This window comes from Benincasa hispida, chromosome 11 (assembly GCF_027475165.1).
Source record: "Benincasa hispida cultivar pf3 chromosome 11, pf3_genome.v1.1, whole genome shotgun sequence".
NCBI lineage: Eukaryota > Viridiplantae > Streptophyta > Magnoliopsida > Cucurbitales > Cucurbitaceae > Benincasa > Benincasa hispida.
In genome coordinates, this window is record NC_143488.1 from 70,954,736 (window position 1) to 71,026,824 (window position 72,089).

General features: G+C 38.2%; 1 protein-coding gene and 1 long non-coding RNA gene across 2 annotated transcripts; both read left to right on the plus strand.

Moving 5' to 3' along the window:
* Positions 1 to 18,571: 18,571 nt before the first annotated feature.
* LOC150032858 (uncharacterized) lies at positions 18,572 to 31,457 on the plus strand. Its single transcript, XR_016524688.1, has 3 exons — positions 18,572 to 25,622; positions 27,121 to 27,279; positions 30,990 to 31,457. It is a non-coding gene; the product is annotated as an uncharacterized LOC150032858 (long non-coding RNA).
* Positions 31,458 to 69,873: 38,416 nt separating this feature from the next.
* LOC120090968 (SOUL heme-binding family protein) lies at positions 69,874 to 72,024 on the plus strand. The gene is made up of 8 exons (XM_039048709.2): positions 69,874 to 70,209; positions 70,298 to 70,384; positions 70,529 to 70,599; positions 70,718 to 70,819; positions 70,901 to 71,005; positions 71,127 to 71,262; positions 71,559 to 71,668; positions 71,779 to 72,024. Exons 1-8 carry the CDS (start codon positions 69,978 to 69,980, stop codon positions 71,851 to 71,853), a joined length of 918 nt encoding a protein of 305 aa, XP_038904637.1. The 5' UTR covers positions 69,874 to 69,977; the 3' UTR covers positions 71,854 to 72,024.
* The last annotated feature ends 65 nt before the right edge of the window (positions 72,025 to 72,089 follow it).

The window sequence follows — 72,089 nt, forward strand, 5'->3', positions numbered from 1 at the left end:
TAGCTGAAGCATTTAGAATCTTGAAAAGATATCAAATGAAGCTAAACTCAAAAAAGTGTGCTTTCGGAGTGGCTTCTGGTAAGTTTCTGAGCTTTATGGTGAACTAGAGAGGAATTGAGAAAAATCTAGATAAAATATGAGCTATATTGGAGATGGAGTCTCCCAAAACGGTAAAACAATAGCAAAGCTTGAATGGGAAGATAGTGGTTCTTAATTGTTTTGTAAGACAAGCTACCGATAAATGTCTTCATTTTTTTAAGGTATTAAGGAAAAAAGCTAACTTTGAATGGATTGAGGAATGTGAGGAAGCGTTCAAACAACTCAAAAATTATCTCAACTCAGTCCCACTCCTTTCCAAGCCTGTGCCAGGCGAAGAACTTTTCTTATACCTAACAGTGTCTGATTCCGCAGTTAGTTCTATTCTAGTCAAGGAAGACGAGTGCCAATAGTCACCGTTATACTACACTAGCAAGTTGATGGTTGGGACAAAAACGAGATACCCCCATGTAGAAAAGCTTGCCCTCGCCTTGGTGGTATCTGCCCGAAGGTTACGCCCTTATTTCCAAGCACATAAAGTGACGGTTTTAACCAGTTTCCCATTACGACAGGTGCTGCAAAAGCCAGAAGCGCGTCTGGTAGACTAATGAAATGGGCAGTTGAGTTGGGCGAATACGACATCCATTTTCGCCCCCGAACTATAGCCGACTTTGTCGCTGAGTTCACTTCATGTGCCTCACCGGGGGACAGCACGGAGGTATACATGACATAAATATGTCTAAAAACCGAGAATTGCAACGACCTTCCATGGGAGCTTTATGTGGACAGATCTTCCAATAGAAAAGGGTTGCGGAGCTGGATTGCTGCTGTTGTCACTAAAGGGAGGGCATCTTGAGTATGCCTTGAGGTTCAAGTTTCGGGCTTTGAATAACGAGGCAGTGTATGAAGCACTATTAGTTGGACTATGACTAGCTGTTGAAGTTGAAGTCACCAACCTAATTATTTACAGTGATTCCCGACTCATTGTCAATCAGGTGGCCGAGACATACCAGACCAAAGATTATCGAATGGCTGTTTATCTAGCAGATGTCCAAAAAATGTTAGGTTCATTTAGCAAGTGCGAAATAAAGCAGATACCGTGGTCTCAGAATGCCAAAGTCGATTCCTTAGCCCGATTGGCAGCAGCTTATGATGTTGACTTAGGTAAAATGGTGCTTGTAGAAGTTTTGAATGCACCCAGTATATTGAGAGAAGAAGCTATGGAGATAGATGAGCAAGCGCAGATCGAGCATAGCAGTTGGATGACCCCCTTAATCAAGTTTCTGGAAAAAGGGGTATTGCCGGATGAAAAAGTTAAAGCTCGACAGTTAAGTTGCAAGGCTGGCCACTATGTAATAAATAATGGAAGACTGTACAAGAGAGGATATTCTCTCCCTCTACTAAAATGTGTTGATGTGGAGTAAGCTGATTACATCATGCGGGAAATTCACGAGGGAGTGTGTGGTAATCATTCTGGGACCCGATCCCTCACAAAGAAAATAATTCGTCAAGGTTATTATTGGCCCACACTAGCTCAGGATGCATGTAAGTTTACCACATCTTGCGATCGGTGTCAGCGATTTACGATCGTACCCAAACAGCCCCTTGAACCTATCCCAAACATCATGAGCCCTTGGCCGTTCGCACAATGGGGCATCGACATAATTGGACCCTTACCTCCAGGTAAAGGGCAGACCAAGTTCCCCATTGTTGCTGTTGATTATTTTACCAAATGGGCAGAGGCTGAAGATCTACCAGCAATTACTGGGCAAAAAATAACCAGTTTCATTTGAAAGAGCATCGTATGTCGATTCGGCATACCATATGTCCTGATCACTGACAATAGTCGTTAGTTTGACAATGTGACATTCCGCCAATTTTGCTCTAGCCTCAGTATCAAACATTACTTTTCCTCTCCAGCCCACCCACAAGCTAATGGACAGATTGAAACTGTCAATAAGATCATTAAGCGAAATCTCAAAGCTAAGCTAGAAGGATTAAAGGGACTGTGGCCTGAAGAGCTGCCAAATGTGTTGTGGGCCTATCGAACGACATCTCGAACCTTCGACGGGTGAGACACCATTTTTGTTAGCCTTCGGAGCAGAAGTCGTGGTATCGGTTGAGGTTGGAATCCTTTCCCCTAGGGTCGAGCAATTTGAGTTAGCTGAGAATGATGAAGTGCTCCATCTAAATCTAGACCTATTGGAAGAACGTCGAAAGATGGTGAATCTAAGGGTGGCAGAATATAAAAATCGGGTGTTACGATACTATAATTCCCATGTGCGCAAACGAAGCTTTAGAGTGGGAAACTTAGTCCTTAGGCGAGTCATGGCTAACACTAAAGATCCAGGCAGTGGAGCTTTAGGACCAAACTAGGAGGGTCCTTACCAAGTGGCCAAAGTCATTGGGCCTAAAACACACAGCTTGACTGACTTAAGCGGGGAAAGCTTACCCCACCCATGGAATGTCGAACACTTGAAAATTTATTTTCAGTAATTTCTTGATAATCGAATTTATACTTCCTAGATTTGCTTCAAAATTTTAGCAAAAGATTTGTAATTTCTTTCAATTCGAGTATTAATATTTGTCACTTTTGAAATTGACAATGGGAATTTTGAATCTTAGAGTTTACTCAAGCAATGACGTCCTTCTTTTATGCATAAAGTTATTCGTGCATGAGTGGGGAGCAAGGAGTAATAATAAAGAAAAGCTGGAATATAGCAGATTATGATAAGCAAACTACAAGCTTAACTTATAAGCAAATTTGAGCTGCAACTTTGGATAAATAAAAGCTGAATAAGTAAATTCCCACAAGTTAAGTTACAAACAAACAAAAAAGTATAAAACTCTATACTAAGCGTTGGACTATCAAATTTTGCTCAACTAAACTGCAAGCTCAAGCCATCAGCTCGAGCTGTGATTAAAATAATTACATGTTCTAATAAGACTGATGATAAATCCAAAAAAAAAAAAAACAAAATAAAATAAAAGAAAGTCTATTAATCTATGTGACCAATATCGTCGAGCTCCGTAAGAGTTCTCAAATCAGGAAAATCAGAAACGCCTTGGAGAAGATCATCAAAGGCAGGATGAGGGGCAGTTGGCAAGGCTTGGCTAGCAAAGATACCTACACTATCAATCCCTCGAGTCTCATCATTATGCTAGGCCTTAATTTTAGATTGGATGAGATCTCTGTCAACGATAGGGTATTTTGCCTTAACGATGCACATAGCCAGCATAACCCCACATTCGAGGCAGTCATCATCCATCTGGCTGTATGCCTCCATTTTCTTAAAACTCCCAGCCAAGTATTTAGCATTTGAAAGCTTGGTCCGAGCTTCCTCCAACTCAGCTTTAAAAATTGAAAGCGTCTCCTTCAACTCGTTGACTGAAGTGTCATGATGAGTTTGAAGTGTAGCCAAGGATGCTTGAGAATAGGCAAGCCGAGTAGACATTTCGGCATATAAAGCAGAAACTCGATCAAATTCCCTACGAGAAACAATATTTCCCCTGAAGGTCTCTACCTCTTCATGCAGCTTCGTATGATTCAGCCTATGAAACTCTACTTCATTACTTAATTTTTGGCAAGACGTCATCATTTCATAGGATGTCTATAAAAGTAAGGAAGATTAGAACAGATAGATAGGTACTCGGAAGAGACAAAAATATGATCCAATAGAATTACTTACCAAGCAAAGATGTTACTGAGTCTGTGTAATACCTGACCTGGGATCAGCATGCCATTGGTTCAATACTTTATTGCTCACTCTAGTCCATTGGGTCATAGCCCGAGTTAAGAAGGCAGTCTCATCACCGTTGGACTCGTATGGCCCATTGAAGTCAAAAGGGTATGAAGAAGACGAGGTAGAGCCTTCAACCTGTGTATGGACGTAGGAGTATGAAGGGGTTAGGACTATCACAATAGGAGTAGAAGGGTTATGGCAGGGTGAGGTTCGAATGCATGGACGTTGGGAAGGTGGTTCATCAGGGAGATTTTGTGCAAGATCAGATTCTATCAGCTCACCTGTGCAAGGCATGGAAAGAGGGCTCGACAGGTGAAATTGAGTGGCACGTGCATTAGCCCCCAGTCCATCATGTATCCTTTGACGCAAGCTCTTGCGAGGTGCTATTCCTAAAAAGGAAAAGAGAAGAGTAAACCTCAAATTAATTCTCTATAAAAAAAAGAGCACCAGTCAGACCTATGCAGGTAGATGGGTCGAGTTCAAAACTGTCTAAGAATTCTTGCTAAACCAAATTGGGACCATAGCGAAGCAAGCTATAAGTCGAAAGAGTTGTCTCGAAATGTAATAACCACACCAGTCAAGGTAGGCTTGTAATCAACTGCGAAAAAAATTAGAATAAATTATAAAAATAGGCCCCGATCAAGCGAACGTGCCAAAAACTTACTAAAAGTCCAATACTTAGTCGGGACTAGTAAAGAGGGCTCTCCACAGTTCGAGGCGAGCCAGTCACCACTGACGAAAAACCATTGTTTGTTCCACCCCTTCGTGGTGGTTGGACAAGAGACAACAGAGTTCCCTTGCGAATAGTGACATAATAGAAGTTTGATGAGGACTTTATTTTCTTAAGAGTATGAAGGGACATAAATTCCTCCATGGTAATAGGGTTTAAGTTACCTAATTGAAGCCAGAGGACATAACACAATAATAACACACAATAAGAATTTGGAAATAATTGGAAGGGTGCTACGTTTACATGAGTTAAGAATTGTTGAATGAAAGGATGAAGGGGAAGTCTAAATTCAAAAGTGAACATAGCTGGGTAGAAAGCCACTTCGCCTAAGGGTGGATTGGATGGATTTTCACCTAAGGAATTGACTCTCATGTGAATCGAATCAGGAATTCAGAATTTGATCCTAAGAGAATTTAAGGCGTTTGCGGTTAATGGACCTGAAGGAAGAGTGTGAGAAGTTAAGTGGTCACTTTGTAACTCACGTTCCCTCCATGTACGGTTTGGAGCCCTTTGATTAGGAACGAAGTCGGAATCGTTAGAATCGGTCGACACATCAATCCTAGGAATTAAGACTCAAGTATTCTCAATGGATAAAAAAACAAAGGGAAAATATAAATCAAACGGTAAATTACCTCGAGGAAGGGATTACAGATGAAGATTGGAGTGTGGTGAGTTTAGTAGCCAAGTAAATCCTTTTTATAAGGGATTCTGGCACAAAAAACGAGACTCTTCACCTAAGCCAAGCTAAGACATGGATGCAAGGAAAGCTTGAGAAGTAAGTCTCGAGCTAGGCTCCAACTAGAGGATTTGAGTCACCCAGTTCGAGAGAGGGGCAACTTTGGAGGGTAAAATTAAACTCGAATAGTAGAATTAAATCCAAGTTTTGGGTAAAGGCAGTTGAGTTAAAAAGGTGGACTAAGGAAAGCCAGCCAAGCTTGACAGGCAACCCAAGGGTGGAAGCCAAGCTAATAGACTTTCAAATGGCTTTTGGCTAAAACAATATTGTATCTTGTGCATATGAGCATAAACAAAAAATATATGTGTATATGTATAGTTAAGTAAAGAAATATATATGTATATGTATATTTAAGTAAAGGAATATAATATATATATACATATATATTCACACACATATATACTTTTTTTTCCTTGAATATATATATATATAATACAAAAAAATGGGAGAGGGGTTACCCACCCCCTTCAACGTGGAGTGTTAGCCAGCCCAGCTGGCAAGTTGATAAAGAGAGGAAGAGAGAGGGGGGGGGGGGGTTTCCTCCCCACTCAATTCGTTCAACGGTAGCCCAATTGGGCTAGCAGTTGGGCCTTATGGCCTAAGGCCAGCTAAGTATATATATATATATATATATTTTATGGGTAGTCAACCTCCCTTTTCTACCTTCAATTGGACTTGTTTTCATAATTTTTGGCCATACATTAGATTTTCAAGAAAAAGAAAAATTAATGAAAACCTCTTTTAAGATGGTTATTTTAAAAGTTGTTTAGTTACCTAATTCCGTTCGTGCAGCTCAATTATTAGAGAGCATAACGTATTAAGAATAATTGGTGGTAAATCGAAAGTCATACTTCTACCCAAAGGTTGAGCATACTAAGGGTTGAAGTTTATAACAGCCTGGATAATGATGGTTCAGGTAGAAAATGGATAAAATAATGATTAATGATGGCTTGGAAGCTGAATAGACGAGCTATGTTTGGTTATTACATGGGCGACCTATATAATTCAAATGGTATCGTCAAAGAAATGTATGCTTTTCAACCTATGCTAATTGTTATCAGTTGACTCAAATTCAAACTCGATTCTAACTTGAGCGTCAGAGTGGATTTGGCTCAACACCATACCAGTATTAGCTTTACTCACTTTTCTTGCAGGATATCCAATTATTCTACTCCAAATACAAATTTACAATTGGTGCAAATTTCGGTATCAACAGTAATATTGTAAGTATTGAAAGAATATGAGTATTTTTTTTTTTTTGACAATCAGTGATTTTTTATATGTAGATTTTAACTTTAAATTACAATTTTGTTGTGTTTTTTAGATTAGTGTCTATTTCGTTCTTTTTTTAAAAAAATTTAAAATAAACATTTTCCACTTTCAAGATCCCACTCGGTAATAATTCTGTTTTTTATGTGTGTTTGAAACTTGATCTTATTTCATCCGAAAATTTCAATTATGGTTTTCATTTTCTTTTAATAGAAAAACATTTTTTTAGTAAAGTTTTATGATGAAAACAAGTTTTTGAAAACATTAGTAGAAAGTAGGGGGAAACATAGAAATCTATGAGTAAAACTTGTTTATAAACTTAATTTTCAAAGAGTAAGAACTAAAAACAAAACGAATATGAAATAGGGTTTGTTGAGAGTAATCTGACAATAATTTTGTGGATCATTCTTGAAGGTTACTTTTATATGATTGGTTTTTTACTCATACCTCTCTTCCCTATCACATAATATTTGACTAAAACCTAAGATGAAAACACTCATGCCTAACAGTTTGAATTTAAAGGGAATGGAGAAGAGAGGCAAATGAAGGAGGAGTAAATGTTTATGTAATTTTATTAACTCAAGCTTGCAATTTATAGAGATTAGAGACTGCCTTGAATAGATCAATAGATAACAATAGGTAGTAAAAATCAAGATTAGGTAGACTAAAAGATTTAGCTACCAACTAATAATAAATACAACTAAAGTCAATACAAGTTACCAAGTACAGCTGAGAATAATCCATTCAGTCACCTCAATAGTTTTTATGTCATAACAGCCCTCTTCAAACAAGGTAGGGGAGAGAAACGAATGTCAAGTTTGTTTCGAAGATCCTGAAAAAGACGAGGAGATTACAGTTTGGTTAGAGAATCAACAAGTTGGTCCTGAAAATGGACATTGTAACACCAGATCCTTCATAGGATTCCTTGGGTGGAGAGAAGAGCTCAGAGTTCATGCTTTGAAGAAGAATAGTTTAATCAAGTACCTAAAACTATGCTACAAAGGAAGAAAAGTTTCTATGTCTTGAAGGCATAGTAGTTTGGAGTAAAAATTTTGGCTAAGTGTCCAAACTATACTATGAGATTAAGAGTTAAATTCATAGCATGGGAGAGGATGGAGAATCTTGGATGAGCTCAATGCATGGTGTAGTAGAGGAAGCATGTTGAACGCATCCCAAGGGAAGATTTTGGACAAATTTGGATGTTTAGGGGATGTGGGAAGCTATGCTAGGAGATTAGGTTATGATTCTAGGGAACCATGTGTTGAACACCATAATGGAAGCATAAGGAAGGCATGATGGGCACATAGGGTGTTATGGGAGAGAAATTGGCCAAGTGTTGAACAACATAGGACTTGAGGAAACTTTAAAGAGGGAAGTATTGGATACATAGATGAAGTGTTGGACACATAAGATGCAGTGTTGGATGCCCAGATGGCCATATAGGTTCATGCTTAAGGGAATAGTGAGACAAATAGGACACATGGCTATGCCTTGAGTCTGAAGGAGAAAGCTATAATTTAAGAAGAAAATAGAAACCAAGGGAGAAGAAAGAGAAAGAAGGATTGGTGCATGAGGTTAGAGTTGGGTGCATAGAACTAGGGTTTGACGTGTAGGAGATCTTATAGATTCCATTTTGGAACTATGAGAAGCAAGATGGAAGCATAAGACAAACCCTTGGGAGAGAGTTACATCAAGGAAGCCCAAGAACCCTAGTTGAACGCATACCTAAGAGGAAAAAATGTAAGGTGGGCGCATGCCCTTGCTATAAACCAAATAGAGAACTATGTGGTGATAAAGAGTCAAGTCGGTGACATAGTTAAGAAACCATACGTCCAAACCTAAGGGACCATGCATTAGAAGCATCCTGCGAATGCATAGAGGAGATATTGGACACATAGAGGGTTGTTGATGAAGCAACCATGCGCCCAACCAAGGTCACTATGCTTTAACTTGAGACATTTGGAGAGCAAGGTTAGATTACAGCAAAATGTGGTATGTGACTCAACCAAATGAAGCCTCGATCGAGCCTAGGGTGAGGTGGACGCATAGTAAGACATGTAAAAGATCGAAATGACAGCTCAAGAAGGGCCTATGCGTAGGACTATGCATGGTGAAAACACTTCAGTTCACATGCATGTATGAGATGTCAAGGACCCTTGTGTTGGACTTTGCATGGTGTTGACACACAGGTTTCTCATGCAAACAATGTATCATGCGTTGGTGGCATAGAAAGAATGACAAGGACGCCCTTGAGGGCATATAAATACCTCGGAAGAACTTTATTTCAGCTTACAACTCAAGCTCCCTTAAAATAAGACTCAAAATGAGAGTTTGGAGAGAATTAGGGTTCCGGGGTAAGGGCCTATGCATTGACCAGGGGAGGCCATGCATTGATCAGAGGAAGTCCAGGGGTTCAGAAGGTGTTATCATGCGTCCAACTGCCTATGGAAGGCTTTCCTTGTGTCCAACTGCTATCCAAAGGTGTCTAGAGGTCTAGTTTCATATTAGTTAGAGTTGGTAAGCTAAGTTTAGGGCTAAGAAGGTATTCTAAGGTTATTTTGGCCCTAAACCTAGGACTCTAAGTTGATTATTGAAACAATATAGGCTTAAGAGCTAGGAAAGAGACATGGGGAACCAAGGAACTCGGGAAGGAAGAGAGACCCCTACTAACCAACGATGAGTGGTATTCTTTTAAGAACTTGTGCATATCTATATAAAACTCTATGCACGAGTAGCTTGAGTAATGATGAGAATATGAGGCTTGAGACGGTCAAGGGGTTAGAAGACCTAGTTCCTCAGCCTGTAGCAGAACCTCACGGGATGGTCAAGGGTCCATGAGGCCTAGTTCTTAAGTCTATGAGAGAAACCTCATATGGGATGGTCAAAGGACTGACAAGTCTAGTTTTTGAGCCCATAAGAGAAGGATCTATGTGCACATAGTATTAATATGATGGATATGGTTAATTATCTACCTGTGTGTAGGTAGAGCAGGTAGTAGACTTGTTCGTGCTTAAAGTTTGAGAAATGACCGCGCTACATGAATATGTTGTTTCAGTTATTTGTCTCTTATGGTTGAAAGAAACACTGTAAGTTGCTTACCACTCATTGGACTTCTTGAAGCTCATTCTTTTATGTTTTTCTCGTCAAGTAAAGGAAGAGAGGAGTTCCAAGGTGCTATTAAGGTCAAGGTCTGCCACACCACAGCCATACTTCTGGACTTAAGTTTGTTATTATGAGTTCTTGTACATAAGAGTCTGGTATTGTTAAGTTTGAGTTGAGGGCTTTGTAAACTTTATATTGGTTGTAATAAAGTAAGTTAAGCCAAAGAGTTGTTATATTTTAGTGGTTATAAGTTTACTAAGCAAATCAGGTAAGAAATGGGCAGTAGATATCGTAAGAGGGTCGTATCTATCGTCCTCATGCCTCATTTCGGGTTCGAGAGAGAAGCTCGGGAGGGGAGGTGATAGACATGACTAAGGACAAGTTTTCGAGAAAGAACTTGATCATGGATGGAGCGAATGTCGATTTCGATATGTTTAGTGCGGGCATAAAAGATAGGATTGCAAGCAAGCGCAGTAATGGGGAGGTTATCACACCAAATAGTAGGGGAAAAGGAATGGTGAACACCAAGATCCTTTAACAAAGCATGAAGCCAAAGTAATTCACAAGCAACATGGAAGAGAACTCGATATTTGGATTCAATACTTGAGCAAGCAATAACTCCTTGTTTCTTAGAGCTATAGGAAACAAGTGAATGGTCAAAGAAGACACAATAGTAACCAATAGGGACATTGGAAAAGGAACTGTCCCAAATATATGGCGGAGAAGAAGAAGGCCAAGCAAGGTAACTATATTTATGTTGGAAACTTGCTTAGTGGAGAATGATTATCAGCCTAGATAATAGATACAGGCACCATAACCACGTTTGTTCTTCATTTCAGGGAATTGATTCTTAGAGGCAGCCGACAACTGGTGAGATGACTATGCGTGTTGAAACTGGGCACATCTGTTGACTCACGTTTGGATAGATCAGGATGTATGATGTTCTATGCTCATGATGATGCGATACTACTTCTGAATATGTGTTAATTATGGATGTTCATGTAGTATGCCATGCGTTGTCACAAGTTTCCTTACGATGGAACCAAATGTAATTCCACTGCAAGTTTCTCGGTGTGATCCGAGGTCAAACACGGGGTTGGTTTAGGTTATTGTGGTACGTTCATCATATATGCAACCAAGTTTTAAATCTTTAAAAGTGTGTGTGTACAGGTATATAAATTGCAATAAAATAAAGTAAAGCAGTAAAGATGTGATAATAAAATAAAAATACAGTAAACCTAAGCTAGATGATACAAGATACAGGCTTCATGTATAAGATGCTGAGGTCAAGGTTGGCTGTGAAAGTTGTGCAAAGATGTGGGGTGCGACGATAAGTCTTATGAATAGAATAGAAAGAGAAAGACAATAATACAAACAACGCAAGTTCTTAATCACATTGAAGCTACAAATACTGTTCCGCTCTTCTCTTGGCGTACCTCTCGGTGATCGGCCGTGCTCCTACATGTTTGTGGTGAAACAGAGACTAACATAATGAACGCAAGGTTGCTTCCATGTCTGGAAGTACTACTCGCTTTAGTTAACGCATTCTTCTAACCCTCTTTCGATAGATCAGAATGGCGTCTTCACTTCTGCTTTCACAGGTGAAGATGCCGTCTAGCATGCCTTAGCTAATTGCATTTTATATCTTTAACATAAATTAAGTACTTGGTTAATTCATATTGCTTATCAGGGAATTAAGAAAACATCATGAAGAAAGTGACTGACAGGTGAACGAAAATAGATAGAAAATGGTAAATGGAAGCTATCGAAACATTTAATATCTCTATTAAACGTTTGATATATGGTGTGTGAATGAAGAGATAAAGAACAGTGAAGTACAACGATGAAAGAGATAGACAGAAACAAACAAGTGCCAATGTCTTGGCACTGATTCGATGAAGATCCGCTTGCCAGATAGGATGGTTTTGGAAGAGCTTCCCTCTCAGGCTTGCTCCACCGGTAGCAGGGATCTTTGCACAAAGCTTTTAATCGGGTGTTTGGCAGATTAGATCTGAGATTCACCTCTCGGCCTTATCTCGTCCTCTTCCCGGATCTCGTCTCTTAAGCACTCAGCTCAGCCTTTTCTCTCAACAATAGCACTTACCTCGTATCCAGTAGCATATTTTTTTTCTCTGAAATCAATGGGGTATTTATAAGTGCAGATCTTTGACTCCGGCCTTATGGTCCCCACTTGATCGTTATGGTAATTCCGAAGATTGAGGGATATTTTTCCTTCTGTTATGCAATCAGACCGTCAATTCTGCACAACCATTAGTTGTACACGTGTCTCTATCCTCCGCTTTTGTGTTGCTCAGCTACATCTTCCGATCATGGGTTCGCATGCGGTTTTGTTTTTATTACCACATGTGGTTGAAACACAGTTCTGGATCGACTGTCGCATTGCGCTGTCATTACGGTAATCATCTCTTCATTGTTGATTGACTGGCGCATTGTGACAAAGATGCGTTGATTAGTTTCTCATGAGCCTTTAGTGCAAACGGTGACTTGGTCTCCTGCAAAACAGAGTAAAATTCGGCTTGTCTTCCATCTTTATGGTGTTAGTGGGTGTAATTGCGATCATTTATAATTATGGTAATACTAGGCTAATTTTCATACAATCGGCATATATTTGCTAACTTTTGGCCGCAATATCTAGATAAGATGGAATAAATAACTTGTATTTCTACAAATCAACATCGTCTCCTCGAAGGTAGTGGGAGGACTCTGACTTACTTTACAAATTTCATATATTTTATTGGAAAATGTATATGTTGTTCCTGATTTGAAAAAGAACTTAATTTCTATAAAGTGTTTAATTAGACAATCTTACTCTGTAAACTTAGAGCTGACAACTACTTATTTCTTAGAGATCTAGGAAATAAGTGAATGGTCAAAGAAGACACAATAGCTATCAATCGACTTGCGATCATTCAGGGAGGAAGCCTAACCAACATCTGAATAAGTCGTAAAGGAAAGGGTAGGAGCAATTTGAAGAGATAGTTTAAGATAAATGGTGCCTAGTAAGTGGTGAAGTACTCGTTTGAGAGCGCACCAGCGAAGAACAAGTGGGGGATTGTTGTATTTTGCCCTAGTTTATTGTATTTTTCTACTTTATTTGTATTATACATTTGGTTCCCTAAGCTTTAGGACAGGTAGGAGATTGTTGGGATTGATGTCCTAAATCTCTCTTGTATTCACGTAGTTTGTAAACTTTGTATAAAAAATTTGTTATTATTAAAATAATTGTTATTTTATGACCATACACTCAATCCAATAAATAAATATCCTATGTTATTTTATGTAATTTAAACATGTATGTAGAGACATACAGGTGGATCATGTTTAAATGATAACCTAAATGGTCTGTAGTAGATGGATAAGGTTGGGTACCTTATCATGGTGACACTACGGTTACGACCCGCTTTGTAGATATTACAAGTGTTTTAAAGTGCTATAAATGATCTAATCCTGATCATTCATGTGAAGACATGTGAGCGGGGATATCCTATACAAAGTGTTTGTATAAGACCGAACCACAAAATGACTAATCTTGTTATATAACGTCTTAATAGTAGAGACTTACATTTCACCAGGATGACTTAAGTGATATGACTTGAATCCTGAGCGAGTTGTGAACTCATATCTATGAAGGCGGCCCTTTGATTTGCATAGGTGAGAGTGGCTAGATCGTCGACTCAATATGTCTACCATTTGGGGATTTGCCTAATTGGGAAACTGGGAACACAACTATATAGGATGAAATTCACTCCTTCCCTGATGTCGGGGTAAATAGATAAATTGCTCCCTTAAGGACTGATTTTAGGGCTTGAACAATGTGGCCACACCCTCTCTTGGCCTGAGAGAGATTTGGTCATAGTTGGACTACGACTTATTGTTCATTAAAGGGATCAGTGGTACTTAAGGAGTTATATGTAACTACAGGGGCAAAACAATAATTTTGGCCCAGCTGTACTTATGAGCATTTGTGAAAGGTCATCACACTGTTGACTGGTTATATCCAATGGACACAGAAATATATCTGTAGTGCGAAGAGTGCAATTGTCAGTCTTTAGTGGAGTGACCGACAGTTAATGGATGTTGGGTAATTTAATTAATTATTCAAATACCATTGGAGCTTCAATCTATAGGTCCATAAGGTCCCTCTGTAGCTCAACAGAGATTATCGAGAATTAATTTTGGATTAATTTGAATTGTTCAAATTAATTGAAAGAATTGATTATATATGATATAATTAATTAAATTAATTATATGTGATATAATTAATATAATGTATTCAATATATTATATCATAGAGTTTATTTTGAGAGGAATTAAATATTTGAATATGATTCAAATACTAATTACATGGATGAAATTCATATAATTAAATTTAGTGTAAATGTGATTTATACTAAATAACCATGAATGAATAAGAGAAATAAAAAAATATAGGTTATGTGTTATATTTGATATAACATATAGTTATATATATGTATGTGTGCGTGTGTGTTTATATATATATATTATATAATTTAATTTAATTTTGAATTAAATTAATTGAGGGAGTTATGAAAATAACCCACTCCCTATTTTCTCTCTCTATCAATTGTGTGCCCAAAAAGAATTGGAGGAAGTTTTGACAATGGTCTTTGATAACTGGTAGAAATACAAGTTATTGTATCTCTTTCATTTAAAATAATAAGGCAAAGGCATGAAATTTAGATAATTTTTACCAATAAATTTATACAAAAAGTGAAGCATTCGATCACATACTTCTAACGCATAACATATTTAAATTTCAGACTATTTCGCTACTTCTATGTAGAATATCCTTTAGCAGTCTGATGAACGTGTGATCGCATGTTGCATACCAACTGATGCGATCAAGCAAGAATTGCCAGAGAAGAAAAAGAAAGATGATCGCATAAGCTGCAAGTGTTGAGGCATGGCATGACATGGGCAGTAGGTGTCAAATCACAAGTTGCGTTGGTGGTCGACAGGAAAACTTTATTGAAGATTCGATGAACCCCTGACACGTTGCAGACAATGCAATAGGATATGGAATTTAATGTGACCCATCAACACAATCATGAGTTAGAGAAAAGAAATGCTCGCGAACGCCTTTAAATAACCATGCAAATGCCATGCAGAAGGGAGATGGTAATATACAAACATCCTGATACATATATCATGGGATACATTGTGGGAGACAAGAAAAATACCCTGAGAAGGGATTCTGCTAGAAACCCTTACCAATTTTCCATAGAAATTCCTTAGTGAGAGCTTAGGATTCTAGGGAGAGAATAAGATAATACTGTTCAATCGTCTAAGTGAAACAACTGTAAAATAAGCCGGATGAAGCAAGACATTGCACCATGGTTGACTCTCTGACCCTTTCTCTTTGTTTTGTGTATTTGTATTGTAATTCTTGTATTGACAAATTCAGATTTGCAGTATGAATACATGTTTATTATATACCTTTTCTAAGTTTTTCACCAACATCATGCGTAGCTAAATCGCCTTATGCGTTGAGAAGATTGTAGCTAACACGACTAAATAACTGGAGGAATCATGCGATCAACTTGTTTTATGCATGTTTATATTTATTGCTTGAATCAATTGAGAAATTGTTCTAAGTAAAGTTAATATGAGCTTGAAAGAATTTAGATTAGGACCTCATAAAACAAGAGAAAAAGTTCCTTAGAAATAAGTACATTCTCTGCATTTACATTTATCGCATGCATCTTAGAGATAGGATAATGTGACAAAGAACACTAAGAAGTGTTGGTCGTAATATTGAGTTTATAGCTTGATCGCATATTCCATCTAGTTGTTTAGAAAGAGTTAGTAAAAATCCTTCTCAACCTTCTTATCACATAATTGTTATCCAACTCTCACTGCTTCATTTTAAACATAATTCCCATAACATATTTAGATTTAAGTTAGCTCATTCAATCACCCCCTTGAACATTTTAACTCACGCTAAGATCATATTATTAGTTTCATCACACGCTTACAAGTAATCCCTGCATTCGACCCTGGACTCACCAGGAACTCTGGTCAAATTTGCACTTAGGTTTGACTAGAGAAAACTAAGTGTTAAATCTTATAAGCATTATTATTTCATCGCATGTATAGAACGCATCAAGTTTTTGGCATCGTTGCCGGGAATTGCGGTAACTAAGTGTGTTAAAGCTATTTTTATTGATCTTTGCAGACCTCGACTTTCTGGAGTATTGTACCTTGACTGCGAGAAAGGTGCAAATGCTGTATGAGCGAAGGAAATACTCCCAAGCTCGTATACGATCCAGAAATAGAGAGAACCTTTCGCAGAAGACAGAGAGCCAACCGAAGAAGACGAAAAAACAGAGTTCGTAGGATGGCTGAACAGCAGAACCACCTGGAGGAACTACAAGAGAAAATAAATCACAATGAAGCACTTGCCAACCCAATTTTGTTAGCAAATGATTGCAATAGACCCATCAGGGACTATGTGTCACCCAACTTGTATGATTTCTCTCCAAGAATCATGCGACCAGTCTTGGATGGAACAAGATTTGAAATGAATCCTGTAATGCTTCAAATGATTCAAGCGGCCGGTCAATTTGGGGGAAGACGCAGTGAAGATCCCCACACTCACTTGAGGAGTTTTATTGAAATATGCAACACCTTTGTATTCCCAACATCACACTAGAGGAAGTACGACTTACACTATTCCCATTTTCACTATACTAGAAAATGGGCGTACTCGCTTGAATCAGGGGAGATAACTTCATGGGAACAAGTGGTAGAGAAGTTTATGAAAAAATACTTCCCACCAATAGAAAATGTAAAGAGAAAAAGGCTAATTACAAACTTTTAGCAGGGAGAATCGAAAACGCTCAGCGAATCGTGGGTGAGATTCAAAAGATTAGTTAGGGATTGTCCGCATAATGGACTCCTTGATTGTCTTCAGATGGAAATATTTTATTATGGCTTGAACTTAGGATTGCAGAACGCTGTAAATGCTGCAGCGACATGTGGAATTCTAGACAAAACTTACATCGAGGCCAAGAATATATTGGATCGGATCTCAAAGAATCACGAAGGCTGGCAAGGAAATGAATATGGGTCAAGAACTAACAGAACCCAGAATAATGACGCTATCGCATCTCTGCAGACACAAGTTAATACGATGACAAACTTGCTGAAGGCAATGAGCATGACAAAGAATGGCGCAAAAGGCGAGCAAGTGAATGCGGTTGCCAAAATGAACAATGAAAGTTATGTCCTTTGCAAAGAACCTCATTCCTTTAAGGAATGACCGCGCCCCAATCTGTCTACTTCATTAAAAACAACCATTTTTCCAACGCATATAACCCTGGATGGAGAAACCATCCGAATTTCTCTTGGGGTGGTAATCAGCAACAAGCACAAGTCAATACTCAAAATGCCCATAGAGATGGACCACTGGGGTTTCAACAAAGACCAAGCGGATTTCAGTAGACAACCAATTCATCTCAGTCATCCTCATCCTCTTCTTTAGAAAATTTGCTGAAGGAATGCATTCAAAAGAATGAAACAGTTCTTCAAAATCAAGCAACATCCATTCGTAATCTTGAAGTACAAATGGGCCAGATTGCAGGCGAGTTGAAGAACAAGAAACAAGGAGTAATTCCCAACACCACAGAAATTCCTCACCATATGAGAGACAAAGGCACATTATGGAGTGGACGCATAACAACAGAGGCTATAAAAAGAAAATCGCATGAAGAATCTAAAATCCAACAAGGTAAAGATCATGTATCTGAGGAAAGTGTTCACAAGGAAAAACAAGAACCAGAAAAAATAACCACAACAACTCCTACAACATTAACACCACAAGACGAGCAGTCACCTCCATTTGCACAAAGGCTAAAAAAGAAGAAAAGTGATGAAAACCAATATAAATGCTTCTTAGGAATATTAAAACAACTGCACATCAAAGTCCTTTTTGTGGAAGCCATAGAGCAAATGGCCACCTATGCTAAGTTCTTAAAGGATATCATATCCAAGAAAAGGAGCATAGAGAAACTGAAGGAAATCGAACATGAGGATTTCCATGAGCAGTGGAATGATCTTTCCAAATTCCATTCGTATTTGAACATACACAATTACAATCAACAAACAGAAACTATCTAGTCATGCAACATACGAAATTACAACATGCTTTTCATAAGATCAAGGGATAAAACTATACATACCTGTGAAGACTCATCTTCAAACACCCTCGATCACGAACACTTGATCACAACGACCACGAGCACAATGATCTCCAAGACCACAAACACAGCAAATAGCCTCCAAATACCTCGAACTATGTTGAGTTGAGTACGACTCTACCACAATGGCTATCTTGGTATTCTCGATGTGAGAATCTAGAAGTGTGGTCTCTGTGTGGACTTGGTTAGAGGAAGAGACCGAAGGAAGAACAATCGTGTAAACGATTGAGCAAGTGGGAGATGACAAAGTCTATCATATTGATGAATGCCCAATCGTTTAACAAATGCTCTATGATCGTTTGCAAAAGCTCCACGATCATTTAGCTAAAGGCCAGCTGAGTGAACTATTGTGTAGTGTCACTCCACGATCGTTTAGTCTTTTTTCAGCTGTCGTTTAGTAAATCTCATTCACTTGACAGCCAACTGTGAGTAATTATGAGAATAGTAACTCTCACAAATCATCTAAATTTAGGAAAATATTTTTCCTTTTATCTCACGGTTACCATGAAACCACCACTAACCTCCCACTCAATTGGTTATTGAAAAAAAAGAGATAATTATCCAATAATTAATATTATTATAAATATATATGATAACTAACTTACCATACTATATTTATAACCCATAGTTTTAATATTTCATCTCATGAAACATATAAACCATAGTTCTTTTTCTATTTCATGGTACTTTATGTAAATCTCATTTACATTAATCCTCCACTTGATGTATCTCATACACCACACCGATCATATCATATATAATTGTATTTCCTCTTGTCAATTTGAACATTTCAAATCAACACCAAAACCTGATTCTCAACTTGAATCCATTGAGCTACCAAGGGGACCTTATGGACTTGTAGCTCGAAGCTCCAACGGTACGTGAATAACTGACTAAAATCTTTTTGTCACGGGATCCACCATCCGTTAACTGCCAAGCACTCCACTAAAGACCGAAAGTTGAAATTTCCTTACTATAGATTATTATGTATCTATATCAACCAATCAACAGTACGATAAGCCTTTACAGATCGCTCGTAAGTATAACTGAGCCAATAACCGTTATGCCCCTGTAGTTACATCTAACTTCTTAAGTACCACTGACCCCTCTAATGAACATAAGTCATAGTCCTACTATGACTGAGTTCTCTCTTCCAAAGAAAGTTGTGGCCACTATGTTCAAGCCCCAGAATCAACCCTTAAGGGAGGAATCTATCTACTTACCCCTACTTCGGGGAAGGAGTGAATTTCATCTTGTGTAACTGAGTTCCCAGCTCCCAAATCAGACAAGTCTCCAAAAAGATAGGCATGTTGAGTTGGCAATCTAGCCACTCTCACCCATACTAATCAAAGGACCACCTTCAAAGGCAAAAGTTTCCAAAACACTTAGGATTGAGGTCATGTCACCTATGGTCGTTTAAGTGAGATGTAAGTCTCCAGTATCAACGACGTTATATACAAAGACGAATCATCTCGTGGTCTAGTCTTATACAAACTCTTTATATAGGATACCTCTACTCGCATGTCTCCATATGAATGGTCAGGATCTACCATCTGTAGTAGTTTACAACATTTGCAAACCTCTACAAAGCGGGTCGTATCCGTAGTGTCACCAAGATTAGGAATCCCTACTTAATCCTTATACTATAGAACTATTAGGTTATCATTTAAGGCATGATCCACTTGTATATATCATATACATGCTTAAGTTTACATACAATAATCATGGAGCTTTGTTTATTGGATATGAGTAAATGCCAGATAAAATAACTCTTATTTTATTCATAACAATGTGTATAAATTACAAACTACGAGACTCCAGGAGAATTAGGACACCAATCCAACAATATCCTAACAATGTGTATAAATACGAGATGATGGCTCCAACGCAAGTTAGCAACGCGATCATTCCTCCAAAAATGAGAGATCCTGGAAGTTTTACAATACCCTACTCAATCGGAGGAATTTATATTGGGCATGCATTATGCGATCTAGGGGCAAGCATAAATCTGATGCCCTTGTCAATTTTCAAACAATTGGAGATTGGAGAACTCACGCCCATATCAGTGAACCTCCAATTAGTAGACCGATTGCTCGTCCATTCGGAAGGAAAGTTGGAAGATGTGTTAGTTAAAGTGGATAAGTTCATCCTTCCTGCGGACTTCATTATACTTGATTATAAAGCTGATAAAGATGTCCCTATTATCTTGGGATGATCATTTCTCTCCACTGGGAGAGCTCAGATCGATGTGCACAAAGGATATATTACAATGAATGTCAATAATCAAAAGCTGAAGTTCAGCATCATTAAGGCGATGAGCTACCCGGATGAAGCACATTCATGCGATTTAGATGAGCCCATCCTATTGTATGCACAAAATTAGATTGGAAGAGAGTCAGAAGGGGTTCTGTTGAGGCTCAACACAGGTTGAACCCTATGATGAAAGAAGTGGTCGAAAAGGAAATCATCAAATGGTTGGATGCTGGAATTATCTACCCCATCTTAGATAGCATGTGGGTTAGCCTAGTGTAGTGTGTGCCAAAGAAAGGGGGAATGACAGTCGTTCCCGATGAAAACAACAAACTAATACCAATGCATACAGTTATCAGTTGGAGAATCTACATGGATTACTGAAAACTCAACGTCGTGACAAAAAAAAATCACTTCCCCTTGCCTTTCATTGATCAAATGCTAGATAGACTGGCAGGGAATGACTATTTTTGCTTTCTAGACGGCTACACGGGGTACAACCAAATTATAATCGCATCAGAAAATTAGGAAAAGACAATGTTTACATACCCATATGGGACGTTCACTTTCCGTCGCATGCCATTTAGACTGTGCAATGCACCTAGCACATTTCAAAGGTCCATGATGGCCATCTTCTTGGATTATCTCGAAGATTCTGTTGAGATATTTATGGATGATTTTTCAGTCTACGGAAAGATATATAAAGTGTGCTTGGAGAATTTAGGGAAAATCTTAAAAAGGTGTGAATACACAAATTTGGTTTTAAATTGGTAAAAATGTCATTTCATAGTGACTGAAGGAATTGTTCTTGGCCATAAGATTTCTAAGACTAGCCTAGAAGTTGATCGAGCTAATATCGAGGCCATTGAGAAGTTTCCACCCCCAATGAATGTGAAGACTTTGAGAAGCATTTTAGGACATGCCTTTTTTTTATCGCAGATTTGTCAAGGACTTCTAGAAAATTTCTAGGCCACTAAATATGCTGTTGGAGGTGGATCAACCTTTTGATTTTGACAATAATTGTTTGAATGCATTTGATAATTTGAAGAAAGCACTCTCAATTCTTGTACTAATTTCTCCAGATTGGACAAAACCATTTGAACTCATGTGTGATGCCAACGGATATGCGATGGGAGCAACATTAGCTCAATGAATAAAAGCATCCTTCATCCTATTGCATATGAAAGTAAAACTCTTAACAACACCCAAGAAGGAGTTGCTGGCGGTGGTTTTTTCCATGGAGAAGTTTCAACCCTATTTGCTAGGATCAAAGGTAATCATTCACACTGATCACTCTAATATCAAATATTTGATGACTAAGAAGGATGCAAAACCAAGGTTGACCAATTGGGTCTTGTTACTATAGGAGTTTGACACAAAGATTGTGGATAGAAAAGAGACAGAGAATAAGGTTGTTGATCATTTGTCAAAGCTTGAACATCATGAAAATGATTGAGTACAACCTTCCGTGAATGCCTCATTCCTTGACAAACTGTTGCTGAAAATTGATGCATACTTGCCTTGGTATTCAAACATTGTTAACTTTCTTGTTTACAAGCAATTCTCAGAAGATTATACCTCTCAACAAAAGAAAAGGCTCATGCATGATTGTAAATTCTATTATTGGGATGAACCCAACCTATATAAAAGGGGACCTGACCATATCCTGAGACAATGTGTTCCTGAGATGGCATTTCATCGTATTCTCTATCAATGCCATGAATCTCCTTATGGTGGACAATTTGGAAGTCAGTGCACAGCTGCGAAGGTCTTGCAAAGTGGATACTATTGGCCTACCTTATTCAAGGATGTGCGCGACTATGTCATAAAATGCGATAGGTGCCAATGCACCAGGAAGATTTCTGAAAAAAGAAATGCCAATGAATGTCATCTTGGAGGTGGAACTATTTGACGTCTGGGGAATCGATTTCATGGGGCCATTTCCATCGTCTAATGGCCACAACTACATCCTAACTATGTGTCAAAATGGGTGGAGGTGATTTCCTGTGCCTCGAATGATGCGATCACAATATTGAAATTCTTACAGAAAAATATCTTCAATCACTTTGGCACTCCACGAGCCATTATAAGCGATGAAGGTACACATTTTATCAATCGCATCATTAGCAAGATTCTAGTCAAATATAACGTGCACTATAAAAAAGCAAAAACATACCACCCCTAGACCAATGGTCAGGTAGAGGTATCAAATAGAGAAATCAAGATAGTTTTGGAGAAAGTGGTTAATTTGACAAGAAAAGTTTGGGCTTAAAGACTCGATGATGTGTTATGGGCGTATCGCACCGCCTATAAAACTCCCATAGGGATGTCTCCATACGCTATCGACTTTGGAAACGCATGCCACTTACTGTTAGAGCTTGAACACAGAGCATTCTGGGCTACAAAAAAACTCAATTTTGACTTGAAGGTTGTGGGAGAAGCGAAGAAGCTTCAATTATTAGAATTGGATGAGTGGAGACTATAAGTATATGAGAACGCCAAAATATACAAGGAGAGAACAAAGCGTTGGCATGATCAACGCATTCGTAAGAAAAATTTTTGAAATTGGCCACTCTTGTTTAATTCTAGATTGCGTCTTTTTCCAGGCAAGCTAAAATCGCATTGGTTAGTACCATTCATCATCCAGGAAGTTTATCTACATGGAGCGGTGGAATTGGTATTGATGACGAAGCCAACGCTTTCAAAGTTAATGGGCAAAGCATCAAGCCTTACTTTGGAGGGGACATTGATCGCGAAAAGACCTCTATAGACCTAGAATAGCCTGAATGATGCGATAGAAGGAAGTCCCTGCGCAATAAAGAAATATCCTTCAAGGGACATATTGTATCCTTTTTTTTATATCCTTTATTTTCATTTCTTTTTTTATTAGTATCCTTTATTATTATTGCTTAATTATTGTTGCTATCTTTGTTTATCTGTTTATGGTTGTCATTGGATATTTAAAAAAAAAAAAAAAAAAAGAACCTTAGAGAAAGGGAGGAATATGGGTTTCTTAATGCGATGAGTGATGCGATGAGTCTTGGAGATTCAGGAGAATTATATCCCAATGCATCTCCAAGAACCCATCGCATGTGAGGGAACGATACGTCATCCCACCATAGGATGGAGAAAAGATGTGCTGGTAGACATTATATCAGTTCACCATTAATATGCACGACGCTATCATTGCCTCGAATCACGAGGCAACCATTCGTTTCCTCTTCACCCTTCGCCTATTTAAACCCCTCTCCCTTTTTCAACACCCTTCTTCTTTACACGAACCTAAAACCCTAAACCCAATGAATTTAAGAAGCCTCCCCATGAACTTAAAGATCCCTCTGGCCCTCTCTTTGGTCATGCCTACTCCATTTACGATTCAAATGGCAGGTCAAAATACCCTTTCTTCAGCCCGATCAACCACCCCTACTTTCTCCTACGAAGTGGTGTCCTCTTCTGCTTCCTTTAACCCAATCTCATTCTCGATCGTCGCCACACCGAATTACGTATCACCACCCACGGTGGCATCACCTTCACCATTCAACCCCATACTCATCCCATTAGCCACAACAGGGTCCCAATCCCCATTGCCCTATAATCACATTCAACCATCAGCCTCTGCCACAAGCGAGACAAGGCATAAGGATAAGCGAGAAGTTTATGGAGAAATTCTAAAAAATCTAAACCTTCTCAAATCCTTGGACGAAGGCATGGTCAATCAACCAGGCGGTCAACAAGTTGAGGTTGAGCCATTTCCGCTTGAGTTAGTCAGCACGGTGGCTAAGGAGACACAAAGCAACGTCGAAGTGGTTGAAATGGAAGAGCCCTTTGAGAGAAAAAGTGGAAAAGAAATAAGGAAGAGAAGCAATGGAGTAGGGGCTTCAGCCTCAAAAAATCACTTCCAAATGACTTTACCAAAATTTCTCAACAACCAAATTAATGACAAGAGGGTAATCAAAGTATAAAACTTACCAAAACTCATTAAAACAAACTCCAACTTCACTAAACAACACCTCAATACCTTCACAAACTTGAATCCAAAGTTGAAACACAATGGGTATCAACCAATTGATACCAAAAGTAAATGAGTATTCAAGAATCAACCGAAAACAAACCCAAACGGCAGAAATCTTACCCAAATCAATAAATCCAATGACGGCAAAAGCGAACGATGCCAGAGCAGTGGTGGACAGAGGTCATGAAGAAGAAACTGACACGACGACATTGGGCGGCGTCGGACGGGCTCACGAACGTGAGGAAGGAAACGGGGGTGGGGTTTGACTTTTTATCAAAAAAACAACAACAACAACAACAACAACAATAATAATAATAATAATAAAACAAAAAAGAAAGTAAATATAATTACATTTAATTCCTTTCTGTTTTGTACTATTAAATTCCTTTCCATTTCAAAAGAAGATTAATTCCTGCCATTAATTTTCAATTTGAATTAATTCCTGCCATTAATTTTCAATTTGAATTTCAAATTGAATAATTTTACGCCAAAAATTAAATTTTCGCACTTATACTTGAAGTCCAAATTCCAAAAATTCCCTCTAATTAATAACAGTTACTGAAATTCCAAATAATAAAGTTATTGAAATTACATTATTACTAAAAAAAATTTGCGGGGTGTTACATTTGAAGTGTTCAAATTGACAAGAGGGAGTTTGATTATATATGATATGATTAAATTGGTTCATTTATATATGATATAATTGACACGATGTATGAGATAAATTAATTGGAGGAAAAGGATATAAATATGATTTATATCTAGTGGAGGAGAAAAAGATTATGGTTTATATGTTGCATATGATGTGATATTAAAACTATAGGTTATAAATATAATATGATAAGTTAGTTATTATATTTATTTATAATTAAACAATTATGAGATAATTATTGGTGGTTTTCTCCATAACTGTGCGTGAAAGTGGGAGATTGCATTAAGTTTTTCATAACTGAAGGATAAAATGAAAATAGTTTTCATTTTGAAAAAGATCAGATAATCATAATCACTTCACAAAGTTGTACACTGCCCATCATATAGTTTACAAGAACCTACACGATAGCTCAATTTTTCCTAAATGATCGTGTACACACGTAGTTGACCTAAATGATCGTATAGCTTTTACTAAACGATTGCGCGCGAGAGCAAGTTTACCTAAACAATCATACCCGATTACCTAAACGATTGTGCACCTTTTCTAAACGATCAAGCATCCGTCTATATGATAGACTCCAAATCTCTCCCACTTGCTTGGTCGTTGAATACGATTGTAGTTTCTTCCTCCCCTCTACCAAATCCAACAGAGCCCACATCTCCTGGATTCTCACTCTGAGAATACCAAGGTCACTGAGTGGTGGTGTCCTCCTTGCTGCTTGTTTGTGTAGAAGTTCGTTCGGTGGTGAGCAACAACAAGATTTGGTCGACAATCGGTTTGGCGTTGCAACGACAGCGAGAGTTGCTGGTCTTAACGAGAGCGAGAGATACAGAGAAGAAAAGTTCTTCAAATGTGAGTCTCTTGATCCTTTGTATTTATTGTTAAAAGCATGTCGTAATTTATTTTGAATTGCATAACTTGTATGTATGTTTGTGAATGTTGTATTTCTGTCACAATGAATTTGGAACGATCTTGCTTTCGCTCATAGGTACTTTTTGATAAAAGTTCCTTCATATGGCATATAAACCAACATAGATCTCATGTACATTAAATAAAAGTTGATGAACCGGGATAATTAGCCCCAAATAAACTAAGCTAACTATTACAAATAGCAAAGAGTCTCTGGTTCAAATAGGTGAATCGGGTCTTGAACCGTTCGGGCGAAGAAACGCGTCTCTTTGATCGTGTACCAAAACCTTGTGATCGCCTACACAAGAGAGTAAACACTTTACTCAATCATTTACTAATGCTTCCTGAGCTTAAACGATCGTGTACCTTTGACTATGCGATAAAGCATGAAGGCACGTGATCATGCAGCACGCAACGTACAACGCAAGCCTTAAACGATCATCTAAACGACAATGATGCAGTGAAGCACAATCGTCTAAACGATAGCTGAGCAAGCGCCAAGGTTGTTATGACTGTCCTAGAACTCGCAGTTCGTGTTAAACATTATATTTATCAATAATAATAAATTGTTGATTTTGCATTCTATTATGAAAATCCAATAAACATATCCATGGTTATAATCTGAATACTGTAACTTTATGTAGTGATATAAATAGGATCAAGTTAACAGTATATAGCCTAAATAGTCTAATAAGTATAAGGATGAAATTGGATGTCTCATCCTAGTAACACTATTGGATGCGGCCCACTTTGTAGTTGTTACAAAGAGTTGCAAAGTGCTACAAACGATGTGATCCACAGATCGCTCATGACTACTGGAGTGGCCCATTAGTTAACGAATAGGGGTTAGATCGGTCTAATGAGTTTAGTTGATTAATCTCGGATCGTTGGAGCCCATGATCTGTAGGTCCGCGAGGTCCCCCTACTAGCTCATAAATGGATAAGCTTTAGAGTAGTTTGAGAAATTAATTTGAAACGTTCAAATTAAAATTAAATGAAATAGGAGAATATATATCTGAATATGATTTAAATATTTGAAGGTGGATTTGTGCAAAAATTAATTTAATATTTGATATTAAATTAATGGTATTATTTAAAAATTAATTTATGAAATTAATTCTATAAAATTAAATTTTCAGTTTTAAAATCAAAATAGATTTTGAAATCAAGTTTTGATTTTGAGAAAAATTAAAAATGTTGAAAATCATGCACAAATGGAAAAATGAGATTTTCCATTATCCATCTTCTTCATGCTCACACAAAACTCATTTCCTCATCTTCATTAACTCCAAGCATGAGCTGAAACTCATGCAACATTCTTCTTTGCATGTTCACCTGCAATAAATAAAGAAGAATGGAGTGAAATTGATGCATGCATTCCATTAGAAATTTTAGAGAAAATTTTGGGCTGAAGAAGTGTTCTTCAAATGTGCTGGTGCAGTGAGCTTCCCTTTGGTTTTCTGTTGCTTCAAGCTGTTATTGAGTCCCACAACTCATTCTAAAGCTTCAAGGGAAAAGTGGGGAAGATCTTGAGGTGGTTCACGATGTTCTTTGGAGAAGACAATTGCTGCTGATCGAGATCTTGAAGAGTTTTACAAAGGTATGACTACAAACCCTCTTATTTTAGATGAACATGCTTTAGTTTCTGCCAAAATTAGTGAATTTGAATGCTTAATGATCCTTGTTACTTCCATTGCATGTTAATACACTCTTTCAAAGGTATCATATACTGTGTGATCGTGTAGTTAATGACTACGCGATGAAGCATGCTAACTACACGATCGTTTAGTGCGTGCACCTTTTATTAAACGATGAGCATCAAATGCTCTATACGATCGTTTACCTCCAACGTCCAGCGATCAAGCAACCAACGCTACGCGATAGAGTAAATGATTTACCCCATCGTTTAGCACGATCATTTAGTAAATACTACACGATCGGGCAGAACTTTTCTACATGATTGTTTAGTAAAAACTCAACTATCATTTACCTTAGGCTACACGATACGACAAATATTTGGTCTTTTTCCTTGTTAAGAACCGCATCTCCATGCTTCGAAACTTCATCACGAATGACTCAAAAAACTCAAACACTTTGAATTACAGACTCGATTGCTTGTTAATTATACCCAAAAATACAGGGGCCCTTACAAATTAACACTTTGTAATCGAAATGAAAGCTTTAAATAAAGGCAATTAACCCGTAAACATTCATCAACACATCCACAAACGCATTTAATATTTAAACGCAATGCAGAAAACCCACCACGACTGTAAAAGAAGTTCAAAACAGAAGTGAAATTTGGAATATCACAATGGTATGATATTGTCCACTTTGGGCATAAACCCTCATGGCTTTAGTTTTTGTTTCACCCCAAAAGGCCTCATATTAATGGAGATAGTCATCCTCACTTATATACTCATATCCTCTTCTTATCTAACCAATGTGGGACTTTGGTTGCATTCCCAACAATCCTCCCCTAGAACAAAGGACCACTGAGCCTTCCCTCAAACAGTCATCCATCCATCCTCCCTAGAACGGAAACTAGCAGGTCATGCACAACAAGAAATTACAACATGTTACCATATAATCAAGGGATAGAGTATGCATACCTTTGAAGAAACGTTCTTCAAGAATCCCTCAATTAGTCTCCAAGCTTCCAAGACAGCACCCTCGAACGCAACAATCGGCACACAACACGAACCCAATCAAGTCCCACTCGATCCACGAAGTGAGTGAGGATACCACCACAATGGTTATCTTGGTATTCTCGTTGTGAGAATCCAGAAGTTATGGGCTCTGTGTGATCTTGGCTTGAGGAAGATACTGGAGGACAACGATCATGTAGACGATCGAGCAAGTGGGAGATAAGAAGCTATCTATTGTATAGACAATACACTCGATCGTTTAGTAAATGGCAGCCTATCGTATAAACTATCAACTGAATAACTATTGTATAGTCAAAGCTGCACGATCGTTTAGTCTCTGAAAGTCTATCACTTAGTGAAACACTTTCACTTGATAGCTGTTGGATTTTATGTCATAAAACTCGTAGTTTGTAAATTAATAAACATATTCTATTTTGTTTTTCGATAAAATTCTTATTGAAATTGTAATCTTGAATCCAATAAACTAAGGTCCTAAGGCTATTTATTGTAGTTTGAACTTTATGTAGTGACATAAATGTAGATCAAGTTTAAATATATAGCCAAAATGGTCTATAGTATATGAATAAGATTGGGCGCCTTATTCTGGAGACACTATGAATGCGGCCCACTTTGTAGTTAGTACAAACGATGTGATCCTAAACCGTTCACGTGGAGACATGAAAGTGGGGGCATCCTATATAAAGAGTTTACATAAGACTGAACCATGAAATAGTCACTTTTTACGTTCTAAATGTCGTTTTATGTATAAAACTGACTATTTCGTTAATTGATGACCTAGGTAACTTAATCTTAATCCTAAGCTAACTATGAACTCCTGTTCACTTGGAATTATCCTAAGATCTGCATAGGTGAGGGCAGTTCATTATCGTTGGCCCAATAAGCCTCCCATTTGAGGGGTAAGATCAAGTGGATAGCTGGGAACATAGGGTGCAAGACGAAATTCACTCCTACCCGTTATAGGGATAGTAGATAGGTTATTCCCATTAGTACTGAATCCAGGCCTTGAACAAGGGGCCCTACCCTCTCTTAGCTCAAGAGGGGTTCGGTTTATAGGTTGGACCTTAAACCAATTGTTCATTAGAGGATCAGTGGAACTTAAGGAATAAGATGTAGTCTTGGGGGTAAAATGGTTTTTATGACCCAGCCGAGATTACAAACAACCTATGAAGGATTAGCTTACTAATCATGGTTACATCATATGGACACAAATATATCTATAGTAAGGGGAGTGAAACTACGGAACTATAGTGGAATGACCCATGAGTTAACGAATGTTGATTATCTTAGTCTAAAGAGTTTAGCCAGCTAATCTCGGATCGTTGGAGCCCATGATGTATAGGTCCGTTAGGTTCCTCTACTAGCTCATATGGAATAAACTTAGAACAATATGATAGAATAATTCGAATTGTTCGAATTAGGTGAAGAGAGAGAAACCGACAAGTATATGTGATATAGTGGTCGGGTTTTTCATTTTAGAGATACAGCTTTAATATTTGAATGTGATTTAAATATAAAAAATATGAATACGTTCATATTCGGAATCTTGGAAATAATGGAAATGGTGAAAGATGTCAAAAGTTAAAGAGTTGACTTTTGACTTTGAAAAGTCAAACTTTGACCGACCTTATATTCAAATGTGATTTGAATTTCGAGAAAATGAATGCGGATTCATGCTCGGGAGGTCAAAATTAGTCAACATGGAAAAAATCATAAAAAGTCAAAATGTTGACTTTTAGGTCAAAGTTTGACTTTGACAAAATGACTATTTTGTCCTTTGACTAAAGTTAGTGAAAAAATCCAAACTTTTGTTGGATAATTTCACTAACAAATTAGTGGGCTAGGTGTTGGCTTATAGTGGAGACATTAAGCCCACTTAGATAGTGGATTCTAGGTGTTGGGTTTTTATGAATTGATTTCACGCAATTTTTGCATGGCTCTTTTCGATAAATATGAGATTTGAATTTGGATTAAAAATTTTTGCCTTTTAGCCAAAATTGTTTTCTAAATTTGGGCTGAAAAAATCACTATGTTGGAGTGAAATTCAAAACCCAAACCCAACCCAAAATTCCATCTTCTTTTCCATCTCTTTCTCTCTCTCGAGTTCTTCATCCATCAGGTCCCACAATCCAATTCTGAGTCCAGAGCATAGTAGGTCAGCTCTAGTGGTGGTCTAGAAGAGTTCGGATCGAGATTCAGCGAAGAAAAGCATTTCGGGAGCTACAAAAGTTGTATTACATCCCTTTTAATTTACTGGTTTTTCCTAATTTTTGCATGTTTTTTTCCTTTAAATTAAAAGAAATTAGAGTGTAATTAGATCCTTATTCCACTGCTTATGTCTCGTGTTCCATCATGTGGTATCAGAGCATGCTTTAATTATGCAATTGCTTTTGGTGAGTGTTTTTTTCCTTACTATTCAAAGGTTGAATGAAATATGGACTAAAGTGGACTTACTATGATTTTGGCATTGTTTTTCTCTAATTTTCTTATGAAAATTTTTAATTGCTCACATATTTATGAGTATTAATGTGTGAAAAAGGGTCTGTAAATTTGTTAGAGTCATTAGAGTTGAAGTTAGGTTGTAATTGCTTGATTCCGGGAGAGAGAATAGTAGTAAAATTGAAGGTTTTTTTTTTGCTTACAGACCTGAATTTGGCCACTAGACCCGAGACAAGCTCCTAGACCCGACCCACAGCCCGAGAGCCGACCCGATTTGAAGAATCCCCACGCGCGCCAGCTGTCGATGAAGTGCTCCGGCCGTTCCGCGACCCGACCCGGTTTCTCCGCCTGAAGCAGCTGCATGAGCCGCACACCCGTCCGTCGACCCAGTTCGCCGCCTGCGCGCCCACGATTTTCGTTGACTCGACCCGACCCGCGCCTCCGTTGACTGCGCCAGCGCGCATTGACCAACTGGTTCAGATGGTCTGGACCGGTCTGTTTGACCTGGTTGAGCCGGTTTGACCGGTTCAACTTGGTTTTTGGTGTTTTTGGGCCGGTTCGAGTGGTTTCTGAGTAGTTCTAGATGGTTCAAAGTGTTTGAAGCCAGTTCCGGGAAGCTGGTTACTCTTTTGTGTAATAGATTAGTTATTTTATGTTTTTAATGCCAAAATCGGTCCACTTTAGTGTTGTTTACCTATTATGCATGTGATGTATAATGTTGTATGATTATGTGTGCATATAGTATGCCATATTGTTTTAAATCCGCACCATAGGAAAAGCATGTGACATGCATTTGTTATATCTTATAAGTATTATAAAATATATACTATGCATGCTTAGTTTTAATATAAGTGTTATATTAAAGCATGTTTATTTGAAGGAAGAATGTTATAGATGAATCCTTTAGGGTTATAATTGTTATAAAATAACCTAGACTTCTAAAATCTATAATAAAGATAAGATGCATGCTCACATAGGGTTAACCATCGAGCAATCCTAATTTTCATAGAAAATAGGTCGATTCTTGTAAAATCGAAGTTACAAGAAAACTCACCCGACAAGATCTTGGCAAAAAGTCAGATAAGATGACTAAGGTTGAAGGTTTTTAAGTTGACGGTTCACGGAACACCTACTATCTAGAGATCGAGCTGGGGTCTGAGTTAGGTTAAACCGGTTTTATGAGCATGCGTGAACGGTGTGAGGTAATAAAATTTGTTTATCACCTAGACATCTTAGGTTAAAAATCCAGTATAAAAGTTATACTCAGATGAATCACCTAGACTTAGGATATGTTTAGTTAGCCGAAATGTATCGCTAAGTATTTTATACCCTAACCATCTAGAGCACTTCAGCTGGAGAGAAGTAATGTACTTTTAGCTCTAGCATCCCTAAAAGTTCACACCGTGAGATTTATGCTTGGCTTTGGGCCGCCCTGGGAGCGGACTCCATTCGGAGAGTGTTTGCATGAGTCAATACCAAGGTGAATAGGGGAAGTTGTTCATAGTAAGTGGGAGAAGGAAGTATGTCAACACATCCTATAGTTTCTTCCATTAGGTCGCACCATGAGATTCCTATAATGCACCTGCTTGTCTGCCCTGGAGCGACCTCACCAGTCGGAGGGCTGTGTTATAAGATTCGGAACTTCGCGAACTCTAGAAATTGATAGGGTCTCTTAGGTCTATTTTCATTCTTGTCTTTCCAACTTCAGGAGCATAAGGATTATGATCTTTAAGGTTTGAAAATGGAGAGTCACACGAAGAATTACTAAGTGTTAGTATATTCTTGACCAAAGTAGCGATAACTGAGTTACTATAGGAATAAGAGTCATTCTGGTGATAGTATCTAGTCAAGATAGTCTTGGTTTAATGGAGGAATAGTAGATCACCCCTCGGTGGAGGTTATTCTAAACCATTGAAATATCGTTGCAAAATATAATAATGAAGGGTACATTATTAGTTTTTTTTTTTGCTAAACTTGATTGGATTTAAAAGATTAATGTTTTACTAAAAAGGATATGTTTTTCTTTTCAGCATGACTAGCTCTTTAGTTCAACTATTAACTTCTGAAAAACTAAACGGCGACAACTACTCAACATGGAAAACAAATTTGAATTCAAAACTAGTAATAGATAACCTGAGATTTGTTTTAACTGAGGAATGTCCTCAGGCCTCTGCCTCGAAAGAAGCACAAGGTAAATATGATTTACTAGTTGCTGAAACATGTTTAGTGGAATATGATACCTCAACCTGGATATTGGATTCAGGAGTCATTAATCATATTTGCTTCTCTTTTCAGGAAACTAGTTCCTGGAAAAAGCTTGAAGGATGCGAGATCACCCTCAAGGTTGGAACAGGAGATGTTGTCTCGACCGAAGCAGTGGGAGACTTGAAGTTGTTTTTCAACGATAGATATATCATACTTAAAGATGTTTTGTATGCTCCTAAAATGAGATGGAATTTAATATCTATCACATGTATATTGGAACAAATATATAAAATATCTTTTGAAGTTAATGAATCGTTCATTTTCAGAAAAGGTATTCAAATTTATTCTGCTATACTTGAAAACAACTTATATAAGTTAAGACCAACTAAAGCAAAATTTGTCTTAAATACTGAGATGTTTAGAACAGTCGAAACTCAGAATAAAAGACAAAAAGTTTCTTCTAATGCCTATCTATGCACTTAAGACTTGGCCACATAAATCTCAAAAGAATTGAGAGATTGGTTAAGAATGGACTTCTAAATCAGTTGGAAGACAACTCTTTACCTCTATGTGAGTCTTGTCATGAGGGAAAAATGACTAAAAGATCTTTTACTGGAAAAGGTCTCAAAGCCACAATACCTTTAGAGCTCGTACATTCGGACCTCTATGGACCGATGAATTTCAAAGCTCGAGGTGGGTATGAATATTTCATTAGTTTTATTGATGATTATTCAAGGTATGGTCATATTTACCTAATGCATCACAAGTCTGATTCTTTTGAAATGTTCAAAGAATATAAGGCTGAGGTTGAGAACCAGTTAGCTAAAACAATTAAGACACTACGATCAAATCGAGGTGGGGAGTACATGGACTTAAGATTCCAGGACTATATGATAGAACACAGAATCAAGTCATAACTCTCTGCACCTAATATGCCACAGCAGAATGGTGTATTTGAAAGAAGAAACAGAACCTTGATGGACATGGTTCGCTCAATGATAAGCTTTGCTAAGTTACCTGATTCCTTTTGGGGACATGCATTAGAGACCGATGTCTATATTTTGAATAATGTTCCTCTAAACGTATTTCAGAAACACTTTATGAGCTATGGAAAGGGCGTAAAGGCAGTTTACATCACTTTAAAATTTGGGGATGCCTGGCACACGTGTTGGTGTAAAATCCTAAAAAATTGGAACGTCATTCAAAACTATGCCTATTTGTAGGTTATCCAAAAGAAACAAAATGTGGTCTATTTTATGATCCTCAAGAGAATAAGGTATTTGTATCGAAAAATGCCACATTCTTAGAGGAAAACCACATAAGAAGTCATCAACCTCACAGTAGACTAGTATTGAATGAAATTTCCAAAAATGCTACAGATAGAGCTAGTTCATCTACTAAAGTAGTAGATAAAACTAGTACATCTGGTCAGTCACATCCTTCTGAAGAATTGAGAATGCCTCGATGTAGTGGGAGGGTTGTTCATCAGCCTAACCGTTACTTGGGTTTAATAGAAACACAAGTCATCATACCTAATGATGGCATAAAGGATCCTTCAACCTATAAACAGGCGATAAAAGATGTGAACCGTGATCAGTGGGTCAAATCCATGGACCTCGAAATGGAGTCTATGTACTTCAATTATGTCTGGAAACTTGTAGATCAACCAAATGATACAAAACGAATTGGTTATAAGTGGATCTACAAAAGAAAACGAGACCAAGCCGGTAAAGTACAAACTTTTAAGGCTCGACTTGTGGCAAAGGGTTATACCTAGAGAGAGGGAGTGGACTATGAAGAAACTTTCTCTCTCGTTGCCATGCTTAAATCGATTAGAATACTCTTATCCATTGTCACCTTTTATGACTATAAAATTTGGCAGATGGATGTCAAGACAGTCTTTCTAAATGGCGATCTTGAAGAGAGTATTTATATGGCTCAACCAGAGGGGTTTATTACACAGGGTCAAGAACAAAAGGTTTGTAAGCTTCAAAAATCCATTTATGGGTTGAAACAAGCTTCTAGATCTTGGAATATAAGATTTGATACTGCGATCAAATCTTTTGGTTTTAAACAGAATGTTGACGAGCCTTATGTTTACAAGAAGATCGTCAATTCTACTATAGTGTTCTTAGTTTTATATGTTGACGATATTCTACTCGTTGGGAATGAAGTAGGTTACCTAACTGACATCAAGAAATGGTTAGCAACGCAGTTCCAAATGAAAGATTTAGGAAATGTGCAGTATGTTCTGGGGATTCCGATTATTCGGAACCTCAAGAACAGAACACTAGCCATGTCTCAAGCAACTTATATAGACAAAATGTTGTCTAGGTATAAGATGCAGAATTCCAAAAGAGGTCTGTTACCTTACAGATATGGAATTCATTTGTCAAAGGATCAATGTCCTAAGACACCTCAAGAGGTTGAGGATATGAGATGCATTCCCTATGCTTTCGCAGTAGAGAGCCTGATGTATGCAATGTTATGTACTAGACCTGACATATGCTACGCAGTAGGGATAGTCAGTAGGTATCAATCTAATCCTGGATATAATCATTGGACTACCGTTAAGAATATCCTCATGTATCTTAGGAGAACGAGGAACTACATGCTCGTGTATGGTACTAAGGATTTGATCTTTACTGGATACAGTGACTCTGATTTTCAAATCGATAAAGATGCAAGAAAATCTAAATCGGGATCAGTGTTCATTCTGAATAGAGGAGCAGTAGTGTGGAGAAGTGTGAAGCAAAACTATATTGCAGACTCCACAATGGAAGCTGAATACGTAGATGCATGTGAAACAGCCAAGGAAGCAGTATGGTTGAGGAAATTCTTGGCAGATTTGAAAGTCGTTCTAAATATGCATCTGCCTATCACCCTATATTGTGATAATAGTGGTGCAATTGCAAATTCAAGAGAATAGGAAGCCACAAGCGCGACAAGCATATTGAGTGCAAATACCATGTTGGAGCCTATGATCTATAGGTCCATTAGGTTCCTCTACTAGCTCATATGGAATAAACTTAGAACAGTATGATAGAATAATTCGAATTGTTCGAATTAGGTGAAGAGAGAGAAACCGACAAGTATATGTGATATAGTGGTCGGGTTTTTCATTTTAGAGATACAGCTTTAATATTGGAATGTGATTTAAATATCAAGAATATGAATACGTTCATATTTGGAATCTCGGAAATAATGGAAATGGTGAAAGATGTCAAAAGTCAGAGAGTTGACTTTTGACTTTGAAAAGTCAAACTTTGACCGACCTTATATTCAAATGTGATTTGAATTTTGAGAAAATGTGGGCTTTTCTATAAATATAGGCTTTGAATTTAGATTAAAAACTTTTTCCTTTTAGCCAAAATTGTTTTCTAAATTTGGGCTGGAAAAATCACTATGTTGGAGTGAAATTCAAAACCCAAACCCAACCTAAAATTCCATCTTCTTTTCCATCTCTTTCTCTCTCTTGGGTTCTTATCCATCGGGTCCCACAACCCGATTCTGAGTCCAGAGGATAGTAGGTCAGATCTAGTGGTGGTTCGGAAGAGTTTGGGTTGAGATTCAGTGAAGAAAAGGGTTTCGGAAGCTACAAAGGTTGTATTACATCCCTTTTAATTTAGTGGTTTTTCCTACTTTTTGCATGCTTTTTTCCTTTAAATTAAAAGCAATTAGAGTGTAATTACATCCTTATTCCACTGCGTATGTCTCGTGTTCCATCAATAGCTTATCTGCGAGTTCTTTCTGAAAGTGGCAACTCTCTAAAATTAGGAATTTTTTTTCCTTTTATTTCACAGTTACCATAAAACTACCAATAACCTCTCACTCAATCGGTTATTAGAGAAAAAGATTTAATTATCACATAATTAATTTATTATAAATAAATATGATAACCAACTTAACATATTATATTTATAACCTATAGTTTTAATATTTCATCTCATGAAACATACAAACAATAATTCTTTTTCTATTATATGGTACTTAATGTAATCATATTTACATTAATCCTCCACTTGATGTATCTCATACATCATACCAATATCATATATAATTGAATTTCCTCTTTTTATTCTCAACTTGAATTCGAGCTACCAAGAGGTTTTTATGGACCTGTAGCTTGAAGCTCCAATGGTACGTGAATAACTGACTAAACTCTTTAGTCACGAAATCCACCAACTGTTAACTGTCGGACACTTCACTAAAGACCGACAACTGCACTCTCCTCACTATAGATATATTTTTGTGTCCATATCAACCAATCAACAATGCGATAACCCTTCATAGATCGCTCGTAAGTACAGTTGGGCCAATTTACCATTTTTCCCCTGTAGTTACATCTAACTCCTTAAGTACCACTGATTTCTCTAATGAACAATAAATCATAGTCCTACTATGATTAGGTTCTCTCTTCCAAAGAGAGGATGTGGCAACTATGTACAAGACCCGAAATTAGCTTTTAAAGGAGCAATCTATCTATTTACCCCTGCTTTGGGGAATGAGTGAATTCCATCTTGTGTAACTGAGTTCCCAGCTCCCCAATCAGATAAATTCCCAAAAAGGTAGGCTTGTTGAGTTGGCAATCTGGCCACAATCACCCATACTAATCAAATGACCGCGCTCAAAGGCAGTAGTTTCTAAAGCACTCAGGATTAAGGTCATGTCACCTATGGTCGTTTAAGTGAGATGTAAGTCTCAATTATCAACAACGTTATATAAAGCGACGAATCATCTCGCGGTCCGATCTTATACAAACTCTTTGTATAGGACACCCCCGCTCGAATTTCTCCATATGAATGGTCAGGATCAAACCATCTGTAGGAGTTCACAGCACATGTAAACCTCTACAAAGCGGGTTGTATCCGTAGTGTCACTAGGATAAGGTATCCCTCATTTATCCTTATACTATAGACCTTTTAGGTTATTACTTAAGGCACGATCCACTTGTATATCTCATATACACGCTTAAGTTTACATATAATAACCATGGATCTTTGTTTATTGGATATGAGTAAATGCAAATAAAATAACTCTTATGTTTATTAATAACAATGTGTACAAAGTTTACAAACTACGAGACTACGGGAGAATTAGGACATCAATCCCAATAGTGTACCCAGCGTTGAGAGTTGGGAAACGATTCCATGTTCTATTATATAGTTCTAGAACTCAAAATCCAAAAACTCTCTATCCCGATCCAATCAAAGTGTTTTAATCTGTCTGTCCAATGCATTTTCAACTTCAGCCTTGAACTCTCTAAACTTTTCAAAGGATTCAGACTTTCGTTGCATCAAATAAACATACCCATATCGAGAGTAATCATCAGTAAAAGTGATGAAATACTCATAGCCTCCCCTGGCTCCACATTCATCGAACCACAAAAGTCTGAATGCACTAACTCTAGAGGCTATTTGGCTCGATAACCTTTTCCAGTAAAAGTCTTTTAGTCATCTTGCTCTCAAAGCATGACTCACACACAGGTAAAGAATTTTCCTCTAATTCGCTTAGAAGTCCATTCTTCACCAACCTCGCAATCCTATTGAGATTGATGTGCCCTAATCGAAGGTTCCAAAGATGGGCATTTTCCTTTAGAGAAACCTTAAGTCGTTTATAATGAGTTACGACAGTTTTAAACATCTTTATGTTATGGAGGGAATTTGTTGCTAACGGCCTTAGCACATACAAATTGTTTTCCAGTTTTGCTAAACAAATCTCAACACCATCTTTAAGAATAAACATTTTATTCAATTCAAAGTGAAGAGTATATTTACATTCTATCAGACAGTTTACAAAAATTAAGTTTCGCTTTAACTCGGGAACTACATACACATCATTCAAAATGATAAATTTCTTCTGTAAAGTCAACTGGAGTCTTCCCACTGCCACAGTTGAGATGACGTGCCCGGTGCCTACTCGCATCGTCATCTCTTCAGCCTCAAGCTGCCGCTAGGATCTGATCCCTTGAAAAGAAGAACAAATGTGATTAGTGGCCTCAGAGTTAATAATCTAGGCAGAATCATCATTCTCCACTAAACAGGTTTCCAAAAATAGTAAATCATATTTTCCTTGTTTTGCATTGGCTTTAGCCTTTTTCTTCTCCTTTATCCAACAAGGACAACTCTGCTTCCAGTGCCCATCTTGGTTGCCATGGAAACACTTTCTTTTGTCAAGCGGCGTTGATCGCCTTCTCGGCTATTTCAGCTGTGGGTTAGCAGGTGCCTTCCCTTTCTCCTTACAATTCTTCTTCTTCTTCCATTTGGAAGTGTTAGAAGTATAAGATGCTGACTTTTTTCCTGAGATCGAACCCCGATGAAACTTCTTTGATGATGAAGCAACATTTACCTCATCAACCTTATTCTCCTTACTTTTCAGCAAGGATTGGAATGTCTACAACTCGTTGAGGAGAGTTGAAAGGGTATAGTCAACTTTGTTCAGTATAACGTTACTGACAAAGTGTAGGAAGCTATCTGGCAATGAGTGCAAAATGATGCGAACCTAGCTGCCCTCATCAATGTGTGACCCATTCATCTCTGCCACATGAAGTGAACCATCATATTCATGAAGGAAACTAGATTCGCGATTTCCATGAGCAGCGGAAACAAGATTATTCCAAATTACAATCATGAATGAACAATATATTTACAGTCGACTTCAAACAAATGGTTATGCAATTAAAACGGAAATTACAGCATGAAAAACTCAAATGAACAAAGACCAAACTCTACGAACATTTGAAGATGCATTTTCACACTCCTTTGCGCACGACCGCTCGAACAACAGCAATCTCGAATGCTCGATCTACACGACCGCAATACAACAATGAACACAACATGAACACTTTGCGTTCGTCCTCAACGATCGCCTTCGCCACGAAATCCTCAGCAACAGCACGAACAACCACCAAAGCACCTCGACGGTGTCAAGTTGACTATGACACCACCAACAAGGCTACTGTTGACATAATTTTTTTTCTTTATCTTCTAAACTACAAATTCATGCCATAAACTTGTAACGCAAATTTTATGCGATGATATGTGATACTACTTCTAGATATGTGTTATTAATGAATGTTCTTGTAGTAGGCTATGCGTTGTCACAAGTTTCCTTGCTTTGAAACCAAGTATAATTTCACCACAAGTTTCTTGGTGTGATCCGAGGTCGAACACAGGGACTATTTTAGGTTATTGCGTTATGTTTGTGATATATGCAACTAGGGGTTTTTCAATTTATAAAAGAATTTATGTACAAGAAATTAAAAATGCGATAAAGTAAAGTAAAGCGGTAAAAATGCGATAATAACATAAATTGCGTTAAAGTAAATTGCGATGATGTAAATCTAAGCTAAGATGTTACAAGATACAGGTTTCATGATACAAGATACTGAGGTCAAGGTTGGCTGTGAAGATTATGCAAAGATCGTGTAATGCGGTGACAAGTCTTATGTGCGAATCAGAAACAGAAAGGATAACTAATATAAACAACACAAGTTCTTTAATTGTGTTAAAGATATAAGTACTGTTTCACTTTTCCCTTGGCGTACACCTCTCGATAATCGGCCACATTCCCATATCTCTGTGGTGAAATAAGGGTGAATGTAATGAACGCAAGGTTGCTTCCATCTCTGGAAGTACTACTCGCTTTAGTTAATGCATTCTTCTAACCTTCTCTCAACAGATCAGAATGACATCTTCACTTCTGCTCTCACAGGTGAAGATGTCGTCTAGCATGCCTTAGCTAAACGCATTTATCTCTTTAGCACAGATTAAGTTACTCGTTTAATCCATATTAATTACCAAGGTATTAAGAAAACTTCAAGGAGAAATCGATTAATGGAGGAGCAGAAATAGACAGAGAAGTGGTAATGGAAACGATCGAGACATTCAATAAAACTATTTAGCATCTGATACATGATTTGTGAATGAAGAGATTAAGAAAGTGAAATACAATTGATGAATAGAGTTAAAAACAGATACAAATAAATGCCAACGTCTTAGCACCGATCTGGATGGAGATTTGCTTGTCGACGTGGATGAACTGAACGGATGGATGAGCTTCCCTCTCAGGCTTGCTCAACTGGTAGCAGGGATCTAGGCACAGAGCTTCACGATGGGGATCTGGTAGATTTGCACTGAGACTCACCTCTCGGCTTTGTCTCTTCTCTTCTGGATTTCTTCCGATCAGTACTCAGCTCAGCCTTTCTCTCAATAATCCAGCATTAATTAGCCCTCGTATCAGTTATACCCGTATCAAGTATATCTTCTCCGAATTCTATGGGGGTATTTATAGGTGAAAAGCTTTGACTCTTGGCTTGTGGACCCCACTTCTTGTTATGGAAATTCTGAAGATGGAGGAATAAATAATTCTTCTGTTATGCAATCAGACCGTCAAATCTGCACAACGGTTAGTTGTACACGTGTCACAATCTTCCGCATTTGCGTTGCTCAGCTGCATCTTTCGATCGGTTGCTCGCATGCGGTGTTGTTTTTATTACCGCATGCGGTTGAGATTCAGCTCTGGATCGACTGTCGCATTGCACCATCATTGCATTAATCATCTCTTCATTGTTGATTGACGGGCGCAATGTGATAGAGATGCGTTGTTCAGTTTCTCGTTGAGCCTTGATCGCAAATGTTGACTTGGTTTTCTGCAAAATAGAGTAAAAATATCCGCTTCTACCATCTTGACGATGTTAGTAGGTGTGATTGCGATAATTCATAATTATTGTATTTTTGAGCTAATTTTCATACAATCGACGAATATTCCTTTTCTTTTGGCCGCAATATCTAAATAAGGCAGCATAAATAACTTGTATTTCTACAAGTTATCACACCCCCAAATTTAGATATATGTTTGTCCTCAATCATATTTTCTACTAAGGCAATAAAGCTCAATTCCTCTCCTATATTTTCGCGTCGATTGGTTGCTCCGAATGTTAAACTTAGGCATATTTCTTAACAACGCAATTTCCTTCTATCCTTGCTAATTCTTAACAAAGCACTACTTTATTCTTCTAAATAACAAAATTCTGCTGAAAGATGCTTTTCTAGTTTTTTTTTTTTTAAAATAGAATGTTTATCTCTTCTTTATCAAAACAACTTGATATGTCTACATGCGGTGGTCAAATCTTGCGTCATTTATTAGAGACTGTTGGTCATGGTTACACTCTTCATTTTTGTTTGTTCCCACGAGTGTTATGCGAACATCCAACTACGGTTGTGTGTCAATTTAAACTCTAATTCATGATATTCAGAAGAGTTGTCTCTTGCATTCTTTTATTATTTTTTTTCTTATTTTTCTTATTTTTTTCTCATTTTTATACTACGTTGTTCTTGGAAACCCACCTTCGTTTTGGATTGCTCCTACGGGTGTCATACGAACATCCAACTACGAGCAAACTCCTTTCACAACTAAACTTTTATCAGGTTGGGAACATTTTTGAGGATTCCCTTACACTGACATTGGAGTTGGGCATAATTTTTTTTTTTCAAATGAAAACATTTTCTTAAAGATCGCATATTCTTGATCTTATCTGCTCAGACCTTCCCTACCCCCAAATTTAAAGATGAGCAAGGTCCTCATTGCATTTTTTGGATAGACTAGAAAAACACTCAGAATAAAAATTTCAAAAAGAAGGTTTGAGCAGAACTTTGAAAGATAAAAGGTAAAGTACTGCTAAACTAAGAATTAACTAAGTGTTAGTTAGAATTTACAAAGTATGGTAAATGTTTCTAAGTATAAGCATATATTACATCATGGCAACGTAATGAATAACGCAAAAGTAAAAGATCAGAACATCGCAATATAGACAAAGGATGATAAAGAAAAAGGCACAGGCAAAAAGAAGTGAATATGTACTCATTTGTATTGAATATTAACAAAGTATACAATAATTAAAAAATAACGCAATACAAAATTGTTGCATGTACAAAGAATCAAAGAATTTAGTAAACTTAGAAAAATAATGAATTGAATAAAAATATAGAATGGCCACAAAAATGTAAAGATTATTGTTGAGGAGCAGAAGGATCTGGAGGAGGATTTTGAGATGGTACTATAGGAGCTTCTTCAAAATTCAATTGCTGCCTCAGATGCGGAGGCACCATGGGACCATGAAGAAAAGTTGTGAGAAAATTAAAGTACTCATGGTTGCGTTCCGCAATCTGTCTTTGGTGGCAATGGAATATATAAATATTGCACTGAGTATTGATCAACGCCTCCATTGACGTAGCAGCACTACACTGTATATCGTTGATTTGCTCCATTACCACATCAAACCTCTGGTTGAAGAAGGCTTGTTGTTGAGCGGAGAGTTGTTGTTGTTGGGAGAAGAGGGACCGCATTTCAGCTAAATCTGTAGCCAAGGAGGGGATGGAAGGTTGTGCCTGCGATGTCTCGCCAGCATCGTTTTAGGGTTGGGCAAAGGTGCTTTCACTCAAATCGTATGGGTCATCAATATGCGGCAGTGGAATGGAAGGTTGTGGAGATGAGCTGCAGGTGAGTAAATTGGTGGGTATGCAGTTGGAGAATTTGGAATAAGGAGAAGGTTGGTAAAATGCTCATGGAGTGGAGAAGAAGGTTGTGTGGGTGGGCTCGACGGGCTTGGATGGCGGATTACTAAGGGTAAAGGGTCCAAAGTTTTTGGATCTTGCGTTGTTTCTTCTTGGATTTTCCCTTTTCCCTTATCATCTCTGCGTTCTCTCTTTGCAATGCATTGAGATCGATTGTAGGCCTCTTTAAAGGTAACTTTAGGCAATACGGGGAGTCTTTGAGGACCAGCCTCAGGATTTTGATGTTGATGAGGCCATGGACTTCTTCCATGGGTTCCTCCTCAATGGCTACACCCATTGATAGGCACAGACTTGAAACAGTCCATGGAAAGAAGTATTGTCCTCTAATGTGCCCCACAAAGCCTCGAATTTGACTTGTGATCGACCGGCCCACATCGATAGAAATGTCGCGTGCAATGCAATATATGGCCATAACTCGATCCTTTGAAATGGTCTTGTCATGGGAAGTTGGGATTAATCGCTTTTTAACCAGATAAACCCAAAGCCTTGCCTCCAAAAGTAGAGTCTTGGACACCAGGGTCTTGATGCCTTTGAAAGAAACCGACCACTTCGTGCCCAGTTGCATTAATACTCGCAGTGCATCTTCCAACTGTTGTTCCATGGGATCATCAATGATTTTATTACTCGGTGCATCCAAATTATCTTTCATTTGGTATAGTTTATTGATATCCTTTGTGCTGAAAGGCACCACTTGCCCTTTTATGGTCACCACATCCCTAGTGCCATGTAGCCGTCCATGGTAAAAGTCATGCACTACCTTTGGAACAACAATGGTTGGGTACTGGCAAAATGTGTCCAAACCATGCTTCAGATCACGGTCGTGATGAGGTCAGGTAGTGGCGTTGGCGCAGGGTAAAAGCCCATCTCCATCAACGAGTCGTCATTTTCTTTCTTTCTGGATGGACGTACCTTTGCCAATGCGGGCTTGCTGCTTTCTGTGACCGCTTTGCCCTTTCCTTTGGCCAACACAAGGTGGGATTGTTGCCTTAGTTTTCTTTCTTGTTCCTTGCGTTGTTCCTCCTTCTCTCGCTCCGCGAGTTCTTTACCCTTCTTCTTTTGTAAGCGCCTCCTATTAGCTTCGCGCTTCTTCTTCTTCTCCTCTTCCAATCTCTTTTTCTCTTCTTCCTTCTTCTTTTTCGCTTCATCTTCTTCTTCTATTTCTTCTCTCTCGAACTCTTCTAAAAGCTACTCGGAGACCAGCAACAGATGTTGTTCCTCCTCGCGCCTTTTTATCCCTTCGAGCCTTGCGAGCTCATTATTACTGCGCATTTCCTCATCTTGTAGCCTTCTTCTGCGATTTCCTTCTGCCATGATGAGCTTTGCGCGCTCCATTTTCTCCTGTTTCTCCTCCTCTTCTTTTCTCCTTCTTTCCTGTTCTTCTAATGCGATGATTAATCTTTGAGGGTTAATAGTAAACCCTTGCGGCACATTCTCCCTACAATGCCGCATCAAGGGGGTATCTTCTACTTCTTTGCCCTCCTTCGTTGCAACCATTTGCGTTGTTTTAGGTTCCACTGGCTCCATCAATTGCGCTGTTTCCCCCCCGTTCTCCCTTATAGAGTTTGATTCTCCATCATTTTTCAGGCTCGAAGCCCTCTGCTTCTTTTCTTCTTCCATTTTTTAGGTGTCTTTCTTCACACCGGCGCATTCTTCTTTCTTCCTTCTCTTCCTTCTTTCTCTTCTTCTTCTCTTCCTCATCTTTATCATCATCATCCTTTTCTTTATTCTTTTTCTCCTTGTGATAATGAGATGAGTCAGCTTCTCCAGCCTTTCTCCCTTTTGCTTTTCTTTTTCTTCTTTTCCTCTTCAACTACTTCCAGTTGCGCCTCCACTGCAACCTCATCCATCGCAACTTCTGCCACTGCAACTTTGGAGGTTCAATCATAGGTTTCTGTGTTGGCAGTCACCTCAGGAGTCTTTAAGGCCAGAGTGCCTCTTTCTATCTCTTCTTCGTTCACCACTGCCTCTGACATCGCCACTTCTTCAGTCACCACCACCTCTTCATTCACCACCACTGCCATCTTTTCCGTGAACAATGGTTGGTTTACAACCCCTACCTCGGGTAATCCCCCTCCTTGCTCCAGATTGCTCAGAATGTTACCAAACACCTCCGTATCATCGTGTCCTTTCTTCTCACTCTCAGTTGAAACGGCAGGAGTTGGCACTAGTGTGCTCTTAATGCTTTGCTCCCTTTTGAACTGAGGAGGTCTGACAGCTAAGGGGTTTCTCTGGGTTCTATCGGCGATTCTCGGGACGGTGTGGGGTTGGGCAGCAAGTCTGCAATTGGTAGCGAGGAATGCTGCTTCTTGCATGGAAATTTGATCAGATGAAGGGGTTGATGGTGAGGCAGATTGGTTGGAAGCTTGGCCAGCCATGGATGATAAGCTCGGGAGAACTGGAAAATCGTTGGGATGCTGGGGGAAGAAGAAAGCTCTGTATGCTGGCACTAGGGTTTTTCAGAGTGCAAATGAGGTAAAAAAATCTCACAGACGGGGAAGGGTTCCTATTTATAGGTTGGGCCGCAGTGGGCCCAATGCGATTTTTGTGGCAACAGGCCTCGAGAAGCTCAAAAGACCCATCGTTCGAACTTCCCTCATTGATGAGTTTTCAGAAAAACATCCTTTCGTCTGCAGAATCATCATTTCTTTGGGATACAAAACGATTGGACTCCTCAAATGACAAAAAAAAAATTCTTTAATATTTTATTCGAATGGACGTAAGATAAAGATTAACGCAATGTGCTCACCAATGCAACTGCATCTTTGCAGAGGACGGGCAACAACGCATGCATCCCCGCAACATACCCCTTAACTAAACACATTTTTAGAGGATCGGACGCACGACATTGATACCAGCGCAACACTACCTCAACATAGTGCATTTTGCTAAAGACGGGTAAAGGATACATACGCGCGCAACACACCCCTCGATTTTAACGCATTTGAGTCGGATGAACGCAAAGCGTATCTTGCTTGGTTTAAGATGCGTCCATTATCGCCTTGCATACTAGATGTTGATTGTTTCATTTTATTTATTTTATTTTTCATCAGTGCAAGTTGCTATGACGTGCGACAATAAATTTCCCTTTATTTCCCAATCATTCACCAATTAAGGACTAACGCATTAATTACAGAAAAGTTAAAAGAATTAAAGACAGTAAAAAGTTAAATGCAAAGGAAATAAATGAAAATTTTAATTCATAAAGTCAAGAAATGAATTAAATGAAGAAGTAAAGACAAAATTTAGGAATTCAATAAGACAGAAATTTAAAGAAAACATTAGACATAGATGTGAGATATGGACCGAAAGATGCATTTCTTTGAGTGAGCGCAATCCATATCCCTGCAGGTGGTCCAGCTTGCCTGCCTAATGTCCTAGGGACATTGTTCCTTTCCATTGGATCCCGGGGCTTCTGAGTTGCTGGGCAACGTTCCTGGTGCTCTATTTCTCAGCTCAGATGCCAGCTGGCCCACTTGGATCTCCAAGTTTCTAATTGAGGACGCCTGCGCTTGCATTACTGCATCATTTTTGTCCATATGTTATTTCAGTAGGGCGTCCAATGAGCTTCCAGAGGTGTTTGATTATGAGGGTTGCTGGTTATACGATTGCCTTGGTTGCCTCTAGTTCGAGTTATGGTGAAAAAGAGGATTTCCTCGACTGCCACTCTGATGGTTGATTGGCCCCCCTAGTTAGGATTGCCTCCCCAACCGAAGTTAGGATGGCTCCTCTAGCCAGGATTGTAGGTGTTACTGAAGAGGTTGTTCTGGATGGCGCATACTTGCTGGAGATTTGATGGGCACCTTTCTGCTACATGAGCCCCTCCACAATTAACGCAACTTATTGCGGCCACTTGAGCCGGTGCAGTAGGTTGCGCTGATTGTTGGGGGATGGCTTCTTGACTGATTGCCATCGATTGAAGGATGGAGGTCACCGCGGCCATCTGAGTGGCCAATGTGGTCATTGTCTCCATAGGGACAATGGCAGTTTCATTCTTTCTGAGTTTGGCGCCTCGGCCTCCATAGCCATCATCAATCCAGTCATCCATGTTTCGCGATATGTGGTCAAGGATAATTTTAGCCTCAGTATACGTTTTGTCCATAAAACCTTCTGCTGCGGAGGCATCAGCAACAGCCTACGTTGATCTATTCAGGCCATTATAAAAGGTCTCCATCAAAATGCAATCGGGTATCCCGATATGCGGGCAGTTTTTCACCAATCGTCTAAATCACACCCAGGCAGTGCTCAGGGTCTCATTCTCCATTTGTTCAAAGTTCAGCACGTCCTTTCGTTGCCTTGCGTTGATGGCCGGCGGGAAGAACTTCTTCATGAATCGCTCCACCAGTTGATCCCATGATGTGATCTCGTTCGGCTCCAGTGAGTGAACCCACCTCTTGGCTTCGTCCCTCAAGGTGTAAGAAAACAAATACAATCTAATACTCTCCGGGGTTACGCCAGGTAATGAGAAGTTGCTGTACATTTTGATAAAGCTGGTCAAGTGGGCATGTGGGTCTTCACCTTGCAGACCCCCAAATTGCCTTGCATTTTGGATCATTTGTAGCATGACTAGCTTTATTTCGAACCTTGCTTTCTCCTCGAAAGTAGGCCATGAAATCCCAGGCAAAAATTCATACAAGTTGGGTGCCGTATAATTCCTCATGGGGATGTTGCGATCAACAGCCAGGAAAACAGGATCCTGCGCTGGCCTAACAGCCTCTTGATTTACTACGGGAACCGCATTATCGTTATTATTTGCAATATTCGCTGCTTTCTTTCGCCTTATCCGATTCTGGCGTGCCCGTGCACGAAAGGTACGCTCGATCTCAGGGTCAGCTTCGAATTCTGGTTCAGCACCAGTACTCATAAACTGTCAAGTTGCTCTCCGTGTTGAACAACTAGTACAACGAGATCTTTCCTGCAAATACCACAAACACACTCAAATAATAAACCATTAACCACTCCCCGAAAACGGCGCCATAAACTTGTTGACATAATTTTTTTTCTTTATCTTCTAAAGTATAAATTCATGCCATAAACTTGTAACGCAAATTTTATGCAATGATATGTGATACTACTTCTAAATATGCGTTATTAACGAATGTTCTTGTAGTATGTTGTGCGTTGTCACAAGTTTCCTTGCGTTGAAACCAAGTATAATTTCACCGCAAGTTTCTCGGTGTGATTCGAGGTCGAACACAGGGACTATTTTAGGTTATTACATTAGATTTGTGATATATGCGACCAGGGGTTTTTCAATTTATAAAAGAATTTGTGTACAAGAATTTAAATATGCGATAAAGTAAAGTAAAGCGGTAAAAATGCGATAATAACATAAATTTCATTAAAGTAAATTGCGATGAAGTAAATCTAAGCTAAGATGATGCAAGATAGAGGTTTCATGATACAAGATACTGAGGTCAAGGCTGGCTGTGAAGATTATGCAAAGATCGTGTAATGCGGTGACAAGTCTTATGTGCGAATCAGAAACAGAAAGGATAACTAATATAAACAGCGCAAGTTCCTTAATTGCATTAAAGATATAAGTACTGTTCCGCTTTTCCCTTGGCGTACACCTCTCGGTGATCGGCCACATTCCCACATCTCTGTGGTGAAACAGAGGTGAACGTAATGAACGCAAGGTTGCTTCCATCTCTGGAAGTACTACTCGCATTAAGTTACTCGTTTAATCCATATTAATTACCAAGGTATTAAGAAAACTTCATGGAGAAATCGATTAATGGAGGAGCGAAAATAGACAGAGAAGTGGTAATAGAAATGATCAAGGAATTCAATAAAACTATTTAGCATCTGATACATGATTTGTGAATGAAGAGATTAAGAAAGTGAAATACAATTGATGAATAGAGTTAGAACAAATACAAATAAATGCCAACGTCTTGGCACCGATCTAGATGGAGATTTGCTTGCTGGCGTGGATGAAGTGAACGGATGGATGAGCTTCCCTCTCAGGCTTGCTCAACCGGTAGCAGAGATCTAGGCACAGAGCTTCACAGTTAGGATCTGGCAGATCGCAATGAGACTCACCTCTCGGCCTTGTCTCTTCTCTTCCCGGATTTCTTCCGATCATTACTCAGCGCATCCTTTCTCTCAATAATCCAGCATTAATTAGCCCTCGTATCAGTTATACCCATATCAAGTATATCTTCTTCGAATTCTATGGGGGTATTTATAGGTGAAAAGCTTTGACTCTTGGCTTGTGGACCTCACTTCTTGTTATAGAAATTCCGAAGATGGAGGAATAAATATTCCTTCTGTTATGCAATCAAACCGTCAAATCTGCACAATGGTTAGTTGTACATGTGTCACAATCCTCCGTATTTGCATTGCTCAGCTGCATCTTTCGATCGGTTGCTCGCATGCGGTGTTATTTTTATTACCGTATGCGGTTGAGATTCAGCTCTGGATCGACTGTCGCATTGCACCGTCATTGTGTTAATCGTCTCTTCATTGTTGATTGACGGACGCAATGTGATAGAGATGCGTTGTTCTGTTTCACGTTGAGCCTTGATCGCAAGCGGTGACTTGGTTTCCTGCAAAACAGAGTAAAAATATCTGCTTCTACCATCTTGACGATGTTAGTGAGTGTGATTGCGATAATTCATAATTATTGTATTTCTGAGCTAATTTACATACAATCGACGCATATTCCTTTTCTTTTGGCCGCAATATCTAAATAAGGCAACATAAATAACTTGTATTTCTACAAGTTATCAACTACCTTGGTATTCTCAGTGTGAGAATCCAGAGGGTGGGCTCTGTTCGAACTTGGAATGAGGCAGACGAAGAAGGAAACATCGATCGTGTACACGATTGGGTAAGTGGGAGATAATGGAGACCTATCGTATAGGTTGATGCCCAATCGTTTAGCTAAAGCTATGAGATCGTTTAGCTCGGTCTATCACTTACAGACACTACACGATCGTTTACTTTGGGCAAGCGAGGATCTAGTAAAACTATGCAATCGTTTAATAAATACAGTATGATCGTTTAGCTCATCACTGCACGATCGTTTAGCTCGCCCAAGCCGTCATTTAGTAAATCCGTATTTACTTGACGACTACCATGAGAACCTTTGCGCGAGAGAGAAATCTCCAAAACCTTTATATGAAAACTTTTTCAACAGTTTGTAAATCTTACTAAAATTAGGTAAACCATTTTCCTTTTATCACACGGTTCCCATGAAAATCCAATAACCACCCACTCAATTGGTTATTAAAGAAAAAGAATTAATTATCCAATAATTAATATTATGATAAATATAAATGATAACTAACTTATCATCAGTTTTAATATTTCATATCATGAAACATATAAACCATAGTTCTTTTTCTATTCCATGGTACTTAATGTAAATCTCATCTACATCAATCCTCCACTAGATGTATCGCATACATCATACCGATTATATCATATATAATCAAAATACCTCTTGTCAATTTGAACATTTCAAATTAACACTAAGAACTGATCCTCAACTGAATACATTGAGCTACCAAGGGGACCTCATGGACCTGTAGCTCGAAGCTCCAACAGTACGTGAATAACTAACTAAACTCTTTAGTCACGGGATCCACCATCCGTTAACTGCTAGGCACTCTACTAAAGATCGATAGCCGAACTCTTCTTACTACAAATATATTATGTGTCCATCTTAACCAATCAACAGTGCAATAACCTTTCACAGATCGCTCGTAAGTACAACTGGGCCAATAACCGTTATGCTCTTGTAGTTACATCTATCTTCTTAAGTACCACTGATCTCTCTAATGAACATAAGTCATAGTTCTACTATGATTGAGTCTTCTCTTCCAAAGAGAAGTTGTGGCCACTATGTTCAAGCCCCGGAATCAACCCTTAAGAGATCAATCTTTCTACTTATCCCTACTTCGGGAAAGAAGTGAATTTCATCTTGTGGATTGAGTTCCCAGCTCCCAGATAAGAAAAGTCTCCAAAAAGGTAGGCATATTGAGTTGGCAATCTGGCCACTCTTACCCATACTAATCAAAGGACCGCTCTCAAAGGCAGGAGTTCCCAAAACACTCAAGATTGAGGTCGTGTCACCTATCGTCGTTTAGGTGATATGTAAGTCTCTAGTATCAACAACGTTATATACAGAGTCTAATCATCTCGTGGTCCAGGTCTTATACAAAATCTTTGTATAGGACACCCCCGCTTGCACGTCTTCACATCAATGGTCAGAATCTACCATCCGTAATAGTTTACAACACTTGTAAACCTCTACAAAGTAGGTCGTATCCATAATGTCACCAGGATCAGGTATCCCACCTTAATCCTTATACTACAGACTTATTTAGGTTATCACATATGGCATGATCCACTAGTATATCACATATACATGCTTAAGTTCACATAAGATAACCAAAGAGCTTTGTTTATTGGATATGAGTAAATACCAGAATTAAATAACACCAATTTTATTCATTAAACAATGTGTATTTTTACAAAACAACGAGATTTCGGGAGAATTAAGACACCAATACCAACAATCTCCCATTTGTCCTAATGACGCGGGAGACTAATTTACAATACAATATAAAAATGTACAATATACAATAAACTAGAGCATACCCCAGTATCATCTCCCACTTGCCTTAGTCAAGATGTCGCATGTCCCGCAGACCCAGACACTTCAGGTGACCTTCGAACACTTTAGTCGTGAGGACCTTATAATGAGATCAGCAACGCTGTGCTCCGATGCGATCTTCATGACTATCACATCACCTGGATGCACAATCTCCCTAATCAGGTGATATTTTTATTCTATGTGCTTACCCCAACGATGACTCCGAGGCTCCTTCGAATTTTCCAGAGCACCGTTGTTATCACAATAAAGAATGATAGATAAATTCATATTTGGAACAACTTCCAAATATGAAAGGAACTTCCTCAGCCAAATAGCCTCTTTAGCTACTTCACAAGCCGCTACGTATTCGGCTTCCATAGTGGAGTCTGTGATGCATCCTTGCTTGATGCTTCGCCAGACTACAGCCCTTCTATTCAGAGTAAACACTGACCCCGATGTCAAATTGTAAGAATCTCTATCGGTTTGAAAGTCAGAGTCCGTGTATCTTGTAAGGATAAGATCCTTATCTCCATACGCAAGCATGTAGTCCCTCGTTCTCTGAAGATACTTGAGGATCATCTTGACCGCCGTCTAGTGATTAAATCCTAGATTGGATTGATACCGACTAACAATCCCTACTGCATAGCAAATGTCGGGTCTAGTACACAACATTGCATACATCAAGCTTCCTACAGTAGAAGCATAGGGAATCTGTCTCATCTCCTCAACCTCTTAAGGTGTCTTAGGACATTGATCCTTAGACAAAACAATTCCATGCCTGAAGGGTAAAAAACCCCTCTTGGAATCCTACATCCTATACCTGATCAACATTTGATCAATGTACGATGTCTGAGACAGGGCTAACCATTTGTTCTTGTGATCCTGAATGATCTGGATCCCGAGAACAATCTGTGCCTCACCCAAATCTTTCATTTGGAACTGGGCAGCTAGCCAACTCTTAATGTCAGTCAGATACCCTACCTCATTCCCAATGAGTAGGATATCATCCACATACAGTACCAGGAAAACTACTGAGTTGTTGATGATCTTCTTGTAAACACAAGACTCATCAACGTTTTGGTCAAAGCCAAATGACTTAACAATAGTGTCAAATCTGATGTTCCAAGATCTAGATGCTTGTTTTAGCCCATAAATGGACCTATTAAGCTTGCAAACTCTTTGCACTTGATCTGGAACTACGAACCCCTCTGGTTGAGTTATATAGATGGTCTCCTCAAGATTACCATTAAGAAAGGTGGTCTTGACGTCCATTTACCATATTTCATAATCATAAAATGTGGCTATGGACAGAAGTAGACTTCAACGTGACAACAGGTGAGAAACTTCTTCATAGTCAACTCCCTCAACCTGGTTATAACCCTTTGCCACGAGTCTAGCCTTAAAGTTTTGCACCTTTCCATCTACACCTCTCTTTCGCTTAAAGATTCACTTACACCCAATAAGTCTTACCCCATCAGGTAGATCAACAAGCTCTCAGACGTTATTGAAGTACATAAACTCCATTTCTTGGTTCATGGCCTTAACCCATTCATCTTTGTCAACATCCTCCATTGCTTTCTTAAAAGACAACGGATCCTCAACCCCATCATTCGTAATGACGTTTTGGGATTTAGTCAAGCCCATGTAGCGATCCGGTGGGTTTATAACCCTCTCACTACGTCGAGGCAGTTTCAACTCTTAAGCTGGTTGACTAGACATTTCGACCTTAACAACTCTTATTGATCTGTCAGGCTGTTCAACAACTCTTGTTGAACCCTCAGCAGTCTTAGTCTCACTTGAGATTTCACGTAAAACGAGCTTACTTCGTGGCTTATGATCCCTCATGTGATCTTCTTCCAAGAAGATATCATTTGTGGAAACAAACACTTTGTTCTCACTCGGATCATAGAAATATCCTCCTCTCGTTTCCTTGGGGTGGCCTACAAAGAGGCAAACCTTCGAACACGGTTCCAACTTCTTTGGGTTAGTCGCTAGAACATGTGCCGGACAGCCCCAAATCCTGAAGTGGCATAAAATACCTTTACGACCTCTCCATAACTCAAAAGGTGTTTCAGACATACTTTTTGAGGGAACGTTGTTCAGGATATAACATGTAGTCTGCACGGAATAACCCCAAAACGAGTCTGGAAGATGAGCATAACTCATCATAGACCGAACCATATCCAACAAAGTTCTGTTTCTTCTTTTTGATACACCATTCTACTGAGGTGTACCAAAGGCCGAGAGTTGGGACGCAATTCCATATTCTATCATATAGTTCTGGAATTTGAGGTCCATATACTCTCCACCACGATTAGATCGTAGTGTTTTTATCTTCTTCTAACAAGTTTTCAACTTTAGCCTTATACTTCTTGAACTTGTCAAGGGCTTGAGACTTACGTAACATTAGGAAGAGATACCCAAACCTTGAATAATCATCTATGAAAGAGATGAAATATTCATACCCACCTCGAGCTCTAACATTCATCGGACCACAGAGGTCTGAATGTACAAGCTCCAAGGCTTCCTTGGCTCTGTAACCTTTTCCAGTAAAAGGTCGTTTGGTCATCTTGCCTTCGAGGCATGATTCACATACCGACAAGGAGTTTTCTTCTAAACTCTTTAGAAGTCCACTTGCACTAACTTCTCAATCCTATTGAGGTTGATATGACCTAACCTAAGATGGCAAAGATGGGCGTTTTCCTTTAGAGAAACGTTTGGTCTTTTAGCTATTCTTGCCATACTGAACATTTCAATGTTAAACAAGGCTTTTATGACTAACGACCTTAGAACATATAAGTTATTTTCCATTGAACCAGAACTAATCTCCATTCCATTCTTGAAAATAAACATTTTATTCTCAGAAAAGGAGACGGTATAGCCTTGTTCAATGAGACAAGAAATCGAGATTAAGTTCCTCTTAATATGAGGAACTACAAAAACATTATCCAGTAACAGATAACGTTTCTTGTCAACAAATAACTTCAGCCTGCCTACAACAATAGCTGAAACAACCTCACCAGTACTGACTCGAAGAGTCATCTATCCATGTGGTTGTTGGGATTGGTGTCCTAATTCTCCCGGAGTCTCTTTGGTTTGTAAAGATATACATTGTTCAATGAATAAAATAAGTGTTATTTAATTCTGGCATTTACTCATATCCAATAAACAAAGCTCCTTGGTTATCTTATGTGAAATTAAGCATGTATATGTGATATACAAGTGGATCATGCCTTAAGTGATAACCTAAATAGGTCTGTAGTATAAGGATTATGGTGGGATACCTGATCCTAGTGACACTACGAATACGACCCACTTTGTAGAGGTTTGCAAGTGTTGTAAACTACCACAGATGGTAGATCCTAACCATTCATGTGGAGACGTGTGAGTGGGGGTGTCCTATACAAAGAGTTTGTATAAGACCTGCACAACGAGATGACTAGACTCTATATATAACGTTGTTGATACTAGAGACTTACATCTCACCTAAACAACCATAGGTGACAAGACCTCAATCCTGAGTGTTTTGGGAACTCCTGCCTTTGAGGGCGGTTCTTTGATTAGTATGGGTGAGAGTGGCCAGATTGCCAACTCAACATGCCTACCTTTTTGGAGACTTGTCTGATCTGGGAGCTGTGAACTCAATCCACAAGATGGAATTCACTTCTTTCTCGAAGCAGGGATAAGTAGAGAGATTGCTCCCTTAAGGGCTGATTCTGGGGCTTGAACATAGTGGCCACAACTTCTCTTTGGAAGAGAAGACTCAGTCATAGTAGGACTATGACTTATGTTCATTAGAGGGATCAATGGTACTTAAGGAGACATATGTAACTATAGAGGCATAACGGTTATTGGCCCAGCTGTACTTACGAGTGATCTATGAAGGGTTGTCACACTACTGATTGGTTAAATGAACACATAATATATCTGTGGTAAGAAGAGTTCAGCTGTTGGTCTTTAGTGGAGTATCTGGCAATTAACGAATGGTAGATTTCGTGACTAAAGAGTTTAGTTAGTTATTCATGTACTGTTGGAGCTTCGAGCTACAGGTCCATGAGGTCTCCTTGGTAGCTCAATCGATTCAGTTGAGGATCAGTTTTTGGTTTTGATTCGAAATGTTCAAATTGACAAGAGGTATTTTGATTATATATGATATAATTGGTATGATGTATGAGATACATCTAGTGGAGGATTGATGTAAATGAGATTTATATTAAGTACTATGGGATAGAAAAAATAACTATGGTTTATATATTTCATGGGATAGAAAAAATAACTATGGTTTTGCTAGACGGTCGCTTGTCTAAAGTAAACGATCGTATAGATTTTGTAAGCGGCAGACCAAGCTAAATGATGAGCTAAACGATCGCTTAGCTTTATCTAAACGATTGGGCATCGACCTATATGATAGGTCTCCGTTATCTCCATTTGCCTAGTCGTGTACGCAATCGGTGTTTCCTCCTTCGTCTGCCTCATTCCAAGTTCGAACAGAGCCCACCCTCTGGATTCTCACATCAAGAATACCAAGGTAGGCTTGTTGGTGGTTTTAGACTCAACTCGACACCGTCGAGGTTTTCTGGAGGCAGTTCGTGGTGCTGTGGAGGCTGTTCGTGTTGTGGAAGAGTCTGTGGCCGAGGCGTTCGTTGATGACGAGCACGAAGTGTTCGTGCTGTGTTCATTGCGTTGTTGCGGTCGTGTAGATCGAGCATTCAAGGTTGCTGATTGTTCAAGTAGTCGCGCAACAGAGCGTGGAGATGCATATACAAATGTGTGTAGAGTTTTCCCTTACTGCATTTGTATTTACTCATGCTGTATGAACTATATAACCGTTTGTTTAAAGTTGACAGTAAATGTATTGTTCAATCATGATCGCAATTTGGAATAATCTTGTTCCGCTTCTCATGGAAATCGCTAATTAGATTTTCTTTAGTGGCAACGTTTGCTAGGAACTGAATCCTTGGTAAGAAGAACTGACATGATTGGTAGCACCTGAATCGAGGATCCAGGTAGAATCATCATTCTCTACCAGACATGTCTCCAAGACGAATAAATCATATTTACTATCTTGTCTCCTCTTTTGGAGAGTAGTGGAATGGAGGTCGTTTGCCACGAAATTTGTTTAACACGATTCTTTCCACTGTATATAATTGGTCATTTTAAAAGCTTTAAACAGAAATACTAACGAGTTGCTGAAAAAAAAAAACACATTGACCTACGTTAGGTTTTAAGCAAATACCCTTTGTAAAAACAAAACAATATCCAATAAGGATTTAGCAAAACTAACATGAACCCCGTGTGACATCTAGTTTCGCAATGACGCTTCAAAGATTTAGGACAAAAGCCGCTGAAGGGAGGTAAGTTATCCCTCCTCTGAATTGAGAAGTTCTCAACCAATCATTAATACCAGAACAACTCTTACTCCTATAATAACTAGCCATCATTGATTTGGCCAAGAGAACATTAACTTACTTAATAGTCTCCCGTAAGTGTGACCCACCATTTTAAGCCCTAGAGGTCCATCCCAAAAGGCCATCCGAAGGGGAAAAAATCCGACTGAGGCAAAACCTAAAGCGACTCTATCCATTTTTGGAGTTCACCTTGATATTGACCAACTGTACAAAACCCTTCCGAAGGGGGATGCTCCGAAGGCGACACGAGGGCGTACAGAATGATCTCACGGTGTGAACCAATGTCAGAGACCATAGGATGTGTTGACACACACCCTTCACCCATTTACTATAAACACTCTCTCCGTTCACCTTGATATGACTCATGCAAACACCATCCGAAGGGGAATGCATCCTGGGCACCACGAGGCCAAACATGAATATCATAGTATGAACACACAGGGAGAAATGTGAGTGGAATCATAGACCTATCTGATACGCCTTTTACTCCCACTGAGTATTTTATAACTTAGGGTTTAGCTTTCTTAGACAAACACGGCTTAGGATTTTAACTAAGTGACTTTTAGGTTTGCCCAAGAGCAACTTTTACCTTGGATAGTGAAACAACTTTTGATCATCATCCATTAAACTCTTTAACAGAGTCTTTGACCAAATCGTCACATGCTTGTTGAAAATCTATCTAATTCACCTTTCCAGGTAGGTTTCCAGGTAGGGGTGTTACGTTTCTGTCAACTTAAGAAACCAAGCCTAGCCAGAACCCGCCTTAGACAAAAGGTCCCTTATAAATAGGTTTACAACAAATTTAATCAATTTAATCTTATTAAACCGATTTTAAAAGATTAATCTAGGTTAGTAAATTTTTTAGAACCATTTGAACTTAGGTCTATCTCAATCCAATTTTAAAACCCTTTTAAAAAACTTGAGATCACCCTAAGTTCGCATGCAACTCTGAATTATTGATTTTAGGTCTAATTTCTTTTTTAACACTTATAAACGGAAACAACCACAATGCTAAGCTAACACATACAAGGCATTCATAATGCTTGTAAACAGCCTAAGTGTCATGCTCAATGCATTGTTCATTCATTGCTACTTCTTTTATATAATACTTATACAAAACAACAATGAAACAAGTAAAACATGTTTCCATTCACCCTTAGACTATAACACTTATAATAAAAGGATGATGCATATTAATGCTCACGACATGCAAAATATAACTCTTATATTTCATGATGCATACGCATGCTTTCAAGTAATTTCTTCATGCAATATTATAACATTTATAATACATGATGCATGGATAATTGCACAACTTAAGGTGGGTTTTAACTATATGACAAACACTTTGGCATATAAGAACCATACATCACATGTATAAACAACTAAAGTTGATGAATCGGGTAAAATTTCCTTAAAATCACAAAAATAAAGCCAACTATTACAAAGACAAGGAGTCTCCGGTTCAAATAGGTCTGGGTCTTGAACCGCTCGGGCAAAGCATCGTTTCTCCAACCATCGTGTACTAAGCACCCCGCGATCGTCTATATGATAAAACAAACGCTTTGCTCTATCGTTTACTAGCGCTCCCAGAGCTAAACGATCATTTAACATTTACTATACGATCGTCTAGAAATCGAAACGATCGTTTAACTATTACTACATGATCCTGTACCTTTACTAAGCGATGAAGACTGAAGTACACAATCGCTTAGCGTGCTCCGCACAACGCCCGCCTTTCGCGATCGTCTAAATGACTACGATGCCGCGAAGCACCATCACCTAAGCGATCGCTTAGCTAGCGCCTCTGTATCGCATATGCGCGATCGCATAGGTAGTAGCTAAGCGATGAAGCTTGCTAACTACATGATCGTCTTGTGTGCGACTTCTACTAAACGATGAGCATCGCATGCTCCCACTATGATCATCTACCTTCAATGCCTACGGGATCGGGCAACCAATGCTACGCGATATGGTAAATGATTTACCCCATCGCTTAGCATTAGCTAAACTATAGTTTAGAATATACTATACAATTGTCTAGAAAAATCTAAATGATCATTTAGTTAAATCCCAACGATCGGTTACCTAAGGTTACATGATCCGACCAACACTTGGTCTTCTTCGTCGTTGAGAACTGCATCGCCATGCATCAAAGCTTCATCATGAACGACTCGACGAACTCAAACTTTTTGAATTATAGACTCGATTGCAATGTTAATGTCGCCCAAAAACACAGGGGCCCTTACAATTAACACTTTGTAATACCGAAAGCTTGAACAAAAAGGCAATTTCAACCCGAAACATTTATCAACACAACCACAGATGCAGAAAATAGTTAACCACAAATGCAGAAACCCACTGCGACTGTAAAATGCGTTCAGTTCAGAGTTGTATGCAGACTTAGGGCCCATGTAACAGCTCAAACGATATCCAAAGCACCTCGATAGTGTCGAGTTGAGTATGACACCACCAACAAGGCTACCTTGATATTCTCGGTGTGAAAATCCAAAGGGTGGGCTCTTTTCGGACTTGGAATGAGGCAAACAAAGGAGGAAGCACCGCGTGTACACGACTGGGCAAGTGGGAGATGGTGGAGACCTATCGTATAGGTCAATGCCCAATCGTTTAGCTAAAGCTATGCGATTGTTTAACTTATCGTTTAGCTCAGTCTGTCGCTTACAGACACTACATGATCGTTTACTTTGGGCAAGCAATCGTCTAGCAAAACTATGCGATCATTTAGTAAATACAATACGATCGTTTAGCTCGCCACTGCATGATCGTTTAGCTCATCTAAGCCGTCGTTTAGTAAATCCGTATTTACTTGACGACTACCGTGAGATCCTTTGCGTGAGAGAGAAATCTCCAAAACCTTTTTATGAAAACATTTTCAACAGTTTGTAAATCTTACTAAAATTAGGAAAACCATTTTCCTTTTATCTCACGGTTACCATGTAAATCCATCAACCACCCACTCAATTGGTTATTAAAGAAGAATTAATTATCCAATAATTAATATTATTACAAATATAAATGATAACCAACTTATCATACTATATTTACAACCTATAGTTTTAATATTTCATCTCTCATAAAACATATAAATCATAGGTTTTTTTCTATTCCATGGTACTTAATGTAAATCTCATTTACATCAATCCTCCACTAGATGTATCTCATACATCATACTGATTATATCATATATAATCAAAATACCTCTTGTCAATTTGAACATTTCAAATCAACACCAAGAACTGATCCTCGACTGAATCCATTGAGCTACCAAGGGGACCTCATGGACCTGTAGCTCGAAGCTCTAATGGTACGTGAATAACTAATTAAACTCTTTAGTCACGGGATCTTCCATCCGTTAACTGCCAGACACTCCACTAAAGACCAACAGCTGAACTCTTCTTACTACAGATATATTATGTATCCATCTTAACCAATCAGCAGTGCGACAACCCTTCACAAATCAATCGTAAGTACAGCTGGGCCAATAACTGTTATGCCCCTGTAGTTACATCTGTCTCCTTAAGTACCATTGATCCCTCTAATGAACATAAGTCATAGTTCTACTATGACTGAGTCTTCTCTTCCAAAGAGAAGCTATAGCTACTATGTTCAAGCCCCAGAATCAGCCCTTTAAGGAAGCAATCTCTCTACTTATCCCTACTTCGGGAAAGGAGTGAATTCCATCTTGTGGATTGAGTTCTCAGCTCTCAGATCAGACAAGTCCCCAAAAAGTTAGGCATGTTGAGTTGGCAATCTGGCCACTCTCACCCATACTAATCAAAGGACTGCCCTCAAAGGTAGAAGTTCCCAAAACACTCGGTCGTGTCACCTATGGTCATTTAGGTGAGATGTAAGTCTCTAGTATTAACAGCGTTATATATAGAGTCTAATCATCTCGCGGTCTAGGTCTTATACAAACTCTTTGTATAGGACACCCCCGCTCGCATGTCTTCACATGAAAGGTCAGGATCTACCATCTGTAGTAGTTTACAACACTTGTAAACCTCTACAAAGTGGGTCGTATCTGTAGTGTCACCAGGATCGGGTATCCCACCTTAATCCTTATACTATAGACCTATTTAGGTTATCACTTAAGGCATGATCCACTTGTATATCACATATACATGCTTAAGTTCGCATAAGATAACCAAGGAGCTTTGTTTATTGGATATGAGTAAATGCCAGAATTAAATGACACTTATTTTATTCATAAACAATGTGTATCTTTATAAAACAATGAGATTCGAGGAGAATTAGGACACCAATCCCAACAGCTCAGAACATGTTCACGAACATATGTGCCTTTCTTCATTTTGGAGTTGAAGATGCATTTCAGAGCTTCATGTTTGAGTTATCCAGACGGTTGTCCGAACATTCCCCGCAGGGACTCCATGATCTCATGCGCCAAGACCATATGCTCATGCTTCTTGGCCAGAACGTCATTTAGATTGGCTAAGCTGTAAGCTCAGTCCTTTTCGTTCGTCCGTGTCCATCGCTCATAAGCCTCCCAAACATTTTGAGTGGCGTTCTGAGTCAGAATAGGAGGAAACTCCTTCGTAAGGACGAACCTTAAGTCATTGATGATTAAAATTGTAGTTATCGTGTGTTTCCAACTAGCGTAATTCTTGCTAGTCAACTTATCGACACTTAAAAGAGCTAATGTGGCTGTAGCCATATTACGTTGTTGAAAAACAGAACAAACTTAATGAGTCTATGCATTACCACTTTTAGCACCAATTTTACTTTTAGCAAAATAGTTTCTATGTACCCTAAGTGAAAAGACATCTATTTTGCAATGATGCCCCAGTGAGACAAAACAAAAGTCACCGGTGGGGTGATCAGATGCACCTTCACTGGGATGAGACATTCTCAACCATTAAGCAGAAACAACTTTTGTAACTAACACTAACAGTCACCATTTTTCGGTCTAGAACTGTTAATCTTTAATAATTTTGCGTAAGTGTAACCCCTCATTTTTTGCCCCAGAGTCTCACCCTAATGCGCCCACCATAGGGAAAAAGCAGATTAGGACGAGAGACTAAAGTGACCTTATCCTATACAGGAGATTAGATAAAGAGTCGTGCAAAACTTCCATCTTATAGGGGGGACACTTCCAGGGTGCCTCGAGGCGTTGGACAGAAACGTTATCCAACCTAATGAGAGAGACCATGAGATATGTTGTCACACGTCTCGTTCCCACTTACTATGAACATTCTCTCCATTCACCTTGGTATTGACCTACCTAAACACCATTCTTTATGGGGACACTCACAGGCTGCCTTGAGGCCGATGATAGTTCTCATGGTGTGAACATAAAGGGAGAAACGTGAAGAGGTTTAAGTGAAGTATCATATACCCCAAGTACCTCCCACTGAATGTTTTACCTAGGGATTCATTAACTTAGATCATTCAGCTACTAATTTTATCTAAGTATGTTTAATTTTCTAAAAAACAACTCTTGTCTTTGATATTAAACAAGTTCAAGTCAAGTCCCATTAAACTTGTTAACGGACTATCCTCAAATTTGTATGCATGGATCAAATCTATCTAATTCACCTTTTCAAATAGGTTCCCAGGTAGGGATGTTCCGTTTCTGCCAATTTAAGTACCTCAGCCTAGACAGAACCCACCTTAGACAAAAGGTCCCTGATAGATAGATTTGCTACATATTTAATCTTTTATTAGTTAATTTAATCCTATTAAATTGATTAAAGGATTAAACCTTAGGTTTGTAATCTCATTAGAACCGTGATCTTAGGTCTATCTCCATCAAGTTTTAAAACTCTTTTAAAACCATGATTCAAGCCTAAGTTCGCATGCATGTCTTTCTTATTGATTTAGTTCTAATTTCCCTTATAACTCTTATAAAAGAAACAACCAAAACCATCCACACTGCTATGCATAACTAGCTATTTATAACTCTTATAAATTTAACCTATGTGTCATACTTCATGTAATGTCCATTCATTACTATATATAACACTTATATACTTGGTAATGAACTAAGCATACATGCTTCCATATATATTTATACTATAATACTTATAATATAAAGATGATGTATGAATATGCTTAATGCATGCATAAATATAACTCTTAAATTATATGATGCATGAACATGCTCTTGAAGTAATTTAATCATGCAAACTACTATATCATAACTCTTACAATATAGAGATGATGCATGACCAATGCATAACCTAAGGTAGGATTTCAACTATATGGCATACTATATAACATATAACATATATCTTCTCCACAATTAATGGACCGAGATGATTAGCCTAAAAAATGGGAAATAAATTCTATTGATTACATAAAACCATTGAACAAACCGGTTCACAAGCGAACCAGGTCTTGAACTGCCCGGGTGAAGCCTTCCTGATCGTTTAGTAAATTAGGCGAGTAACCATGATCGCTTCGCTACGATCGAGTACCATTTACAATGCGATGAAGCATGAGGCCACTCAATCGTTTAGCACACTAATTTAAAACAATGCAAATCTAAACAATCGTTTAGACGACTACAATGTTGTGATGCATGATCGTCTAGTTGATAGAATAACAAGCGTCAAGTAACAACTACTATGTGATCGTGTAGTCAGTGACTAAGCGATGAAGCTTGTTAAGCTACAAGATCGTTTAGTGCACGTGTTTTTACCTTATAACCGAATATCTCATACTCAACGATCGCTTACCCCCATCGTTTACACGATATGACCAACGCTTGGTCTTCTTCTTCCTCGAAGTAATGCACAACTCCTTGCTTTGAAGCTTCATCACGAGTGACTCATACTAACTCAAACACTTTGAATTACAAATTCGATAGCAAGTTAATATGCCCAAAAACATAGGGGCCCTTACAATTAACTTTCAAATGTAAAAGAATTCAAGAATTAGAAGCAACCATCCCAGAAACTCTATTGATCCACATCCACAAACATATTTAACACTTAAACAGAATGCAGACTTACTTACACCCACCAAGAATGCAAATGCTATTCTATACATCAATGGATTTGGAATATCAGAACCTAGCTCTAATACCAATTGAAGGAACTCTTATCAAAGAGAACCCATGAGCAGAAGCACAATCAATCCAAATTCATTGTGACAGAATTATAAGTATTCACAAACATACAAACTAGTTATGCATCTTTAACAAAATTACGGCATGCTTTCGAGATTAAATACAAAAGGAGTGAGAGACTTACCTTTGAAGAACTCTTCTTCCATAGATCTCTCGCTCTAGTGAAGAACTTGGAACAACTACCTTTTGTTGTCGCTTAGAATGCCAACCCAATCGTCTGGTCAATCACGAACAATCTTCTCCATGAATAGGCAACCTCTTGGACACCACTACTCGGCAACCTTGGTATTCCCAGAGTGAGAATCTAGGAGGTGTGGGCTCTGTTATGAATTTGGTAGAGGGTTGGAGGAAACTATGATCGCACTATACGACCAAGCTAGTGGGAGAATGAATTGTCTATCATAAAGACTTTGTGTGCTTGATCGTTTAGTAAAACTCAGCAGGTACACGATCGTTTAGGAAAATAGGCATGATTGTTTACACGATTGTTTAGTGAATCTTGCTTGCAATGCAATCGTTTAGTAAAATGCTACACGATCATTTAGTCAAAGGCGCATGTACACGATCGTTTAAACAAACACTCGAAGGCTGTCGTATAGTCTCTCGTGAACTAAACGATTAGCAGTGTACTAAATGAAGCGATTCTTACCAAAATGAAAACATTTTTCATTTTATCCTTCAGTTATGAAAACTGAAAATAACCTCCCACTTTCACGCACGGCTAAAGGAGAAACCACCCACAATTATCGCATAATTGTTTTAATTATAAATAAATATAATAACTAACTTATAATATTATATTTATAACATATAGTTTTAATATCACATCATATGTAACATTTAAACCATAGTCATTTTCTCCTTTACTTGATATAAATCATATTTATATCAAATTCCTCCAATTAATGTATCTCATACATCATGTCGACTATATCATATATAATTGAACCAGTTTAATCATATCATATATAATCAAACTCCCTCTTGTCAATTTAAACACTTCAAACTTACCCAAAAACTGATTCTCAACTTGAATCCATTAGCTACAAGGGGACCTTATGGACATGTAACTTGAAGCTCCAACAGTACGTGAATAGCTGACTAATCTTTTTAGTCATGAGATCCACCATCCGTTAACTGTCGAGCACTCCACTAAAGACTGACAATTGCATTCTTCTCACTATAGGTATATTTCTGTGTCCATCGGATATAACCAGTCAACAGTACAATAACCCTTCACAGATCGCTCATAAGTACAACTGCACCAATTTACCGTTTTGCCCCTGTAGTTACATCTAACTCCTTAAGTACCATTGATCCCTCTAATGAACAATACAACATAGTTCTACTATGAGTGGACACCTCTCGGGCCATGAGAAGGTGTGTGGCGCCACATCGTTCAAGCCCCGGAATAAGTCTTTATGGGAGCAATCTATCTACTTACCCCTGCTTCAGGGAATGAGTGAATTTCATCTTGTGTAGCTGAGTTTTCAACTCCCCAATCAGACGAATCCTCAAAGTGGTAGGTTTGAGTCGGCAATCTGGTCACACCCATGCAAATCAAAAGACTGTCCTCATAGGCAAGAGTTCCCAACTCACTCAGGATTAAGGTCATGTTATCTATGGTCATCCTAGTGAAATGAAAGTCTCTGTCATGAACAACGTTATATAACGAGACTAAACACTTCGTGGTCTTATCTTATACAAACTCCTTTATATAGGACACCCCCGTTCGCATGTCTCCACATGAATGATCAGGATCAAACCATCTGTAGCACGTCATAATACTTGTAACTATCTATAAAGCGGGGCGTATCCGTAGCGTCACCAGGATAAGGTTTCCCTCCTATATCCATATACTCAGACCATTTAGGTTATCACTTAAGGCATGATCCACTTATATGTCTCCATATACATGCTTAAGTTACAACGACAACCAGGGATCTTAGTTTATTGGTTTGTGGTAAATGCAAATAAAATATCTCATATTTCATAGACAACAGTGATGAAAATATCTCATATTATTACATCACAAGAATTTGTTCATACAAGTGTTTACTAACTATAGGATCCTACGAGAGTTTAGGGTATCAATCCTAACAATAAGGTGGAACTCTACTTATCTTATGCTTGAGCATGCACTCAAAATTGATAAAGCTTTTCAAATATTAGAGAAAGAGGAGTTGGATTATTAGGACTATTTTGCTGAAGATGATCATGGAAAGAATAGGGTAAGGCCACCAAGTAATTCTGATTGGAAAAATATTGAAGTGTTTGTCATATATTTGAAGGTATTCTATGATGTCACTATGAAGATAAATGGTTCTTTATATGTGACTGCAAATTCTTACTTTCATGAGATGTGGGGTATTAATAAGCTTTTAATTCGTTGGAGCAAAGCGCATAACTCTATTTCGTGTACTATGGTTATAAATATGAAGGCAAAGTATGACAGATATTGGGGTTCATTTGAAAAAATTAATAAGCTTGTATTTCTAGCTGTGGTGCTTGATCCACGTTACAAATTAGATTATGTATGCCTTTTGCTTTGAAAGTGTTTATGATGATGCTATGGCTAAAGCTCTTGTTGATGGGATTGAAGCTTATTTGATGCGTTTGTATAATTTTTACAAATCACAAGTCGATGCCTTTGGTGATGATTTGAGTGTCCAAATTGTATTTATGAACAAGTTGAATCAAGTGATAGTTCAAGACTATTGAGTTCGAGAATTATTGTTGAGACTGACTTAAGTGGTCTTGTATTATCACGATACAAGAGAAGAAGAGAAGAAAAACATACTTTAGAATTGAGGAATGATGTGGATTGATATTTGTGAAGAGCTAAGTGATCATTTTGATGTTTTGGGTTGGTGGAAACTAAATGGCCATAAATACCAAGTTTTATAAAAAATTGCTCAAGATGTTTTTATCGTTCAAGTGTCTACTGTGCCTTCTAAATCAGTATTTAGTACATGATGGAGGATTTTTTTATCCTTTTAGAAGTTCATTATCACCTAAAACAGTGGAAGCTTTGATTTGTACACAAAATTGGATCCGTGGTAAAACATTCTTATTCGATCTTCCTTCACAGCTTGAAGAAAAGGAGATTTGTGAAAAAATTGAGAGTGGTAAGTGGTGCCTCCAACTTAATTGTTATTCATTTGTTGCAATTTACTATGCATTTTTGTATGACATTATATACCTTTATATTGTTTTTCTAGATAATGTCTAGCCCTCCATCATAATACAAAAATGAAACTCTACGGGTTGACAATTTTCATGGTAAGTTGAATACTTACATGATATATCTTTTTATTGTTTATTGTTGATTTATTTTATTTAAACTAACTTGGATTTTTTTTTTTTTTAATTTTCAAAACTAAGTCGAATGCTCGGGATGCTAATAATTGTGGTTTTAGAAGTTTGGTTCATAATTTAGTCGTTGGCTGTTGTTATGTAATTCTATAGGATTAAGAACTTATGTGGTTATGTATTGTATTCTATTAATGTTGTACTTTATGTTTGTGTCTAACTATTAACTATGGATTCATGGATATGTGGTTTCACAAATATGGATAATTGTACTTTATGTTTTAGAAATTCGATTCACGGATATGTTTGTGACTATGGATTATAGATATACCAATTAATATTTAAAGACTATTTTACGTTTATATTTATCTTGAATCAATGTTTTTATAATGATTGGGTTGTTGTAAGATTTCTTAATCTACCAAAAACAGGAGGAAAAAAAAACATAACCCGACAAGACAAGACAACCCAACCCAACCCAACCCAAATTTTAAGGGTTTGGTTGGGTTGGTACCCTATTCGGGTTACTCGGGTAGCCAATCCCACCAACCCGATAAAAAATACCCCCAACCCATGAACACCCCTAATAATTTTATTAACTCAAGCTTACAATTTACAGAGATTGGAGGCTGCCTTAACTACATCAATAAAGATAATAAGAGAAAGTAAAAATCGAGATTAGGTAGACTATGAGATTTAGCTACCAACTAATAATAAATACAACTAAAGTCAATACATGTTACCAAGTACAACAGAGAATAATCCATACGGTCATCTCAACAATTTTTATGTCGTAACACTAACTAAATGTCAATTACAACGTGATATAAGTGTTGATTAATGAGTCCAAATTTATTATATACAAAAGTAAAACTTTGGTTTTGTTGGACATTAAATTTAAATTTAAATAATTGGATCTTAAAAGTTTTCTAAAATTGAAGAATTTATTAGACACTTGTGAGGGTTCAAGAATCAAACACAAAAACTTTCTAGATTCAACATGTTAGAATTTTTATTTTTATTTTTATTGTTATTTTTTCTAACTTCAATCTATAGTAAATGCGTAAAAGTATTTACAATTTTGAATTATAGAATAAAAAATAAGTTTGAGAAGGGGAGTTGCTCCAACCCTGATTGTGGAATCGAAGTCGGTGATATAATGCATGATCTCGTCATCCACCGACCTTTATGAAATAGAGAATATGGTGGTGGTTGTCTCTTTTGTGAAAGGTAATTGTACTTGTAACTTGGTTGCTCACTCTCTTGCGCGGGCTGTTTTTACTTCTTTTTAATATTCAACGTGTTTCCTTCGATGTTGAAGACTTCGAGGTTTTGAGTGTCTTGTTTTCCGAATTGGGTGGCGTCTGCTCTTAACGACGGCTTGGTTTGTAGTTAGTCGTGGTTTAAATGAAATTCATCTTTTTTTTTTTTTTTTTCCTTTTTTTTTTAAGGTTCGAGAAGGCAAATTTACAATTTTTTCGACTAAATTTCTTGCTTGAATATTCAAACATATAGCAGTAATTATACTATCATTTGATAAAAATAGCAAACGACGGGATTCTTTTGAATTATGACAAAATGTCTCTATTACACGTGACGTGTTTTTTAGTTAATCCTAAAATATCCTCATTAATATCTTATATTATATCGTAATTAAATTTTGATCTTCCTATTTTATAGTCTATTTTATGACATTCACAAATTATTAATCAATTATTTATTTAATCATTTTACTATTTTTCAAAACCTAAAATCAATTTCTCATTGAAACTTTAAAAGTTTGTCATTTCTCTGATTAACTCCGAAATTTCTTCGATTAAACCAAGCCCACACATCAGGCCCAATCGTAAAATTTTCAGCCCATATTCAATAGTGGCTCGTGGCAAAGCCATGAAAATGGATTCCCGGGAAAATCTGCTCACCGTCACCGAGACCTCACAAAATTTCACTCTCTGCAACAGAAATTTGAAATCCCTGAAGAAAAATGCTCCACTGCAATCCTTCCGTCCTCTCCAGAACCTCGTTTGGATCTCTATGTCCTCATCCTTCGATAATTCGTCGCAGATCGTCTTCAAGCTCCATCGTCGCTGATTCTACGGCCAGGGATAGCTCTGCTGTAGCTACTTCACAGTCGCGAAGGAGCATTTCCGCTCAGGAAGCTCGACTTTCTCTTGCTTTTGCACTTGCTTCTCAAGCATCTGCTCTCTCTCAGCGCGGTAATGTCTCAGTATTTGATTTTTGATTATCGATAGTACTCGAAGTTTTAGTTCTTGTTTAATTCGCTCTTTTCCGGCTGGCCTGCAGTTTTATTGGAATTAGCTTCTGAAACTTCGAAATACTTGTTGCCTAAAAGGTTCGAGAGTCGGAATTTAGAGGAGGCTTTAATGGCAGGTATTTCTATCTAGAGAATTGTGTTTGTTGGTTGTGAATTTCACACTTGCGAGATTCGTCCTGCGATTGAGCTCTAATGCAGTTCAGCTTGTATTTCTATCTCTTATTGTTATGAGCCTAATAATTCGTTTTGAGTTAATCTAGTTCCTGATCTCGAGACCCCGAAGTTCAAGGTCTTAAGTCGAAGAGACGAATATGAAATAAGGGAGGTTGAGGTATAGTTTCCTACCTCCTCAATTTTGTATTGTACAGCCTCGTTGTTTCTAAACTAAGCATAATATTGACTTAGTCTAAGAATTAGCTCACGATATGTGGCAATGATCGGTTGGACAGTCGTACTTTATAGCGGAAACAACCATGCCGGGAAAGAGTGGATTTGATTTCAGTGGTGCATCTCGATCCTTCAATATCTTGGCCGAGTACCTTTTTGGTAAGGTAGATTTGAAGATCCGAGATGAAATTTGTTAATCTTGATCTCTGTTTTCCATCCTAATCCAAATCCGGTCCTAATACTAGAACAAGGCAAGAGAGAAAATGGAAATGACAACACCAGTTTTGACGAGTCAATACAAGTCTGATGGGGAAAAGATGGATATGACAACCCCTGTAATAACCAAAAATGTAAGTTCTTCACATGTTGACACCAGTTAGACCTGCTCCTTACATTCTTCTTCTCAAATATGATATTTATGGGTTTTCCATTCGATGTTGTAAATTTTTTCTTCTATTGTTGTCTTTTCAGGTCGATGGTAAAGATCAGTGGAAGATGTCATTTGTGATGCCCTCCAAATATGGTCCAAACTTGCCAGTGCCCCAAGACACATCGGTTAGGATTCAAGAAGTCTCAAGGAAAATTGTTGCGGTTATAGCCTTTTCAGGTCTTCTCCATTTAACCTAGAAACTCTTTTTTCTCTATGTAGAATCTGGACTTCAGGGTTGAAATTTTGTTCCATAGTCTCGGAGCACATTGCCGAGTTCCGGTGCTGGAAAAGTTTAAATTATTTTGAACAATGACTGACACTAAAAATTTGCTGCCAAGTCCACATCATCATACTTCAGTCGTTACTTTATAAGATGTGAAACAATGTTGTTGATAGTGAGATAACATTCTCAAGAGCCTTGATTCCAAATGTTTTTATGCAATTCAACTGATGTTTCTTCTTCGTTCAATCAGGTTTTGTCACCGATGAAGAAGTCAAACGGAGAGAATCTAGATTAAGGGATGCTTTGAAGAATGACAAGGAGTTTCAAGTTAAAGCTGGCAGTTTTGTGGAGGTAGCACAGGTATTGTGATCATCTAAGTCGAGTAGTATAAAACTTCTCTGTTTTTTTCATAGTACACATGCAATCCTGCTTTATTATAGTTGCTGACTTTCTGTCTATGCGGTTTGCAGTATAATCCACCCTTTACTCTTCCATTTCAACGTCGTAATGAGATTGCACTGGAAGTAGAGAAGAAAGAAGTATAGCAGTATCATTATAGATCTTGAAATTCGTCTCTGGTGTATAGCCACATTTTACTCATATTATATGAACTGTATATGAGTGTGTATATGTCACTTTCACTTTTAAATACAGCTCCATCAAGTAATGGATGGTGCACCAATGGAACTCAATAGTCAATACTGAAGATTTGAACATGCTAATGTCCTCACACATTTCACCCCGGTCTACACCTCCTGGATATAATAGTTGGGAATTTCCA

Bases quoted from the DNA above. Each gene is read 5' to 3' on its own strand.
- LOC120090968 (XM_039048709.2), top strand. From the start codon at position 69,978: ATGCTCCACTGCAATCCTTCCGTCCTCTCCAGAACCTCGTTTGGATCT. The intron at 70,600-70,717 runs GTATAGTTTCCT...TCGGTTGGACAG, and splicing joins ATGAAATAAGGGAGGTTGAG to TCGTACTTTATAGCGGAAAC. The intron at 71,669-71,778 runs GTATTGTGATCA...TGCGGTTTGCAG, and splicing joins GTTTTGTGGAGGTAGCACAG to TATAATCCACCCTTTACTCT.